This window comes from Tenrec ecaudatus, chromosome 2 (assembly GCF_050624435.1).
Source record: "Tenrec ecaudatus isolate mTenEca1 chromosome 2, mTenEca1.hap1, whole genome shotgun sequence".
NCBI lineage: Eukaryota > Metazoa > Chordata > Mammalia > Afrosoricida > Tenrecidae > Tenrec > Tenrec ecaudatus.
The window spans coordinates 242,784,584-242,853,826 of NC_134531.1; positions in this window are offsets into that span (position 1 = coordinate 242,784,584).

Here is a 69,243-nt window from a genome sequence, read left to right on the forward strand (position 1 = left end):
TGTGTGTGGAAAAAGGACACGTTTCAGAAGACATGCAGAGCTTCTGCAAGGGCATGTGTGTGAGTGTGTGTGTGTGTGTGAGTGTGTGTAAAAAGGACACGAAGTCAGAAGCCCTCCAGATGTTCTGCAAGGGTGTGTGTGTGTGTGCGTGGGTGGGTGTAAAAAGTACACGATATCAGAATCCTTCCAGTTATTCTGCAATGGTGTGAATGTATGTGTATATGTAAAAAGGACTTGAAATCAGAATCACTGTAGAGATTCGGCAAGGGTGTGAGCGTGTGTGTCTGTGTGTGTAAAAAGAACATGAATTCAGAAGCCCTCCAGAGATTCGGCAAAGTTGAGTGTGAGTGTGGGTGTGTAAAAATGAGACAAAGTAAGAAGTCCTGCAGAGAACCTGCAAGTGTATGAGTGTGTGAGTGTCTCAGAAGGACACGAACAGAAACCCTCCAGAGATTCTGCAAGGGTGTGTGTGTGTGTGTGTGTGTGTGTGTGTGTGTGTGTGTAAAAAGGACATGAATTCAAACACACTCCAAAGATTCTGCATGGGTGTGATTGTGTGTGTGTGTGTTTGTGGAAAAAGTACACGAAGCAGAAGACATCCAGAGCTTCTGCAAGGGTATGTGTGTGAATGTGAGTGTGTGTGTGTGTAAAAAGGACACGAAGTCAGAAGCCCTGCAGATATTATGCAAGGATATGTGTTTGTAAAAATAACACTACGTCAGAGTCCTTCCAGAGATTCTGCAAGAGTGTGAGTGTGTGGTGTGTATGTTAAAAGGACAGGACTTCAGAAGCCTTCCAGAGATTCTGCAAGGGTGTGTGTATGTGTGTGTGCGTGTATAAAAAGGACATGAATTCAAACCCAGTCCAAAGATTCTACATAGCTGTGATTGTTTGTGTGTGTGTGTGTGTGTGTGTGTGTGGAAAAAGGACACGTTTCAGAAGACATGCAGAGCTTCTGCAAGGGTATGTGTGTGAATGTCAGTGTGTGTGTTTGTGTAAAAAGGACACGAAGTCAGAAGCCCTGCAGATATTATGCAAGGATATGTGTGTGTAAAAAGAACAGTACGTCAGAAGCCTTCCAGAGATTCTGCAAGAGTGTGAGTGTGTGGTGTGTATGTTAAAAGGACAGGACTTCAGAAGCCTTCCAGAGATTCTGCAAGGGTGTGTGTATGTGTGTGTGTGTGTGTATAAAAAGAACATGAATTCAAACCCAGTCCAAAGATTCTACATGGCTGTGATTGTGTGTGTGTGTGTTTGGAAAAAGGACATGTTTCAGAAGACATGCAGAGCTTCCGCAAGTGTATGTGTGTGAATGTGAGTTTGTGTGTGTGTAAAAAGGACACGAAGTCAGAAACCCTCTAGAGATTTCGAAAGGGTCTTAATTTGAGAGAGAGAGTGTGTGTGTGTGTATGTGTAAAAAGGACACGAAGTCAGAATCCCTCCAGATGTTCTGCAAGGGTGTGTGTGTGTGTTGGGTGGGTGTAAAAAGTACACGACATCAGAATCCCTCCGGAGATTCTGCAATGGGTGTGAATGTATGTGTATATGTAAAAAGGAATTGAAATCAGAAGCCCTGTAGAGATTTGGCAAGGGTGTGAGTGTGTGTGTGTGTGTGTGTAAAAAGGACATGGATTCAGAAGCTCTCCAGAGATTCGGCAAGGTTTTGAGTGTGAGTGTGCCAGTGTGAGTGTGTGTGTGTAAAAATGAGACGAAGTCAGAAGTCCTGCAGAGAACCTGCAAGTGTATTAGGGTGTGAGTGTCTAAGAAGTACATGAACAGAAGTCCTCCAGAGATTCTGCAAGGGTGTGTGTATGTGTGTGTGCGTGTGTAAAAAGGACATGAATTCAAACCAACTCCAAAAATTCTGCATGGGTGTGATTGCGTGTGTGTGTGTGGAAAAAGGACACGAATCAGAAGACATCCAGATCTTCTGCAAGGGCATGTGTGTGAGTGTGAGTGTGTGTGTGTGTGTAAAAAGGACACGAAATCAGAAGCCCTCCAGATGTTCTGCAAGGGTGTGTGTGTGTGTGCGTGGGTGAGTGTAAAAAGTACACGATATCAGAATCCTTCCAGTTATTCTGCAATGGTGTGAATGTATGTGTATATGTAAAAAGGACTTGAAATCAGAATCACTGCAGAGGTTGGGCAAGGGTGTGAGCGTGTGTGTCTGTGTGTGTAAAAAGGACATGAATTCAGAAGCCCTCCAGAGATTCGGTAAAGTTGAGTGTGAGTGTGGGTGTGTGAGTGTGTGTGTGTAAAAATGAGACAAAGTAAGAAGTCCTGCAGAGAACCTGCAAGGGTATGAGTGTGTGAGTGTCTCAGAAGGACACGAACAGAAACCCTCCAGAGATTCTGCAAGGGTGTGTGTATGTGTGTGTGGGTGTGTAAAAAGGACATGAATTCAAACCCACTCCAAAGATTCTGCATGGTTGTGATTGTGTGTGTGTGTGTTTGTGGAAAAAGGACACGAAGCAGAAGACATGCAGAGCTTCTGCAAGGGTATGTGTGTGAATGTGAGTGTGTGTGTGTGTAAAAAGGACACGAAGTCAGATGCCCTGCAGATATTATGCAAGGATATGTGTGTGTAAAAAGAACACTACGTCAGAAGCCTTCCAGAGATTCTGCAAGAGTGTGAGTGTGTGGTGTGTATGTTAAAAAGACAGGACTTCAGAAGCCTTCCAGAGATTCTGCAAGGGTGTGTGTATGTGTGTGTGCATGTATAAAAAGGACATGAATTCAAACCCAGTCCAAAGATTCTACATAGCTGTGATTGTGTGTGTGTGTGTGTGTGGAAAAAGGACACGTTTGAGAAGACATGCAGAGCTTCTGCAAGGGTATGTGTGTGAATGTCAGTGTGTGTGTTTGTGTAAAAAGGACACGAAGTCAGAAGCCCTGCAGATATTATGCAAGGATATGTGTGTGTAAAAAGAACACTACGTCAGAAGCCTTCCAGAGATTCTGCAAGAGTGTGAGTGTGTGGTGTGTATGTTAAAAGGACAGGACTTCAGAAGCCTTCCAGAGATTCTGCAAGGGTGTGTGTATTTGCGTGTGTGTGTGTAAAAAGGACATGAATTCAAACACACTCCAAAGATTCTGCATGGGTGTGATTGTGTGTGTGTGTTTGTGGGAAAAGGACATGAAGCCGAAGACATCCAGAGCTTCTGCAAGGGTATGTGTGTGAATGTGAGTGTGTGTGTGTGTGTGTGTGTAAAAAGGACACGAAGTCAGAAGCCCTGCAGATATTATGCAAGGATATGTGTGTGTAAAAAGAACACTACGTCAGAGTCCTTCCAGAGATTCTGCAAGAGTGTGAGTGTGTGGTGTGTATGTTAAAAGGACAGGACTTCAGAAGCCTTCCAGAGATTCTGCAAGGGTGTGTGTATGTGTGTGTGCGTGTATAAAAAGGACATGAATTCAAACCCAGTCCAAAGATTCTACATAGCTGTGATTGTGTGTGTGTGTGTGTGTGTGTGTGGAAAAAGGACACGTTTCAGAAGACATGCAGAGCTTCTGCAAGGGTATGTGTGTGAATGTCAGTGTGTGTGTTTGTGTAAAAAGGACACGAAGTCAGAAGCCCTGCAGATATTATGCAAGGATATGTGTGTGTAAAAAGAACACCACGTCAGAAGCCTTCCAGAGATTCTGCAAGAGTGTGAGTGTGTGGTGTGTATGTTAAAAGGACAGGACTTCAGAAGCCTTCCAGAGAATCTGCAAGGGTGTGTGTATGTGTGTGTGTGTGTATAAAATGAACATGAATTCAAACCCAGTCCAAAGATTCTACATGGCTGTGATTGTGTGTGTGTGTGTCTGTGGAAAAAGGACATGTTTCAGAAGACATGCAGAGCTTCTGCAAGTGTATGTGTGTGAATGTGCGTTTGTGTGTGTGTAAAAAGGACACGAAGTCAGAAACCCTCTAGAGATTTTGAAAGGGTCTGAATTTGAGAGAGAGAGTGTGTTTGTGTGTATGTGTAAAAAGGACACGAAGTCAGAATCCCTCCAGATGTTCTGCAAGGGTGTGTGTGTGTGTGTTGGGTGGGTGTAAAAAGTACACGACATCAGAATCCCTCCGGAGATTCTGCAATGGGTGTGAATATATGTGTATATGTAAAAAGGACTTGAAATCAGAAGCCCTGTAGAGATTTGGCAAGGGTGTGAGTGTGTGTGTGTGTGTGTGTGTGTAAAAAGGACATGGATTCAGAAGCCCTCCAGAGATTCGGCAAGGTTATGAGTGTGAGTGTGCCAGTGTGAGTTTGTGTGTGTAAAAATGAGACGAAGTCAGAAGTCCTGCAGAGAACCTGCAAGGGTATGAGGGTGTGAGTGTCTAAGAAGTACACGAACAGAAGTCCTCCAGAGATTCTGCAAGGGTGTGTGTATGTGTGTGTGCGTGTGTATAAAGGTCATGAATTCAAACCCACTCCAAAGATTCTGCATGGGTGTGATTGTGTGTGTGTGTGTTTGTGTGTGTGGAAAAAGGACACGAATCTGCAGACATCCAGAGCTTCTGCAAGGGCATGTGTGTGAGTGTGTGTTTGTGTGTGTGTATAAAAAGGACACGAAGCCAGAAGCCGTGCAGATATTTTCCAACGATGTGTGTGTGTAAAAAGAACAGTACGTCAGAAGCCCTCCAGAGTTTCTACAAGAGTGTGAGTGTGTGGTATGTATGTTAAAAGGACAGGACTTCAGAAGCCTTCCAGAGATTCTGCAAGGGTGTGTGTATGTGTGTGTGCGTGTATAAAAAGGACATGAATTCAAACCCAGTCCAAAGATTCTACATGGCTGTGATTGTGTGTGTGTGTTGTGTGTGTGTGTGTGTGTGGAAAAAGGACACGTTTCAGAAGACATGCATAGGTTCTGCAAGAGTGTGTGTGTGTGAATGTGAGTGTGTGTGTGTGTGTGTGTGTGTAAAAAGGACACGAAGTCAGAAACCTTCTAGTGATTCTGAAAGGGTATGAATGTGAGAGAGAGAGAGTGTGTGTGTGTGTGTGTGTATGTGTAAAAAGGACACGAAGTCAGAATCCCTCCAAATGTTCTGCAAGGGTGTGTGTGTGTGTTGGGTGGGTGTAAAAAGTACACGACATCAGAATCCCTCCGGAGATTCTGCAATGGGTGTGAATGTATGTGTATATGTAAAAAGGACTTGAAATCAGAAACCCTGTAGAGATTTGGCAAGGGTGTGAGTGTGTGTGTGTGTGTGTGTGTGTGTAAAAAGGACATGGATTCAGAAGCCCTCCAGAGATTCGGCAAGGTTTTGAGTGTGAGTGTGCGAGTGTGAGTGTGTGTGTGTAAAAATGAGACGAAGTCAGAAGTCCTGCAGAGAAACTGCAAGGGTATTAGGGTGTGAGTGTCTAAGAAGTACATGAACAGAAGTCCTCCAGAGATTCTGCAAGGGTGTGTGTATGTGTGTGTGCGTGTGTAAAAAGGACATGAATTCAAACCCACTCCAAAGATTCTGCATGGGTGTGATTTCGTGTGTGTGTGTGGAAAAAGGACACGAATCAGAAGACATCCAGAGCTTCTGCAAGGGCATGTGTGTGAGTGTGAGTGTGTGTGTGTGTGTGTAAAAAGGACACGAAGTCAGAAACCCTCCAGATGTTCTGCAAGGGTGTGTGTGTGTGTGTGCGTGGGTGGGTGTAAAAAGTACACGATATCAGAATCCTTCCAGTTATTCTGCAATGGTGTGAATGTATGTGTATATGTAAAAAGGACTTGAAATCAGAATCACTGTAGAGATTCGGCAAGGGTGTGAGCGTGTGTGTCTGTGTGTGTAAAAAGCACATGAATTCAGAAGCCCTCCAGAGATTCGGTAAAGTTGAGTGTGAGTGTGGGTGTGTGAGTGTGTGTGTGTAAAAATGAGACAAAGTAAGAAGTCCTGCAGAGAACCTGCAAGGGTATGAGTGTGTGAGTGTCTCAGAAGGACACGAACAGAAACCCTCCAGAGATTCTGCAAGGGTGTGTGTATGTGTGTGTGGGTGTGTAAAAAGGACATGAATTCAAACCCACTCCAAAGATTCTGCATGGTTGTGATTGTGTGTGTGTGTGTTTGTGGAAAAAGGACACGAAGCAGAAGACATCCAGAGCTTCTGCAAGGGTATGTGTGTGAATGTGAGTGTGTGTGTGTGTAAAAAGGACACGAAGTCAGAAGCCCTGCAGATATTATGCAAGGATATGTGTGTGTAAAAAGAACACTACGTCAGAAGCCTTCCAGAGATTCTGCAAGAGTGTGAGTGTGTGGTGTGTATGTTAAAAGGACAGGACTTCAGAAGCCTTCCAGAGATTCTGCAAGGGTGTGTGTATGTGTGTGTGCGTGTATAAAAAGGACATGAATTCAAACCCAGTCCAAAGATTCTACATAGCTTTGATTGTGTATGTGTGTGTGTGGAAAAAGGACACGTTTCAGAAGACATGCAGAGCTTCTACAAGCGTCTGTGTGTGAATGTCAGTGTGTGTGTTTGTGTAAAAAGGACACGAAGTCAGAAGGCTTCCAGAGATTCTGCAAAAGTGTGAGTGTGTGGTGTGTATGTTAAAAGGACAGGAATTCAGAAGCCTTCCAGAGATTCTGCAAGGGTGTGTGTATGTGTGTGTGTGTGTGTATAAAAAGAACATGAATTCAAACCCAGTCCAAAGATTCTACATGGCTGTGATTTTGTGTGTGTGTGTGTGTTTAAAAAAGGACACGAAGTCAGAAGGACTGCAGAGATTTTGTAAGAGACTGAGTTTGGGTTGTGAGTGTGTGTGTGTGTGTGTAATAAGGACACGAAATAAGAAGCCCTCTAGAGATCCTTCAAGGGTGTGTGTATGTGTGTGTGTTTGTGTAAAAAGGACACAAAGTCAGAAGCCCTCCAGAGATTCTGCAAGGGTGTATGTGTGTGTGTGCGTGTGTGTGTGTGTATGTGTGTAAAAATCACACGAAGTCAGAAGCCCACTATTGAGTCTGAAAGGGTGTGTGCGTGTGCGTTGTGTTTGTAATAAATACACCAAGTTAGAAGCCCTCCGGAGATTCTGCAAGAGTGTGTGTGTGTGTGTGTGTGTGTGAGAGAGAGAGAGAAAAAGACACGAATCATAAAACGTCTGGAGATTCTGAAAGGGTGTGTGTATGTGTGTGTGTGTCAAAAGGACAGTATGTCAGAAGCCCTCTAGAGATTCTGCAAGGGTGAATGTGTTGTGTTAAAAGGACACGAAGTCAGAAGCCCTCTAGGTTTTCTGGAAAGGTATGAGTGTGAGAGTGAGGGAGTGTGTGTGTGTGTGTGTGTGTTTGTGTGTGTAATAAGGACACGAAATCAGAAGCCCTCTAGAGATTCTTCAAGTGTGTGTGTATGTGTGTGTGTTTGTGTAAAAAGGACACAAAGTCAGAAGCCCTTCAGAGATTCTGCAAGGGTGTATTTGTGTGTGTGTGTGTGTATAAAGGACACAAAGTCAGAAGCCCTCCAGAGATTCTGCAGGTGTGTGTGTGTGTGTGTGTGTGTGTGAAAACGACACGAAGTCATAAAACGTCTGGAGATTCTGCAAGGGTGTGTGTGTGTGTGTGTGTATGTGTATGTGTGTGTCAAAAGGACAGGATGTCAAAAGCCCTCTAGAGATTCTGCAAGGGTGAGTGTGTTGTGTTAAAAAGACACGAAGTCAGAAGCCCTCTAGGTTTTCTGAAAAGGTATGAGTGTGAGAGTGAGGGAGTGTGTGTGTGTGTGTGTAATAAGGACACGTAATCATAAGCAATCCAGAGATTCTACAAGTGTATGTGTGTGTGTGTGTGTGTGTGTGTGTTTAAAAAAGGACACGAAGTCAGAAGGATTGCAGAGATTTTGTAAGAGAATGAGTTTGGGTTGTGAGTGTGTGTGTGTGTGTGTAATAAGGACACGAAATCAGAAGCCCTCTAGAGATTCTTCAAGGGTGTTTGTATGTGTGTGTGTTTGTGTAAAAAGGACACAAAGTCAGAAGCCCTCCAGAGATTCTGCAAGGGTGTATGTGTGTGTGTGCGTGTGTGTGTAAAAATCACACGAAGTCAGAAGCCCACTATTGAGTCTGAAAGGGTGTGTGCGTGTGCGTTGTGTTTGTAATAAGTACACCAAGTTAGAAGCCCTCCAGAGATTCTGCAAGAGTGTGTGTGTGTGTGTGTGTGTGTGTGTGTGTGTGATAAAACGACACGAATCATAAAACGTCTGGAGATTCTGCAAGGGTATGTGTATGTGAGTGTGTGTCAAAAGGACAGTATGTCAGAAGCCCTCTAGATATTCTGCAAGTGTGAGTGTGTTGTGTTAAAAGGACACGAAGTCAGAAGCCCACTAGTTTTTCTGGAAAGGTATGAGTGTGAGTGTGAGGGAGTGTGTGTGTGTGTGTGTGTGTGTAATAAGGACACGAAATCAGAAGCCCTCTAGAAATTCTTCAAGGTTTTGTGTGTGTGTGTGTTTGTGTTAAAACGACACAAAATCAGAAGCCCTTCAGAGATTCTGCGAGGGTGTATGTGTGTGTGTGTGTGTGTGTGTGTAAAAAGGACAAAAAGTCAGAAGCCCTCCAGAGATTCTGCAAGAGTGTGTGTGTGTGTGTGTGTGTGTTTGTGTGAAAACGACACGAAGTCATAAAACGTCTGGAGATTCTGCAAGGGTGTTTGTGTATGTGTGTATGTGTGTGTGTGTCAAAAGGACAGGATGTCAAAAGCCCTCTAGAGATTCTGCAGGGTGAGTGTGTTGTGTTAAAAGGACACGAAGTCAGAAGCCGTCTAGGTTTTCTGAAAAGGTATGAGTGTGAGAGTGAGGGAGTGTGTGTGTGTGTGTAATAAGGATACGAAATCTGAACCAATCCAGAGATTCTACAAGTGTATGTGTGTTTGTGTGTGTGTGCGTGTGTCAAAAGGACAGGATGTCAAAAGCCCTCTAGAGATTCTGCAAGGGTGAGTGTGTTGTGTTAAAAGGACACGAAGTCAGAAGCCGTCTAGGTTTTCTGAAAAGGTATGAGTGTGAGAGTGAGGGAGTGTGTGTGTGTGTGTAATAAGGACTCGAAATCTGAACCAATCCAGAGATTCTACAAGTGTATGTATGTTTGTGTTTAAAAAAGGACACGAAGTCAGAAGTCATCCAGAGATTTTGTAAGAAAATGAGTTTTTCGTTGTGTGTGTGTGTGTGTGTGTGTAAAAACGACACGAAATCAGAAGCCCTCTAGAGATTCTTCAAGGGTGTGTGTATGTGTGTGTGTTTGTGTAAAAAGGACACAAAGTCAGAAGCCCTTCAGAGATTCTGCAAGGATGTGTGTGTGTGTGTGTGTGTGTGTGTGTGTAAAAAGGACACAAAGTCAGAAGCCCTCCAGAGATTCTGCAACAGTGTGTGTGTGTGTGTGAGTTTGTGTGAAAACGACACGAAGTCATAAAACGTCTGGAGATTCTGCAAGGGTGTGTGTGTGTGTGTGTATGTGTGTGTGTGTCAAAAGGACAGGATGTCAAAAGCCCTCTAGAGATTCTGCAAGGGTGAGTGTGTTGTGTTAAAAGGACACGAAGTCAGATGCCGTCTAGGTTTTCTGAAAAGGTATGAGTGTGAGAGTGAGGGAGTGTGTGTGTGTGTTGTGTGTGTAATAAGGACACGAAATCTGAAGCAATCCAGAGATTCTACAAGTGTATGTGTGTTTGTGTTTAAAAAAGGACACGAAGTCAGAAGTCATCCAGAGATTTTGTAAGAAAATGAGTTTTTCGTTGTGTGTGTGTGTGTGTGTGTGTGTGTGTGTAAAAAGGACACGAAATCAGAAGCCCTCTAGAAATTCTTCAAGGGTGTGTGTGTGTGTGTTTGTGTAAAAACGACACAAAATCAGAAGCCCTTCAGAGATTCTGCGAGGGTGTATGTGTGTGTGTGTGTGTGTGTGTGTGTGTGTAAAAAGGACAAAAAGTCAGAAGCCCTCCAGAGATTCTGCAAGAGTGTGTGTGTGTGTGTGTGTGTTTGTGTGAAAACGACACGAAGTCATAAAACGTCTGGAGATTCTGCAAGGGTGTTTGTGTATGTGTGTATGTGTGTGTGTGTCAAAAGGACAGGATGTCAAAAGCCCTCTAGAGATTCTGCAGGGTGAGTGTGTTGTGTTAAAAGGACACGAAGTCAGAAGCCGTCTAGGTTTTCTGAAAAGGTATGAGTGTGAGAGTGAGGGAGTGTGTGTGTGTGTGTAATAAGGATACGAAATCTGAACCAATCCAGAGATTCTACAAGTGTATGTGTGTTTGTGTGTGTGTGCGTGTGTCAAAAGGACAGGATGTCAAAAGCCCTCTAGAGATTCTGCAAGGGTGAGTGTGTTGTGTTAAAAGGACACGAAGTCAGAAGCCGTCTAGGTTTTCTGAAAAGGTATGAGTGTGAGAGTGAGGGAGTGTGTGTGTGTGTGTAATAAGGACTCGAAATCTGAACCAATCCAGAGATTCTACAAGTGTATGTATGTTTGTGTTTAAAAAAGGACACGAAGTCAGAAGTCATCCAGAGATTTTGTAAGAAAATGAGTTTTTCGTTGTGTGTGTGTGTGTGTGTGTGTGTAAAAACGACACGAAATCAGAAGGCCTCTAGAGATTCTTCAAGGGTGTGTGTATGTGTGTGTGTTTGTGTAAAAAGGACACAAAGTCAGAAGCCCTTCAGAGATTCTGCAAGGGTGTGTGTGTGTGTGTGTGTAAAAAGGACACAAAGTCAGAAGCCCTCCAGAGATTCTGCAACAGTGTGTGTGTGTGTGAGTTTGTGTGAAAACGACACGAAGTCATAAAACGTCTGGAGATTCTGCAAGGGTGTGTGTGTGTGTGTGTGTGTGTGTGTATGTGTGTGTGTGTCAAAAGGACAGGATGTCAAAAGCCCTCTAGAGATTCTGCAAGGGTGAGTGTGTTGTGTTAAAAGGACACGAAGTCAGATGCCGTCTAGGTTTTCTGAAAAGGTATGAGTGTGAGAGTGAGGGAGTGTGTGTGTGTGTTGTGTGTGTAATAAGGACACGAAATCTGAAGCAATCCAGAGATTCTACAAGTGTATGTGTGTTTGTGTTTAAAAAAGGACACGAAGTCAGAAGTCATCCAGAGATTTTGTAAGAAAATGAGTTTTTCGTTGTGTGTGTGTGTGTGTGTGTGTGTGTGTAAAAAGGACACGAAATCAGAAGCCCTCTAGAGATTCTTCAAGGGTGTGTGTATGTGTGTGTGTTTGTGTAAAAAGGACACAAAGTCAGAAGCCCTTCAGAGATTCTGCAAGGGTGTATGTGTGTGTGTGTGTGTGTGTGTGTGTGTGTGTGTGTGTAAAAAGACACAAAGTCAGAAGCCCTCCAGAGATTCTGCAAGAGTGTGTGTGTGTGTGAGTTTGTGTGAAAACGACACGAAGTCATAAAACGTCTGGAGATTCTGCAAGGGTGTGTGTGTGTGTGTGTGTGTGTCAAAAGGACAGGATGTCAAAAGCCCTCTAGAGATTCTGCAAGGGTGAGTGTGTTGTGTTAAAAGGACACGAAGTCAGAAGCCGTCTAGGTTTTCTGAAAAGGTATGAGTGTGAGAGTGAGGGAGTGTGTGTGTGTGTGTGTAATAAGGACACGAAATCTGAAGCAATCCAGAGATTCTACAAGTGTATGTGTGTTTGTGTTTAAAAAAGGACACGAAGTCAGAAGTCATCCAGAGATTTTGTAAGAAAATGAGTTTTTCGTTGTGTGTGTGTGTGTGTGTGTAAAAAGAACACGAAATCAGAAGCCCTCTAGAGATTCTTCAAGGGTGTGTGTATGTGTGTGTGTTTGTGTAAAAAAGGACACAAAGTCAGAAGCACTTCAGAGATTCTGCAAGGGTGTACGTGTGTGTGTGTGTGTGGGTGTGTTTGTTAAAAGGACACAAAGAAGCCCTCCAGAGATTCTGCAAGGGTGTATGTGTATGTGTGCGTGTGTGTGTGTGTGTGTGTTTAAAAAAGGACACGAAGTCAGAAGGACTGCAGAGATTTTGTAAGAGAGTGAGTTTGGGTTGCGAGTGTGTGTGTGTTTGTGTGTGTAATAAGGACACGAAATCAGAAGCCCTCTAGAGATTCTTCAAGGGTGTGTGTATGTATGTGTGTTTGTGTAAAAAGGACACAAAGTCAGAAGCCCAACAGAGATTCTGCAGGGATGTATGTGTGTTTGTGTGTGTGTGTGTGTGTAAAAAGGACACAAAGTCAGAAGCCCTCCAGAGATTCTGCAAGGGTGTATGTGTGTGTGTGCGTGTGTGTGTGTGTGTGTGTGTAAAAATCCCACGAAGTCAGAAGCCCACTATTGATTCTGCAAGGGTGTGTGCGTGTGCGTTGTGTTTGTAATAAGTACACCAAGTTAGAAGCCCTCCAGAGATTCTGCAAGAGTGTGTGTGTGTGTGTGTGTGTGTGTGTGTGTGTGTGTGAAAACGACACGAATCATAAAACGTCTGGAGATTCTGCAAGGGTGTGTGTATGTGTGTATGTGTGTGTGTGTCAAAAGGTCAGTATATCAGAATCCCTCTAGGTATTCTGCAAGTGTGAGTGTGTTGTGTTAAAAGGACACGCAGTCAGAAGCCCTCTAGGTTTTCTGGAAAGGTATGAGTGTGAGAGTGAGGGAGTGTGTGTGTGTGTGTGTGTGTAATAAGGACACGAAATCAGAAGCCCTCTAGAAATTCTTCAAGGGTGTGTGTATGTATGTGTGTTTGTGTAAAAAGGACACAAAGTCAGAAGCCCTTCAGAGATTCTGCAAGGGTGTATGTGTGTGTGTGTGTGTTTGTAAAAAGGACACAAAGTCAGAAGCCCTCCAGAGATTCTGCAAGTGTGTGTGTGTGTGTGTGTGTTTGTGTGAAAACGACACGAAGTCATAAAACGTCTGGAGATTCTGCAAGGTTGTGTGTGTGTGTGTATGTGTGTGTGTGTCAAAAGGACAGGATGTCAAAATCCCTCTAGAGATTCTGCAAGGGTGAGTGTGTTGTGTTAAAAGGACACGAAGTCAGAAGCCGTCTAGGTTTTCTGAAAAGGTATGAGTGTGAGAGTGAGGGAGTGTGTGTGTGTGTGTAATAAGGACACGAAATCTGAAGCAATCCAGAGATTCTACAAGTGTATGTGTGTTTGTGTTTAAAAAAGGACACGAAGTCAGAAGTCATCCAGAGATTTTGTAAGAAAATGAGTTTTTCGTTGTGTGTGTGTGTGTGTGTGTAAAAAGGACCCGAAATCAGAAGCCCTCTAGAGATTCTTCAAGGGTGTGTGTATGTGTGTGTGTTTGTGTAAAAAAGGACACAAAGTCAGAAGCCCTTCAGAGATTCTGCAAGGGTGTACGTGTGTGTGTGTGTGTGGGTGTGTGTGTTAAAAGGACACAAAGTCAGAAGCCCTCCAGAGATTCTGCAAGGGTGTGTGTGTGTGAGTGTGTGTGTCAAAAGGACAGGATGTCAAAAGCCCTCTAGAGATTCTGCAAGGGTGAGTGTGTTGTGTTAAAAGGACACGAAGTCAGAAGCCCTCTAGGTTTTCTGAAAAGATATGAGTGTGAGAGTGAGGGAGTGTGTGTGTTTGTGTGTGTGTGTGTAAGAAGGACACGAAATCTGAAGCAATCCAGAGATTCTACAAGTGTATGTGTGTTTGTGTGTGTTTGTGTGTGTGTGTTTAAAAAAGGACACGAAGTCAGAAGGACTGCAGAGATTTTGTAAGAGAATGAGTTTGGGTTGTGATTGTGTGTGTGTGTGTGTGTGTGTAATAAGGACACGAAATCAGAAGCCCTCTAGAGATTCTTCAAGGGTGTGTTTATGTATGTGTGTTTGTGTAAAAAAGACACAACTTCAGAAGCCCTTCAGAGATTCTGCAAGGATGTATGTGTGTTTGTGTGTGTGTGTGTGTGTGTGTAAAAAGGACACAAAGTCAGAAGCCCTCCAGAGATTCTGCAAGGGTGTATGTGTGTGTGTGCGTTTGTGTGTGTGTGTGTAAAAATCACACGAAGTCAGAAGCCCACTATTGAGTCTGAAAGGGTGTGTGCGTGTGCGTTGTGTTTGTAATAAGTGCACCAAGTTAGAATCCCTCCAGAGATTCTGCAAGAGTGTGTGTGTGTGTGTGTGTGTGTGTGTGATAAAACGACACGAATCATAAAACGTCTGGAGATTCTGCAAGGGTGTGTGTATGTGAGTGTGTGTCAAAAGGACAGTATGTCAGAAGCCCTCTAGATATTCTGCAAGTGTGAGTGTGTTGTGTTAAAAGGACACGAAGTCAGAAGCCCACTAGTTTTTCTGGAAAGGTATGAGTGTGAGTGTGAGGGAGTGTGTGTGTGTGTGTGTGTGTAATAAGGACACGAAATCAGAAGCCCTCTAGAAATTCTTCAAGGGTGTGTGTAAGTGTGTGTGTTTGTGTAAAAACGACACAAAATCAGAAGCCCTTCAGAGATTCTGCGAGGGTGTATGTGTGTGTGTGTGTGTGTGTGTGTAAAAAGGACAAAAAGTCAGAAGCCCTCCAGAGATTCTGCAAGAGTGTGTGTGTGTGTGTGTGTGTGTGTTTCTGTGAAAACGACACGAAGTCATAAAACGTCTGGAGATTCTGCAAGGGTGTTTGTGTATGTGTGTATGTGTGTGTGTGTCAAAAGGACAGGATGTCAAAAGCCCTCTAGAGATTCTGCAGGGTGAGTGTGTTGTGTTAAAAGGACACGAAGTCAGAAGCCGTCTAGGTTGTCTGAAAAGGTATGAGTGTGAGAGTGAGGGAGTGTGTGTGTGTGTGTGTGTAATAAGGATACGAAATCTGAACCAATCCAGAGATTCTACAAGTGTATATGTGTTTGTGTGTGTGTGCGTGTGTCAAAAGGACAGGATGTCAAAAGCCCTCTAGAGATTCTGCAAGGGTGAGTGTGTTGTGTTAAAAGGACACGAAGTCAGAAGCTGTCTAGGTTTTCTGAAAAGATATGAGTGTGAGAGTGAGGGAGTGTGTGTGTGTGTGTAATAAGGACTCGAAATCTGAACCAATCCAGAGATTCTACAAGTGTATGTATGTTTGTGTTTAAAAAAGGACACGAAGTCAGAAGTCATCCAGAGATTTTGTAAGAAAATGAGTTTTTCGTTGTGTGTGTGTGTGTGTGTGTGTGTGTGTAAAAAGGACACGAAATCAGAAGCCCTCTAGAAATTCTTCAAGGGTGTGTGGGTGTGTGTTTGTGTAAAAACGACACAAAATCAGAAGCCCTTCAGAGATTCTGCGAGGGTGTATGTGTGTGTGTGTGTGTAAAAAGGACAAAAAGTCAGAAGCCCTCCAGAGATTCTGCAAGAGTGTGTGTGTGTGTGTGTGTGTTTGTGTGAAAACGACACGAAGTCATAAAACGTCTGGAGATTCTGCAAGGGTGTTTGTGTATGTGTGTATGTGTGTGTGTGTCAAAAGGACAGGATGTCAAAAGCCCTCTAGAGATTCTGCAGGGTGAGTGTGTTGTGTTAAAAGGACACGAAGTCAGAAGCCGTCTAGGTTTTCTGAAAAGGTATGAGTGTGAGAGTGAGGGAGTGTGTGTGTGTGTGTAATAAGGATACGAAATCTGAACCAATCCAGAGATTCTACAAGTGTATGTGTGTTTGTGTGTGTGTGCGTGTGTCAAAAGGACAGGATGTCAAAAGCCCTCTAGAGATTCTGCAAGGGTGAGTGTGTTGTGTTAAAAGGACACGAAGTCAGAAGCCGTCTAGGTTTTCTGAAAAGGTATGAGTGTGAGAGTGAGGGAGTGTGTGTGTGTATGTAATAAGGACTCGAAATCTGAACCAATCCAGAGATTCTACAAGTGTATGTATGTTTGTGTTTAAAAAAGGACACGAAGTCAGAAGTCATCCAGAGATTTTGTAAGAAAATGAGTTTTTCGTTGTGTGTGTGTGTGTGTGTGTGTGTGTAAAAACGACACGAAATCAGAAGGCCTCTAGAGATTCTTCAAGGGTGTGTGTATGTGTGTGTGTTTGTGTAAAAAGGACACAAAGTCAGAAGCCCTTCAGAGATTCTGCAAGGGTGTGTGTGTGTGTGTGTGTGTGTAAAAAGGACACAAAGTCAGAAGCCCTCCAGAGATTCTGCAACAGTGTGTGTGTGTGTGAGTTTGTGTGAAAACGACACGAAGTCATAAAACGTCTGGAGATTCTGCAAGGGTGTGTGTGTGTGTGTGTGTGTGTGTGTATGTGTGTGTGTGTCAAAAGGACAGGATGTCAAAAGCCCTCTAGAGATTCTGCAAGGGTGAGTGTGTTGTGTTAAAAGGACACGAAGTCAGATGCCGTCTAGGTTTTCTGAAAAGGTATGAGTGTGAGAGTGAGGGAGTGTGTGTGTGTGTTGTGTGTGTAATAAGGACACGAAATCTGAAGCAATCCAGAGATTCTACAAGTGTATGTGTGTTTGTGTTTAAAAACGGACACGAAGTCAGAAGTCATCCAGAGATTTTGTAAGAAAATGAGTTTTTCGTTGTGTGTGAGTGTGTGTGTGTGTGTGTGTGTAAAAAGGACACGAAATCAGAAGCCCTCTAGAGATTCTTCAAGGGTGTGTGTATGTGTGTGTGTTTGTGTAAAAAGGACACAAAGTCAGAAGCCCTTCAGAGATTCTGCAAGGGTGTATGTGTGTGTGTGTGTGTGTGTGTGTGTGTGTGTAAAAAGACACAAAGTCAGAAGCCCTCCAGAGATTCTGCAAGAGTGTGTGTGTGTGTGAGTTTGTGTGAAAACGACACGAAGTCATAAAACGTCTGGAGATTCTGCAAGGGTGTGTGTGTGTGTGTGTGTGTGTCAAAAGGACAGGATGTCAAAAGCCCTCTAGAGATTCTGCAAGGGTGAGTGTGTTGTGTTAAAAGGACACGAAGTCAGAAGCCGTCTAGGTTTTCTGAAAAGGTATGAGTGTGAGAGTGAGGGAGTGTGTGTGTGTGTGTGTAATAAGGACACGAAATCTGAAGCAATCCAGAGATTCTACAAGTGTATGTGTGTTTGTGTTTAAAAAAGGACACGAAGTCAGAAGTCATCCAGAGATTTTGTAAGAAAATGAGTTTTTCGTTGTGTGTGTGTGTGTGTGTGTAAAAAGAACACGAAATCAGAAGCCCTCTAGAGATTCTTCAAGGGTGTGTGTATGTGTGTGTGTTTGTGTAAAAAAGGACACAAAGTCAGAAGCACTTCAGAGATTCTGCAAGGGTGTACGTGTGTGTGTGTGTGTGGGTGTGTGTGTTAAAAGGACACAAAGAAGCCCTCCAGAGATTCTGCAAGGGTGTATGTGTATGTGTGCATGTGTGTGTGTGTGTGTGTGTTTAAAAAAGGACACGAAGTCAGAAGGACTGCAGAGATTTTGTAAGAGAGTGAGTTTGGGTTGCGAGTGTGTGTGTGTTTGTGTGTGTAATAAGGACACGAAATCAGAAGCCCTCTAGAGATTCTTCAAGGGTGTGTGTATGTATGTGTGTTTGTGTAAAAAGGACACAAAGTCAGAAGCCCAACAGAGATTCTGCAGGGATGTATGTGTGTTTGTGTGTGTGTGTGTGTGTAAAAAGGACACAAAGTCAGAAGCCCTCCAGAGATTCTGCAAGGGTGTATGTGTGTGTGTGCGTGTGTGTGTGTGTGTGTGTGTGTGTAAAAATCCCACGAAGTCAGAAGCCCACTATTGATTCTGCAAGGGTGTGTGCGTGTGCGTTGTGTTTGTAATAAGTACACCAAGTTAGAAGCCCTCCAGAGATTCTGCAAGAGTGTGTGTGTGTGTGTGTGTGTGTGTGTGTGTGTGTGAAAACGACACGAATCATAAAACGTCTGGAGATTCTGCAAGGGTGTGTGTATGTGTGTATGTGTGTGTGTGTCAAAAGGTCAGTATATCAGAATCCCTCTAGGTATTCTGCAAGTGTGAGTGTGTTGTGTTAAAAGGACACGCAGTCAGAAGCCCTCTAGGTTTTCTGGAAAGGTATGAGTGTGAGAGTGAGGGAGTGTGTGTGTGTGTGTGTGTGTGTGTGTAATAAGGACACGAAATCAGAAGCCCTCTAGAGATTCTTCAAGGGTGTGTGTATGTATGTGTGTTTGTGTAAAAAGGACACAAAGTCAGAAGCCCTTCAGAGATTCTGCAAGGGTGTATGTGTGTGTGTGTGTGTGTGTGTGTGTTTGTAAAAAGGACACAAAGTCAGAAGCCCTCCAGAGATTCTGCAAGTGTGTGTGTGTGTGTGTGTGTTTGTGTGAAAACGACACGAAGTCATAAAACGTCTGGAGATTCTGCAAGGTTGTGTGTGTGTGTGTATGTGTGTGTGTGTCAAAAGGACAGGATGTCAAAATCCCTCTAGAGATTCTGCAAGGGTGAGTGTGTTGTGTTAAAAGGACACGAAGTCAGAAGCCGTCTAGGTTTTCTGAAAAGGTATGAGTGTGAGAGTGAGGGAGTGTGTGTGTGTGTGTAATAAGGACACGAAATCTGAAGCAATCCAGAGATTCTACAAGTGTATGTGTGTTTGTGTTTAAAAAAGGACACGAAGTCAGAAGTCATCCAGAGATTTTGTAAGAAAATGAGTTTTTCGTTGTGTGTGTGTGTGTGTGTGTAAAAAGGACACGAAATCAGAAGCCCTCTAGAGATTCTTCAAGGGTGTGTGTATGTGTGTGTGTTTGTGTAAAAAAGGACACAAAGTCAGAAGCCCTTCAGAGATTCTGCAAGGGTGTACGTGTGTGTGTGTGTGTGTGTGTGTGTTAAAAGGACACAAAGTCAGAAGCCCTCCAGAGATTCTGCAAGGGTGTGTGTGTGTGAGTGTGTGTGTCAAAAGGACAGGATGTCAAAAGCCCTCTAGAGATTCTGCAAGGGTGAGTGTGTTGTGTTAAAAGGACACGAAGTCAGAAGCCCTCTAGGTTTTCTGAAAAGATATGAGTGTGAGAGTGAGGGAGTGTGTGTGTTTGTGTGTGTGTGTGTAAGAAGGACACGAAATCTGAAGCAATCCAGAGATTCTACAAGTGTATGTGTGTTTGTGTGTGTTTGTGTGTGTGTGTTTAAAAAAGGACACGAAGTCAGAAGGACTGCAGAGATTTTGTAAGAGAATGAGTTTGGGTTGTGATTGTGTGTGTGTGTGTGTGTGTAATAAGGACACGAAATCAGAAGCCCTCTAGAGATTCTTCAAGGGTGTGTTTATGTATGTGTGTTTGTGTAAAAAGGACACAACTTCAGAAGCCCTTCAGAGATTCTGCAAGGATGTATGTGTGTTTGTGTGTGTGTGTGTGTGTGTAAAAAGGACACAAAGTCAGAAGCCCTCCAGAGATTCTGCAAGGGTGTATGTGTGTGTGTGCGTTTGTGTGTGTGTGTGTAAAAATCACACGAAGTCAGAAGCCCACTATTGAGTCTGAAAGGGTGTGTGCGTGTGCGTTGTGTTTGTAATAAGTACACCAAGTTAGAAGCCCTCCAGAGATTCTGCAAGAGTGTGTGTGTGTGTGTGTGTGTGTGTGTGTGTGTGTGATAAAATGACACGAATCATAAAACGTCTGGAGATTCTGCAAGGGTGTGTGTATGTGAGTGTGTGTCAAAAGGACAGTATGTCAGAAGCCCTCTAGATATTCTGCAAGTGTGAGTGTGTTGTGTTAAAAGGACACGAAGTCAGAAGCCCACTAGTTTTTCTGGAAAGGTATGAGTGTGAGTGTGAGGGAGTGTGTGTGTGTGTGTGTGTGTGTAATAAGGACACGAAATCAGAAGCCCTCTAGAAATTCTTCAAGGGTGTGTGTGTGTGTGTCTTTGTGTAAAAACGACACAAAATCAGAAGCCCTTCAGAGATTCTGCGAGGGTGTATGTGTGTGTGTGTGTGTGTGTGTGTGTAAAAAGGACAAAAAGTCAGAAGCCCTCCAGAGATTCTGCAAGAGTGTGTGTGTGTGTGTGTGTGTTTGCGTGAAAACGACACGAAGTCATAAAACGTCTGGAGATTCTGCAAGGGTGTGTGTGTATGTGTGTATGTGTGTGTGTGTCAAAAGGACAGGATGTCAAAAGCCCTCTAGAGATTCTGCAGGGTGAGTGTGTTGTGTTAAAAGGACACGAAGTCAGAAGCCGTCTAGGTTTTCTGAAAAGGTATGAGTGTGAGAGTGAGGGAGTGTGTGTGTGTGTGTAATAAGGATACGAAATCTGAACCAATCCAGAGATTCTACAAGTGTATGTGTGTTTGTGTGTGTGTGCGTGTGTCAAAAGGACAGGATGTCAAAAGCCCTCTAGAGATTCTGCAAGGGTGAGTGTGTTGTGATAAAAGGACACGAAGTCAGAAGCCGTCTAGGTTTTCTGAAAAGGTATGAGTGTGAGAGTGAGGGAGTGTGTGTGTGTGTGTAATAAGGACTCGAAATCTGAACCAATCCAGAGATTCTACAAGTGTATGTATGTTTGTGTTTAAAAAAGGACACGAAGTCAGAAGTCATCCAGAGATTTTGTAAGAAAATGAGTTTTTCGTTGTGTGTGTGTGTGTGTGTGTGTGTGTGTGTGTGTAAAAACGACACGAAATCAGAAGCCCTCTAGAGATTCTTCAAGGGTGTGTGTATGTGTGTGTGTTTGTGTAAAAAGGACACAAAGTCAGAAGCCCTTCAGAGATTCTGCAAGGGTGTGTGTGTGTGTGTGTGTGTAAAAAGGACACAAGGTCAGAAGCCCTCCAGAGATTCTGCAACAGTGTGTGTGTGTGTGTGAGTTTGTGTGAAAACGACACGAAGTCATAAAACGTCTGGAGATTCTGCAAGGGTGAGTGTGTGTGTGTGTGTGTATGTGTGTGTGTGTCAAAAGGACAGGATGTCAAAAGCCCTCTAGAGATTCTGCAAGGGTGAGTGTGTTGTGTTAAAAGGACACGAAGTCAGATGCCGTCTAGGTTTTCTGAAAAGGTATGAGTGTGAGAGTGAGGGAGTGTGTGTGTGTTGTGTGTGTAATAAGGACACGAAATCTGAAGCAATCCAGAGATTCTACAAGTGTATGTGTGTTTGTGTTTAAAAAAGGACACGAAGTCAGAAGTCATCCAGAGATTTTGTAAGAAAATGAGTTTTTCGTTGTGTGTGTGTGTGTGTGTGTGTAAAAAGGACACGAAATCAGAAGCCCTCTAGAGATTCTTCAAGGGTGTGTGTATGTGTGTGTGTTTGTGTAAAAAGGACACAAAGTCAGAAGCCCTTCAGAGATTCTGCAAGGGTGTATGTGTGTGTGTGTGTGTGTGTGTGTGTGTGTAAAAAGACACAAAGTCAGAAGCCCTCCAGAGATTCTGCAAGAGTGTGTGTGTGTGTGAGTTTGTGTGAAAACGACACGAAGTCATAAAACGTCTGGAGATTCTGCAAGGGTGTGTGTGTGTGTGTGTGTGTGTGTGTGTGTCAAAAGGACAGGATGTCAAAAGCCCTCTAGAGATTCTGCAAGGGTGAGTGTGTTGTGTTAAAAGGACACGAAGTCAGAAGCCGTCTAGGTTTTCTGAAAAGGTATGAGTGTGAGAGTGAGGGAGTGTGTGTGTGTGTGTGTGTGTAATAAGGACACGAAATCTGAAGCAATCCAGAGATTCTACAAGTGTATGTGTGTTTGTGTTTAAAAAAGGACAAGAAGTCAGAAGTCATCCAGAGATTTTGTAAGAAAATGAGTTTTTCGTTGTGTGTGTGTGTGTGTGTGTAAAAAGAACACGAAATCAGAAGCCCTCTAGAGATTCTTCAAGGGTGTGTGTATGTGTGTGTGTTTGTGTAATAAAGGACACAAAGTCAGAAGCCCTTCAGAGATTCTGCAAGGGTGTACGTGTGTGTGTGTGTGTGGGTGTGTGTGTTAAAAGGACACAAAGTCAGAAGCCCTCCAGAGATTCTGCAAGGGTGTATGTGTATGTGTGCGTGTGTGTGTGTGTGTGTGTTTAAAAAAGGACACGAAGTCAGAAGGACTGCAGAGATTTTGTAAGAGAGTGAGTTTGGGTTGCGAGTGTGTGTGTGTTTGTGTGTGTAATAAGGACACGAAATCAGAAGCCCTCTAGAGATTCTTCAAGGGTGTGTGTATGTATGTGTGCTTGTGTAAAAAGGACACAAAGTCAGAAGCCCAACAGAGATTCTGCAAGGATGTATGTGTGTTTGTGTGTGTGTGTGTGTGTGTAAAAAGGACACAAAATCAGAAGCCCTCCAGAGATTCTGCAAGGGTGTATGTGTGTGTGTGCGTGTGTGTGTGTGTGTGTGTGTGTGTGTAAAAATCCCACGAAGTCAGAAGCCCACTATTGATTCTGCAAGGGTGTGTGCGTGTGCGTTGTGCTTGTAATAAGTACACCAAGTTAGAAGCCCTCCAGAGATTCTGCAAGAGTGTGTGTGTGTGTGTGTGTGTGTGTGTGTGTGTGTGAAAACGACACGAATCATAAAACGTCTGGAGATTCTGCAAGGGTGTGTGTATGTGTGTATGTGTGTGTGTGTCAAAAGGTCAGTATATCAGAATCCCTCTAGGTATTCTGCAAGTGTGAGTGTGTTGTGTTAAAAGGACACGCAGTCAGAAGCCCTCTAGGTTTTCTGGAAAGGTATGAGTGTGAGAGTGAGGGAGTGTGTGTGTGTGTGTGTGTGTAATAAGGACACGAAATCAGAAGCCCTCTAGAGATTCTTCAAGGGTGTGTGTATGTATGTGTGTTTGTGTAAAAAGGACACAAAGTCAGAAGCCCTTCAGAGATTCTGCAAGGGTGTATGTGTGTGTGTGTGTGTTTGTAAAAAGGACACAAAGTCAGAAGCCCTCCAGAGATTCTGCAAGTGTGTGTGTGTGTGTTTGTGTGAAAACGACGCGAAGTCATAAAACGTCTGGAGATTCTGCAAGGTTGTGTGTGTGTGTGTGTATGTGTGTGTGTCAATAGGACAGGATGTCAAAAGCCCTCTAGAGATTCTGCAAGGGTGAGTGTGTTGTGTTAAAAGGACACGAAGTCAGAAGCCGTCTAGGTTTTCTGAAAAGGTATGAGTGTGAGAGTGAGGGAGTGTGTGTGTGTGTGTGTAATAAGGACACGAAATCTGAAGCAATCCAGAGATTCTACAAGTGTATGTGTGTTTGTGTTTAAAAAAGGACACGAAGTCAGAAGTCATCCAGAGATTTTGTAAGAAAATGAGTTTTTCGTTGTGTGTGTGTGTGTGTGTGTAAAAAGGACACGAAATCAGAAGCCCTCTAGAGATTCTTCAAGGGTGTGTGTATGTGTGTGTGTTTGTGTAAAAAAGGACACAAAGTCAGAAGCCCTTCAGAGATTCTGCAAGGGTGTACGTGTGTGTGTGTGTGGGGGTGTGTATGTTAAAAGGACACAAAGTCAGAAGCCCTCCAGAGATTCTGCAAGGGTGTATGTGTATGTGTGCGTGTGTGTGTGTGTGTGTGTTTAAAAAAGGACACGAAGTCAGAAGGACTGCAGAGATTTTGTAAGAGAGTGAGTTTGGGTTGCGAGTGTGTGTGTGTTTGTGTGTGTAATAAGGACACGAAATCAGAAGCCCTCTAGAGATTCTTCAAGGGTGTGTGTATGTATGTGTGTTTGTGTAAAAAGGACACAAAGTCAGAAGCCCAACAGAGATTCTGCAGGGATGTATGTGTGTTTGTGTGTGTGTGTGTGTGTAAAAAGAACACAAAGTCAGAAGCCCTCCAGAGATTCTGCAAGGGTGTATGTGTGTGTGTGCGTGTGTGTGTGTGTGTGTGTGTGTGTAAAAATCCCACGAAGTCAGAAGCCCACTATTGATTCTGCAAGGGTGTGTGCGTGTGCATTGTGTTTGTAATAAGTACACCAAGTTAGAAGCCCTCCAGAGATTCTGCAAGAGTGTGTGTGTGTGTGTGTGTGTGTGTGTGTGTGTGTGTGTGTGTGTGAAAACGACACGAATCATAAAACGTCTGGAGATTCTGCAAGGGTGTGTGTATGTGTGTATGTGTGTGTGTGTCAAAAGGTCAGTATATCAGAATCCCTCTAGGTATTCTGCAAGTGTGAGTGTGTGGTGTTAAAAGGACACGCAGTCAGAAGCCCTCTAGGTTTTCTGGAAAGGTATGAGTGTGAGAGTGAGGGAGTGTGTGTGTGTGTGTGTGTGTGTGTGTGTAATAAGGACACGAAATCAGAAGCCCTCTAGAGATTCTTCAAGGGTGTGTGTATGTATGTGTGTTTGTGTAAAAAGGACACAAAGTCAGAAGCCCTTCAGAGATTCTGCAAGGGTGTATGTGTGTGTGTGTGTGTGTTTGTAAAAAGGACACAAAGTCAGAAGCCCTCCAGAGATTCTGCAAGTGTGTGTGTGTGTGTGTGTTTGTGTGAAAACGACACGAAGTCATAAAACGTCTGGAGATTCTGCAAGGTTGTGTGTGTGTGTGTGTATGTGTGTGTGTGTCAAAAGGACAGGATGTCAAAATCCCTCTAGAGATTCTGCAAGGGTGAGTGTGTTGTGTTAAAAGGACACGAAGTCAGAAGCCGTCTAGGTTTTCTGAAAAGGTATGAGTGTGAGAGTGAGGGAGTGTGTGTGTGTGTGTAATAAGAACACGAAATCTGATGCAATCCAGAGATTCTACAAGTGTATGTGTGTTTGTGTTTAAAAAAGGACACGAAGTCAGAAGTCATCCAGAGATTTTGTAAGAAAATGAGTTTTTCGTTGTGTGTGTGTGTAAAAAGGACACGAAATCAGAAGCCCTCTAGAGATTCTTCAAGGGTGTGTGTATGTGTGTGTGTTTGTGTAAAAAAGGACACAAAGTCAGAAGCCCTTCAGAGATTCTGCAAGGGTGTACGTGTGTGTGTGTGTGTGGGTGTGTGTGTTAAAAGGACACAAAGTCAGAAGCCCTCCAGAGATTCTGCAAGGGTGTGTGTGTGTGAGTGTGTGTGTCAAAAGGACAGGATGTCAAAAGCCCTCTAGAGATTCTGCAAGGGTGAGTGTGTTGTGTTAAAAGGACACCAAGTCAGAAGCCCTCTAGGTTTTCTGAAAAGATATGAGTGTGAGAGTGAGGGAGTGTGTGTGTTTGTGTGTGTGTGTAAGAAGGACACGAAATCTGAAGCAATCCAGAGATTCTACAAGTGTATGTGTGTTTGTGTGTGTTTGTGTGTGTGTGTTTAAAAAAGGACACGAAGTCAGAAGGACTGCAGAGATTTTGTAAGAGAATGAGTTTGGGTTGTGAGTGTGTGTGTGTGTGTGTGTGTAATAAGGACACGAAATCAGAAGCCCTCTAGAGAATCTTCAAGGGTGTGTTTATGTATGTGTGTTTGTGTAAAAAGGACACCACTTCAGAAGCCCTTCAGAGATTCTGCAAGGATGTATGTGTGTTTGGATGTGTGTGTGTGTGTGTGTGTGTGTAAAAAGGACACAAAGTCAGAAGCCCTCCAGAGATTCTGCAAGGGTGTATGTGTGTGTGTGCGTTTGTGTGTGTGTGTGTAAAAATCACACGAAGTCAGAAGCCCACTATTGAGTCTTAAAGGGTGTGTGCATGTGCGTTGTGTTTGTAATAAGTACACCAAGTTAGAAGCCCTCCAGAGATTCTGCAAGAGTGTGTGTGTGTGTGTGTGTGTGTGTGTGTGATAAAACGACACGAATCATAAAACGTCTGGAGATTCTGGAAGGGTGTGTGTATGTGAGTGTGTGTCAAAAGGACAGTATGTCAGAAGCCCTCTAGATATTCTGCAAGTGTGAGTTTGTTGTGTTAAAAGGACACGAAGTCAGAAGCCCACTAGTTTTTCTGGAAAGTTATGAGTGTGAGTGTGAGGGAGTGTGTGTGTGTGTGTGTGTGTGTGTGTAATAAGGACACGAAATCAGAAGCCCTCTAGAAATTCTTCAAGGGTGTGTGTAAGTGTGTGTGTTTGTGTAAAAACGACACAAAATCAGAAGCCCTTCAGAGATTCTGCGAGGGTGTATGTGTGTGTGTGTGTGTGTGTAAAAAGGACACAAAGTCAGAAGCCCTCCAGAGATTCTGCAAGAGTGTGTGTGTGTGTGTGTGTTTGTGTGAAAATGACACGAAGTCATAAAACGTCTGGAGATTCTGCAAGGGTGTGTGTGTATGTGTGTATGTGTGTGTGTGTCAAAAGGACAGGATGTCAAAAGCCCTCTAGAGATTCTGCAGGGTGAGTGTGTTGTGTTAAAAGGACACGAAGTCAGAAGCCGTCTAGGTTTTCTGAAAAGGTATGAGTGTGAGAGTGAGGGAGTGTGTGTGTGTGTGTAATAAGGATACGAAATCTGAACCAATCCAGAGATTCTACAAGTGTATGTGTGTTTGTGTGTGTGTGCGTGTGTCAAAAGGACAGGATGTCAAAAGCCCTCTAGAGATTCTGCAAGGGTGAGTGTGTTGTGTTAAAAGGACACGAAGTCAGAAGCCGTCTAGGTTTTCTGAAAAGGTATGAGTGTGAGAGTGAGGGAGTGTGTGTGTGTGTGTAATAAGGACTCGAAATCTGAACCAATCCAGAGATTCTACAAGTGTATGTATGTTTGTGTTTAAAAAAGGACACGAAGTCAGAAGTCATCCAGAGATTATGTAAGAAAATGAGTTTTTCGTTGTGTGTGTGTGTGTGTGTGTGTGTGTGTAAAAACGACACGAAATCAGAAGCCCTCTAGAGATTCTTCAAGGGTGTGTGTATGTGTGTGTGTTTGTGTAAAAAGGACACAAAGTCAGAAGCCCTTCAGAGATTCTGCAAGGGTGTGTGTGTGTGTGTGTGTGTGTGTGTGTGTGTGAAAACGACACGAAGTCATAAAACGTCTGGAGATTCTGCAAGGGTGTGTGTATGTGTGTATGTGTGTGTGTGTCAAAAGGTCAGTATATCAGAATCCCTCTAGGTATTCTGCAAGTGTGAGTGTGTTGTGTTAAAAGGACACGCAGTCAGAAGCCCTCTAGGTTTTCTGAAAAGGTATGAGTGTGAGAGTGAGGGAGTGTGTGTGTGTGTGTGTTTGTGTGTGTGTAATAAGGACACGAAATCAGAAGCCCTCTAGAGATTCTTCAAGGGTGTGTGTATGTATGTGTTTTTGTGTAAAAAGGACACAAAGTCTGAAGCCCTTCAGAGATTCTGCAAGGGTGTATGTGTGTGTGTGTGTGTGTTTGTAAAAAGGACACAAAGTCAGAAGCCCTCCAGAGATTCTGCAAGTGTGTGTGTGTGTGTGTGTGTGTTTGTGTGAAAACGACACGAAGTCATAAAACGTCTGGAGATTCTGCAAGGTTGTGTGTGTGTGTATGTGTGTGTGTGTCAAAAGGACAGGATGTCAAAATCCCTCTAGAGATTCTGCAAGGGTGAGTGTGTTGTGTTAAAAGGACACGAAGTCAGAAGCCGTCTAGGTTTTCTGAAAAGGTATGAGTGTGAGAGTGAGGGAGTGTGTGTGTGTGTTTAATAAGGACACGAAATCTGAAGCAATCCAGAGATTCTACAAGTGTATGTGTGTTTGTGTTTAAAAAAGGACACGAAGTCAGAAGTCATCCAGAGATTTTGTAAGAAAATGAGTTTTTCGTTGTGTGTGTGTGTGTGTGTTTGTGTGTAAAAAGGACACGAAATCAGAAGCCCTCTAGAGATTCTTCAAGGGTGTGTGTATGTGTGTGTGTTTGTGTAAAAAAGGACACAAAGTCAGAAGCCCTTCAGAGATTCTGCAAGGGTGTACGTGTGTGTGTGTGGGTGGGTGTGTGTGTTAAAAGGACACAAAGTCAGAAGCCCTCCAGAGATTCTGCAAGGGTGTGTGTGTGTGAGTGTGTGTGTCAAAAGGACAGGATGTCAAAAGCCCTCTAGAGATTCTGCAAGGGTGAGTGTGTTGTGTTAAAAGGACACGAAGTCAGAAGCCCTCTAGGTTTTCTGAAAAGATATGAGTGTGAGAGTGAGGGAGTGTGTGTGTGTGTGTGTGTGTGTGTGTGTGTGTGTAAGAAGGACACGAAATCTGAAGCAATCCAGAGATTCTACAAGTGTATGTGTGTTTGTGTGTGTGTGTGTGTGTGTTTAAAAAAGGACACGAAGTCAGAAGGACTGCAGAGATTTTGTAAGAGAATGAGTTTGGGTTGTGATTGTGTGTGTGTGTGTGTGTGTAATAAGGACACGAAATCAGAAGCCCTCTAGAGATTCTTCAAGGGTGTGTGTATGTGTGTGTGTTTGTGGAAAAAAGGACACAAAGTCAGAAGCTCTCCAGAGATTCTGCAAGGGTGTACGTGTGTGTGTGTGTGTGTGTGTGTGTAAAAAGGACACAAAGTCAGAAGCCCTCCAGAGATTCTGCAAGGGTGTGTGTGTGTGTGTGTGTGTGTGAGTCAAAAGGACAGGATGTCAAAAGCCCTCTAGAGATTCTGCAAGGGTGAGTGTGTTGTGTTAAAAGGACACGAAGTCAGAAGCCCTCTAGAGATTCTTCAAGGGTGTGTGTATGTATGTGTGTTTGTGTAAAAAGGACACAAAGTCAGAAGCCCAACAGAGATTCTGCAGGGATGTATGTGTGTTTGTGTGTGTGTGTGTGTGTAAAAAGAACACAAAGTCAGAAGCCCTCCAGAGATTCTGCAAGGGTGTATGTGTGTGTGTGCGTGTGTGTGTGTGTGTGTGTGTAAAAATCCCACGAAGTCAGAAGCCCACTATTGATTCTGCAAGGGTGTGTGCGTGTGCGTTGTGTTTGTAATAAGTACACCAAGTTAGAAGCCCTCCAGAGATTCTGCAAGAGTGTGTGTGTGTGTGTGTGTGTGTGTGTGTGTGTGTGAAAACGACACGAATCATAAAACGTCTGGAGATTCTGCAAGGGTGTGTGTATGTGTGTATGTGTGTGTGTGTCAAAAGGTCAGTATATCAGAATCCCTCTAGGTATTCTGCAAGTGTGAGTGTGTTGTGTTAAAAGGACACGCAGTCAGAAGCCCTCTAGGTTTTCTGGAAAGGTATGAGTGTGAGAGTGAGGGAGTGTGTGTGTGTGTGTGTGTGTGTAATAAGGACACGAAATCAGAAGCCCTCTAGAGATTCTTCAAGGGTGTGTGTATGTATGTGTGTTTGTGTAAAAAGGACACAAAGTCAGAAGCCCTTCAGAGATTCTGCAAGGGTGTATGTGTGTGTGTGTGTGTGTTTGTAAAAAGGACACAAAGTCAGAAGCCCTCCAGAGATTCTGCAAGTGTGTGTGTGTGTGTGTGTTTGTGTGAAAACGACACGAAGTCATAAAACGTCTGGAGATTCTGCAAGGTTGTGTGTGTGTGTGTGTATGTGTGTGTGTGTCAAAAGGACAGGATGTCAAAATCCCTCTAGAGATTCTGCAAGGGTGAGTGTGTTGTGTTAAAAGGACACGAAGTCAGAAGCCGTCTAGGTTTTCTGAAAAGGTATGAGTGTGAGAGTGAGGGAGTGTGTGTGTGTGTGTAATAAGGACACGAAATCTGAAGCCCTCTAGAGATTCTTCAAGGGTGTGTGTATGTGTGTGTGTTTGTGTAAAAAAAGGACACAAAGTCAGAAGCCCTTCAGAGATTCTGCAAGGGTGTACGTGTGTGTGTGTGTGTGTGGGTGTGTGTGTTAAAAGGACACAAAGTCAGAAGCCCTCCAGAGATTCTGCAAGGGTGTGTGTGTGTGAGTGTGTGTGTCAAAAGGACAGGATGTCAAAAGCCCTCTAGAGATTCTGCAAGGGTGAGTGTGTTGTGTTAAAAGGACACGAAGTCAGAAGCCCTCTAGGTTTTCTAAAAAGATATGAGTGTGAGAGTGAGGGAGTGTGTGTGTTTGTGTGTGTGTGTAAGAAGGACACGAAATCTGAAGCAATCCAGAGATTCTACAAGTGTATGTGTGTTTGTGTGTGTTTGTGTGTGTGTGTTTAAAAAAGGACACGAAGTCAGAAGGACTGCAGAGATTTTGTAAGAGAATGAGTTTGGGTTTTGATTGTGTGTGTGTGTGTGTGTGTAATAAGGACACGAAATCAGAAGCCCTCTAGAGATTCTTCAAGGGTGTGTGTATGTGTGTGTGTTTGTGTAAAAAGGACACAACTTCAGAAGCCCTTCAGAGATTCTGCAAGGATGTATGTGTGTTTGGATGTGTGTGTGTGTGTGTGTGTGTAAAAAGGACACAAAGTCAGAAGCCCTCCAGAGATTCTGCAAGGGTGTATGTGTGTGTGTGCGTTTGTGTGTGTGTGTGTAAAAATCACACGAAGTCAGAAGCCCACTATTGAGTCTGAAAGGGTGTGTGCGTGTGCGTTGTGTTTGTAATAAGTACACCAAGTTAGAAGCCCTCCAGAGATTCTGCAAGAGTGTGTGTGTGTGTGTGTGTGTGTGTGATAAAACGACACGAATCATAAAACGTCTGGAGATTCTGCAAGGGTTTGTGTATGTGAGTGTGTGTCAAAAGGACAGTATGTCAGAAGCCCTCTAGATATTCTGCAAGTGTGAGTGTGTTGTGTTAAAAGGACACGAAGTCAGAAGCCCACTAGTTTTTCTGGAAAGTTATGAGTGTGAGTGTGAGGGAGTGTGTGTGTGTGTGTGTGTGTGTGTAATAAGGACACGAAATCAGAAGCCCTCTAGAAATTCTTCAAGGGTGTGTGTAAGTGTGTGTGTTTGTGTAAAAACGACACAAAATCAGAAGCCCTTCAGAGATTCTGCGAGGGTGTATGTGTGTGTGTGTGTGTGTGTAAAAAGGACACAAAGTCAGAAGCCCTCCAGAGATTCTGCAAGAGTGTGTGTGTGTGTGTGTGTGTGTTTGTGTGAAAACGACACGAAGTCATAAAACGTCTGGAGATTCTGCAAGGGTGTGTGTGTATGTGTGTATGTGTGTGTGTGTCAAAAGGACAGGATGTCAAAAGCCCTCTAGAGATTCTGCAGGGTGAGTGTGTTGTGTTAAAAGGACACGAAGTCAGAAGCCGTCTAGGTTTTCTGAAAAGGTATGAGTGTGAGAGTGAGGGAGTGTGTGTGTGTGTGTAATAAGGATACGAAATCTGAACCAATCCAGAGATTCTACAAGTGTATGTGAGTTTGTGTGTGTGTGCGTGTGTCAAAAGGACAGGATGTCAAAAGCCCTCTAGAGATTCTGCAAGGGTGAGTGTGTTGTGTTAAAAGGACACGAAGTCAGAAGCCGTCTAGGTTTTCTGAAAAGGTATGAGTGTGAGAGTGAGGGAGTGTGTGTGTGTGTGTAATAAGGACTCGAAATCTGAACCAATCCAGAGATTCTACAAGTGTATGTATGTTTGTGTTTAAAAAAGGACACGAAGTCAGAAGTCATCCAGAGATTTTGTAAGAAAATGAGTTTTTCGTTGTGTGTGTGTGTGTGTGTGTGTGTGTGTAAAAACGACACGAAATCAGAAGCCCTCTAGAGATTCTTCAAGGGTGTGTGTATGTGTGTGTGTTTGTGTAAAAAGGACACAAAGTCAGAAGCCCTTCAGAGATTCTGCAAGGGTGTGTGTGTGTGTGTGTGTGTGTGTGTGTGTGTGTGAAAACGACACGAATCATAAAACGTCTGGAGATTCTGCAAGGGTGTGTGTATGTGTGTATGTGTGTGTGTGTCAAAAGGTCAGTATATCAGAATCCCTCTAGGTATTCTGCAAGTGTGAGTGTGTTGTGTTAAAAGGACACGCAGTCAGAAGCCCTCTAGGTTTTCTGGAAAGGTATGAGTGTGAGAGTGAGGGAGTGTGTGTGTGTGTGTGTTTGTGTGTGTGTAATAAGGACACGAAATCAGAAGCCCTCTAGAGATTCTTCAAGGGTGTGTGTATGTATGTGTTTTTGTGTAAAAAGGACACAAAGTCTGAAGCCCTTCAGAGATTCTGCAAGGGTGTATGTGTGAGTGTGTGTGTGTTTGTAAAAAGGACACAAAGTCAGAAGCCCTCCAGAGATTCTGCAAGTGTGTGTGTGTGTGTGTGTGTTTGTGTGAAAACGACACGAAGTCATAAAACGTCTGGAGATTCTGCAAGGTTGTGTGTGTGTGTGTATGTGTGTGTGTGTCAAAAGGACAGGATGTCAAAATCCCTCTAGAGTTTCTGCAAGGGTGAGTGTGTTGTGTTAAAAGGACACGAAGTCAGAAGCCGTCTAGGTTTTCTGAAAAGGTATGAGTGTGAGAGTGAGGGAGTGTGTGTGTGTGTTTAATAAGGACACGAAATCTGAAGCAATCCAGAGATTCTACAAGTGTATGTGTGTTTGTGTTTAAAAAAGGACACGAAGTCAGAAGTCATCCAGAGATTTTGTAAGAAAATGAGTTTTTCGTTGTGTGTGTGTGTGTGTGTTTGTGTGTCAAAAGGACACGAAATCAGAAGCCCTCTAGAGATTCTTCAAGGGTGTGTGTATGTGTGTGTGTTTGTGTAAAAAAGGACACAAAGTCAGAAGCCCTTCAGAGATTCTGCAAGGGTGTACGTGTGTGTGTGTGTGTGGGTGTGTGTGTTAAAAGGACACAAAGTCAGAAGCCCTCCAGAGATTCTGCAAGGGTGTGTGTGTGTGAGTGTGTGTGTCAAAAGGACAGGATGTCAAAAGCCCTCTAGAGATTCTGCAAGGGTGAGTGTGTTGTGTTAAAAGGACACGAAGTCAGAAGCCCTCTAGGTTTTCTGAAAAGATATGAGTGTGAGAGTGAGGGAGTGTGTGTGTGTGTGTGTGTGTGTGTGTGTGTAAGAAGGACACGAAATCTGAAGCAATCCAGAGATTCTACAAGTGTATGTGTGTTTGTGTGTGTGTGTGTGTGTGTGTGTGTTTAAAAAAGGACACGAAGTCAGAAGGACTGCAGAGATTTTGTAAGAGAATGAGTTTGGGTTGTGATTGTGTGTGTGTGTGTGTGTGTGTAATAAGGACACGAAATCAGAAGCCCTCTAGAGATTCTTCAAGGGTGTGTGTATGTGTGTGTGTTTGTGGAAAAAAGGACACAAAGTCAGAAGCTCTCCAGAGATTCTGCAAGGGTGTACGTGTGTGTCTGTGTGTGTGTGTGTAAAAAGGACACAAAGTCAGAAGCCCTCCAGAGATTCTGCAAGGGTGTGTGTGTGTGTGTGTGTGTGTGTGAGTCAAAAGGACAGGATGTCAAAAGCCCTCTAGAGATTCTGCAAGGGTGAGTGTGTTGTGTTAAAAGGACACGAAGTCAGAAGCCCTCTAGGTTTTCTGAAAAGGTATGAGTGTGAGAGTGAGGGAGTGTGTGTGTGTGTGTGTGTGTGTAAGAAGGACACGAAATCTGAAGCAATCCAGAGATTCTACAAGGGTATGTGTGTTTGTGTGTGTGTGTGTGTGTGTGTTTAAAAAAGGACACGAAGTCAAAAGGACTGCAGGGATTTTGTAAGAGAATGAGTTTGGGTTGTGAGTGTGTGTGTGTGTGTGTGTGTAATAAGGACACGAAATCAGAAGCCCTCTAGAGAATCTTCAAGGGTGTGTTTATGTATGTGTGTTTGTGTAAAAAGGACACAAAGTCAGAAGCCCTTCAGAGATTCTGCAAGGATGTATGTGTGTTTGTGTGTGTGTGTGTGTGTGTGTGTAAAAAGGACACAAAGTCAGAAGCCCTCCAGAGATTCTGCAAGGGTGTATGTGTGTGTGTGCGTTTGTGTGTGTGTGTGTAAAAATCACACGAAGTCAGAAGCCCACTATTGATTCTGCAAGGGTGTGTGCGTGTGCGTTGTGTTTGTAATAAGTACACCAAGTTTGAAGCCCTCCAGAGATTCTGCAAGAGTGTGTGTGTGTGTGTGTGTTTTTGAAAACGACACGAAGTAATAAAACGTCTGGAGATTCTGCAAGGGTGTGTGTGTGTGTGTGTGTGTGTGTGTGTCAAAAGGACAGGATGTCAAAAGCCCTCTAGAGATTCTGCCAGGGTGAGTGTGTTTTGTTAAAAGGACACGAAGTCAGAAGCCGTCTAGGTTTTCTGAAAAGGTATGAGTGTGAGAGTGAGGGAGTGTGTGTGTGTGTGTGTGTGTGTGTGTAATAAGGACACGAAATCTGAAGCAATCCAGAGATTCTACAAGTGTATGTGTGTTTGTGTTTAAAAAAGGACACGAAGTCAGAAGTCATCCAGAGATTTTGTAAGAAAATGAGTTTTTCGTTGTGTGTGTGTGTGTGTGTGTGTGTGTAAAAAGAACACGAAATCAGAAGCCCTCTAGAGATTCTTCAAGGGTGTGTGTATGTGTGTGTGTTTGTGTAAAAAAGGACACAAAGTCAGAAGCCCTTCAGAGATTCTGCAATGGTGTACGTGTGTGTGTGTGTGTGTGTGGGTGTGTGTGTTAAAAGGACACAAAGTCAGAAGCCCTCCAGAGATTCTGCAAGGGTGTATGTGTGTGTGTGCATGTGTGTGTGTGTTTAAAAAAGGACACGAAGTCAGAAGGACTGCAGAGATTTTGTAAGAGAGTGAGTTTGGGTTGCGAGTGTGTGTGTGTTTGTGTGTGTAATAAGGACACGAAATCAGAAGCCCTCTAGAGATTCTTCAAGGGTGTGTGTATGTATGTGTGTTTGTGTAAAAAGGACACAAAGTCAGAAGCCCAACAGAGATTCTGCAAGGATGTATGTGTGTTTGTGTGTGTGTGTGTGTGTAAAAAGGAAACAAAGTCAGAAGCCCTCCAGAGATTCTGCAAGGGTGTATGTGTGTGTGTGCGTGTGTGTGTGTGTGTGTGTGTGTGTGTGTGTGTAAAAATCCCACGAAGTCAGAAGCCCACTATTGATTCTGCAAGGGTGTGTGCGTGTGCGTTGTGTTTGTAATAAGTACACCAAGTTAGAAGCCCTCCAGAGATTCTGCAAGAGTGTGTGTGTGTGTTTGTGTGTGTGTGTGAAAACGACACGAATCATAAAACGTCTGGAGATTCTGCAAGGGTGTGTGTATGTGTGTATGTGTGTGTGTGTCAAAAGGTCAGTATATCAGAATCCCTCTAGGTATTCTGCAAGTGTGAGTGTGTTGTGTTAAAAGGACACGCAGTCAGAAGCCCTCTAGGTTTTCTGGAAAGGTATGAGTGTGAGAGTGAGGGAGTGTGTGTGTGTGTGTGTGTGTGTGTGTGTGTGTGTAATAAGGACACGAAATCAGAAGCCCTCTAGAGATTCTTCAAGGGTGTGTGTATGTATGTGTGTTTGTGTAAAAAGGACACAAAGTCAGAAGCCCTTCAGAGATTCTGCAAGGGTGTATGTGTGTGTGTGTGTGTGTGTTTGTAAAAAGGACACAAAGTCAGAAGCCCTCCAGAGATTCTACAAGTGTGTGTGTGTGTGTGTGTGTGTTTGTGTGAAAACGACACGAAGTCATAAAACGTCTGGAGATTCTGCAAGGTTGTGTGTGTGTGTGTATGTGTGTGTGTGTCAAAAGGACAGGATGTCAAAAGCCCTCTAGAGATTCTGCAGGGTGAGTGTGTTGTGTTAAAAGGACACGAAGTCAGAAGCCGTCTAGGTTTTCTGAAAAGGTATGAGTGTGAGAGTGAGGGAGTGTGTGTGTGTGTGTAATAAGGATACGAAATCTGAACCAATCCAGAGATTCTACAAGTGTATGTGTGTTTGTGTGTGTGTGCGTGTGTCAAAAGGACAGGATGTCAAAAGCCCTCTAGAGATTCTGCAAGGGTGAGTGTGTTGTGTTAAAAGGACACGAAGTCAGAAGCCGTCTAGGTTTTCTGAAAAGGTATGAGTGTGAGAGTGAGGGAGTGTGTGTGTGTGTGTAATAAGGACTCGAAATCTGAACCAATCCAGAGATTCTACAAGTGTATGTATGTTTGTGTTTAAAAAAGGACACGAAGTCAGAAGTCATCCAGAGATTTTGTAAGAAAATGAGTTTTTCGTTGTGTGTGTGTGTGTGTGTGTGTGTGTGTAAAAACGACACGAAATCAGAAGCCCTCTAGAGATTCTTCAAGGGTGTGTGTATGTGTGTGTGTTTGTGTAAAAAGGACACAAAGTCAGAAGCCCTTCAGAGATTCTGCAAGGGTGTGTGTGTGTGTGTGTGTGTGTGTGTGTGTGTGTGTGTGAAAACGACACGAATCATAAAACGTCTGGAGATTCTGCAAGGGTGTGTGTATGTGTGTATGTGTGTGTGTGTCAAAAGGTCAGTATATCAGAATCCCTCTAGGTATTCTGCAAGTGTGAGTGTGTTGTGTTAAAAGGACACGCAGTCAGAAGCCCTCTAGGTTTTCTGGAAAGGTATGAGTGTGAGAGTGAGGGAGTGTGTGTGTGTGTGTGTTTGTGTGTGTGTAATAAGGACACGAAATCAGAAGCCCTCTAGAGATTCTTCAAGGGTGTGTGTATGTATGTGTTTTTGTGTAAAAAGGACACAAAGTCTGAAGCCCTTCAGAGATTCTGCAAGGGTGTATGTGTGAGTGTGTGTGTGTTTGTAAAAAGGACACAAAGTCAGAAGCCCTCCAGAGATTCTGCAAGTGTGTGTGTGTGTGTGTGTGTGTTTGTGTGAAAACGACACGAAGTCATAAAACGTCTGGAGATTCTGCAAGGTTGTGTGTGTGTGTATGTGTGTGTGTGTCAAAAGGACAGGATGTCAAAATCCCTCTAGAGATTCTGCAAGGGTGAGTGTGTTGTGTTAAAAGGACACGAAGTCAGAAGCCGTCTAGGTTTTCTGAAAAGGTATGAGTGTGAGAGTGAGGGAGTGTGTGTGTGTGTTTAATAAGGACACGAAATCTGAAGCAATCCAGAGATTCTACAAGTGTATGTGTGTTTGTGTTTAAAAAAGGACACGAAGTCAGAAGTCATCCAGAGATTTTGTAAGAAAATGAGTTTTTCGTTGTGTGTGTGTGTGTGTGTTTGTGTGTCAAAAGGACACGAAATCAGAAGCCCTCTAGAGATTCTTCAAGGGTGTGTGTATGTGTGTGTGTTTGTGTAAAAAAGGACACAAAGTCAGAAGCCCTTCAGAGATTCTGCAAGGGTGTACGTGTGTGTGTGTGTGTGGGTGTGTGTGTTAAAAGGACACAAAGTCAGAAGCCCTCCAGAGATTCTGCAAGGGTGTGTGTGTGTGAGTGTGTGTGTCAAAAGGACAGGATGTCAAAAGCCCTCTAGAGATTCTGCAAGGGTGAGTGTGTTGTGTTAAAAGGACACGAAGTCAGAAGCCCTCTAGGTTTTCTGAAAAGATATGAGTGTGAGAGTGAGGGAGTGTGTGTGTGTGTGTGTGTGTGTGTGTAAGAAGGACACGAAATCTGAAGCAATCCAGAGATTCTACAAGTGTATGTGTGTTTGTGTGTGTGTGTGTGTGTGTGTGTGTGTTTAAAAAAGGACACGAAGTCAGAAGGACTGCAGAGATTTTGTAAGAGAATGAGTTTGGGTTGTGATTGTGTGTGTGTGTGTGTGTGTGTAATAAGGACACGAAATCAGAAGCCCTCTAGAGATTCTTCAAGGGTGTGTGTATGTGTGTGTGTTTGTGGAAAAAAGGACACAAAGTCAGAAGCTCTCCAGAGATTCTGCAAGGGTGTACGTGTGTGTCTGTGTGTGTGTGTGTAAAAAGGACACAAAGTCAGAAGCCCTCCAGAGATTCTGCAAGGGTGTGTGTGTGTGTGTGTGTGTGTGAGTCAAAAGGACAGGATGTCAAAAGCCCTCTAGAGATTCTGCAAGGGTGAGTGTGTTGTGTTAAAAGGACACGAAGTCAGAAGCCCTCTAGGTTTTCTGAAAAGGTATGAGTGTGAGAGTGAGGGAGTGTGTGTGTGTGTGTGTGTGTGTGTAAGAAGGACACGAAATCTGAAGCAATCCAGAGATTCTACAAGGGTATGTGTGTTTGTGTGTGTGTGTGTGTGTGTTTAAAAAAGGACACGAAGTCAAAAGGACTGCAGGGATTTTGTAAGAGAATGAGTTTGGGTTGTGAGTGTGTGTGTGTGTGTGTGTGTAATAAGGACACGAAATCAGAAGCCCTCTAGAGAATCTTCAAGGGTGTGTTTATGTATGTGTGTTTGTGTAAAAAGGACACAACTTCAGAAGCCCTTCAGAGATTCTGCAAGGATGTATGTGTGTTTGTGTGTGTGTGTGTGTAAAAAGGACACAAAGTCAGAAGCCCTCCAGAGATTCTGCAAGGGTGTATGTGTGTGTGTGCGTTTGTGTGTGTGTGTGTGTAAAAATCACACGAAGTCAGAAGCCCACTATTGATTCTGCAAGGGTGTGTGCGTGTGCGTTGTGTTTGTAATAAGTACACCAAGTTTGAAGCCCTCCAGAGATTCTGCAAGAGTGTGTGTGTGTGTGTGTGTTTTTGAAAACGACACGAAGTAATAAAACGTCTGGAGATTCTGCAAGGGTGTGTGTGTGTGTGTGTGTGTGTGTGTGTCAAAAGGACAGGATGTCAAAAGCCCTCTAGAGATTCTGCCAGGGTGAGTGTGTTTTGTTAAAAGGACACGAAGTCAGAAGCCGTCTAGGTTTTCTGAAAAGGTATGAGTGTGAGAGTGAGGGAGTGTGTGTGTGTGTGTGTGTGTGTGTGTAATAAGGACACGAAATCTGAAGCAATCCAGAGATTCTACAAGTGTATGTGTGTTTGTGTTTAAAAAAGGACACGAAGTCAGAAGTCATCCAGAGATTTTGTAAGAAAATGAGTTTTTCGTTGTGTGTGTGGTGTGTGTGTGTGTGTAAAAAGAACACGAAATCAGAAGCCCTCTAGAGATTCTTCAAGGGTGTGTGTATGTGTGTGTGTTTGTGTAAAAAAGGACACAAAGTCAGAAGCCCTTCAGAGATTCTGCAATGGTGTACGTGTGTGTGTGTGTGTGTGTGGGTGTGTGTGTTAAAAGGACACAAAGTCAGAAGCCCTCCAGAGATTCTGCAAGGGTGTATGTGTGTGTGTGCGTGTGTGTGTGTGTTTAAAAAAGGACACGAAGTCAGAAGGACTGCAGAGATTTTGTAAGAGAGTGAGTTTGGGTTGCGAGTGTGTGTGTGTTTGTGTGTGTAATAAGGACACGAAATCAGAAGCCCTCTAGAGATTCTTCAAGGGTGTGTGTATGTATGTGTGTTTGTGTAAAAAGGACACAAAGTCAGAAGCCCAACAGAGATTCTGCAAGGATGTATGTGTGTTTGTGTGTGTGTGTGTGTGTAAAAAGGAAACAAAGTCAGAAGCCCTCCAGAGATTCTGCAAGGGTGTATGTGTGTGTGCGTGTGTGTGTGTGTGTGTGTGTGTGTGTGTGTGTGTGTAAAAATCCCACGAAGTCAGAAGCCCACTATTGATTCTGCAAGGGTGTGTGCGTGTGCGTTGTGTTTGTAATAAGTACACCAAGTTAGAAGCCCTCCAGAGATTCTGCAAGAGTGTGTGTGTGTGTTTGTGTGTGTGTGTGAAAACGACACGAATCATAAAACGTCTGGAGATTCTGCAAGGGTGTGTGTATGTGTGTATGTGTGTGTGTGTCAAAAGGTCAGTATATCAGAATCCCTCTAGGTATTCTGCAAGTGTGAGTGTGTTGTGTTAAAAGGACACGCAGTCAGAAGCCCTCTAGGTTTTCTGGAAAGGTATGAGTGTGAGAGTGAGGGAGTGTGTGTGTGTGTGTGTGTGTGTGTGTGTGTGTGTAATAAGGACACGAAATCAGAAGCCCTCTAGAGATTCTTCAAGGGTGTGTGTATGTATGTGTGTTTGTGTAAAAAGGACACAAAGTCAGAAGCCCTTCAGAGATTCTGCAAGGGTGTATGTGTGTGTGTGTGTGTGTGTTTGTAAAAAGGACACAAAGTCAGAAGCCCTCCAGAGATTCTACAAGTGTGTGTGTGTGTGTGTGTGTTTGTGTGAAAACGACACGAAGTCATAAAACGTCTGGAGATTCTGCAAGGTTGTGTGTGTGTGTGTATGTGTGTGTGTGTCAAAAGGACAGGATGTCAAAATCCCTCTAGAGATTCTGCAAGGGTGAGTGTGTTGTGTTAAAAGGACACGAAGTCAGAAGCCGTCTAGGTTTTCTGAAAAGGTATGAGTGTGAGAGTGAGGGAGTGTGTGTGTGTGTTTAATAAGGACACGAAATCTGAAGCAATCCAGAGATTCTACAAGTGTATGTGTGTTTGTGTTTAAAAAAGGACACGAAGTCAGAAGTCATCCAGAGATTTTGTAAGAAAATGAGTTTTTCGTTGTGTGTGTGTGTGTGTGTAAAAAGGACACGAAATCAGAAGCCCTCTAGAGATTCTTCAAGGGTGTGTGTATGTGTGTGTGTTTGTGTAAAAAAGGACACGAAGTCAGAAGCCCTTCAGAGATTCTGCAAGGGTGTACGTGTGTGTGTGGGTGTGTGTGTTAAAAGGACACAAAGTCAGAAGCCCTCCAGAGATTCTGCAAGGGTGTGTGTGTGTGAGTGTGTGTGTCAAAAGGACAGGATGTCAAAAGCCCTCTAGAGATTCTGCAAGGGTGAGTGTGTTGTGTTAAAAGGACACGAAGTCAGAAGCCCTCTAGGTTTTCTGAAAAGATATGAGTGTGAGAGTGAGGGAGTGTGTGTGTGTGTGTGTGTGTGTGTGTGTAAGAAGGACACGAAATCTGAAGCAATCCAGAGATTCTACAAGTGTATGTGTGTTTGTGTGTGTGTGTGTGTGTGTTTAAAAAAGGACACGAAGTCAGAAGGACTGCAGAGATTTTGTAAGAGAATGAGTTTGGGTTGTGATTGTGTGTGTGTGTGTGTGTGTAATAAGGACACGAAATCAGAAGCCCTCTAGAGATTCTTCAAGGGTGTGTGTATGTGTGTGTGTTTGTGGAAAAAAGGACACAAAGTCAGAAGCTCTCCAGAGATTCTGCAAGGGTGTACGTGTGTGTCTGTGTGTGTGTGTGTAAAAAGGACACAAAGTCAGAAGCCCTCCAGAGATTCTGCAAGGGTGTGTGTGTGTGTGTGTGTGTGAGTCAAAAGGACAGGATGTCAAAAGCCCTCTAGAGATTCTGCAAGGGTGAGTGTGTTGTGTTAAAAGGACACGAAGTCAGAAGCCCTCTAGGTTTTCTGAAAAGGTATGAGTGTGAGAGTGAGGGAGTGTGTGTGTGTGTGTGTGTGTGTAAGAAGGACACGAAATCTGAAGCAATCCAGAGATTCTACAAGGGTATGTGTGTTTGTGTGTGTGTGTGTGTGTGTTTAAAAAAGGACACGAAGTCAAAAGGACTGCAGGGATTTTGTAAGAGAATGAGTTTGGGTTGTGAGTGTGTGTGTGTGTGTGTGTAATAAGGACACGAAATCAGAAGCCCTCTAGAGAATCTTCAAGGGTGTGTTTATGTATGTGTGTTTGTGTAAAAAGGACACAACTTCAGAAGCCCTTCAGAGATTCTGCAAGGATGTATGTGTGTTTGTGTGTGTGTGTGTGTGTGTGTGTAAAAAGGACACAAAGTCAGAAGCCCTCCAGAGATTCTGCAAGGGTGTATGTGTGTGTGTGCGTTTGTGTGTGTGTGTGTAAAAATCACACGAAGTCAGAAGCCCACTATTGATTCTGCAAGGGTGTGTGCGTGTGCGTTGTGTTTGTAATAAGTACACCAAGTTTGAAGCCCTCCAGAGATTCTGCAAGAGTGTGTGTGTGTGTGTGTGTTTTTGAAAACGACACGAAGTAATAAAACGTCTGGAGATTCTGCAAGGGTGTGTGTGTGTGTGTGTGTGTGTGTGTGTCAAAAGGACAGGATGTCAAAAGCCCTCTAGAGATTCTGCCAGGGTGAGTGTGTTGTGTTAAAAGGACACGAAGTCAGAAGCCGTCTAGGTTTTCTGAAAAGGTATGAGTGTGAGAGTGAGGGAGTGTGTGTGTGTGTGTGTGTGTGTGTGTGTGTAATAAGGACACGAAATCTGAAGCAATCCAGAGATTCTACAAGTGTATGTGTGTTTGTGTTTAAAAAAGGACACGAAGTCAGAAGTCATCCAGAGATTTTGTAAGAAAATGAGTTTTTCGTTGTGTGTGTGTGTGTGTAAAAAGAACACGAAATCAGAAGCCCTCTAGAGATTCTTCAAGGGTGTGTGTATGTGTGTGTGTTTGTGTAAAAAAGGACACAAAGTCAGAAGCCCTTCAGAGATTCTGCAATGGTGTACGTGTGTGTGTGTGTGTGGGTGTGTGTGTTAAAAGGACACAAAGTCAGAAGCCCTCCAGAGATTCTGCAAGGGTGTATGTGTGTGTGTGCGTGTGTGTGTGTGTGTGTGTGTTTAAAAAAGGACACGAAGTCAGAAGGACTGCAGAGATTTTGTAAGAGAGTGAGTTTGGGTTGCGAGTGTGTGTGTGTTTGTGTGTGTAATAAGGACACGAAATCAGAAGCCCTCTAGAGATTCTTCAAGGGTGTGTGTATGTATGTGTGTTTGTGTAAAAAGGACACAAAGTCAGAAGCCCAACAGAGATTCTGCAAGGATGTATGTGTGTTTGTGTGTGTGTTTGTGTGTAAAAAGGAAACAAAGTCAGAAGCCCTCCAGAGATTCTGCAAGGGTGTATGTGTGTGTGTGCGTGTGTGTGTGTGTGTGTGTGTGTGTGTAAAAATCCCACGAAGTCAGAAGCCCACTATTGATTCTGCAAGGGTGTGTGCGTGTGCGTTGTGTTTGTAATAAGTACACCAAGTTAGAAGCCCTCCAGAGATTCTGCAAGAGTGTGTGTGTGTGTTGTGTGTGTGTGTGAAAACGACACGAATCATAAAACGTCTGGAGATTCTGCAAGGGTGTGTGTATGTGTGTATGTGTGTGTGTGTCAAAAGGTCAGTATATCAGAATCCCTCTAGGTATTCTGCAAGTGTGAGTGTGTTGTGTTAAAAGGACACGCAGTCAGAAGCCCTCTAGGTTTTCTGGAAAGGTATGAGTGTGAGAGTGAGGGAGTGTGTGTGTGTGTGTGTGTGTGTGTGTGTGTGTGTGTAATAAGGACACGAAATCAGAAGCCCTCTAGAGATTCTTCAAGGGTGTGTGTATGTATGTGTGTTTGTGTAAAAAGGACACAAAGTCAGAAGCCCTCCAGAGATTCTGCAAGTGTGTGTGTGTGTGTGTGTGTGTGTTTGTGTGAAAACGACACGAAGTCATAAAACGTCTGGAGATTCTGCAAGGTTGTGTGTGTGTGTGTATGTGTCAAAAGGACAGGATGTCAAAATCCCTCTAGAGATTCTGCAAGGGTGAGTGTGTTGTGTTAAAAGGACACGAAGTCAGAAGCCGTCTAGGTTTTCTGAAAAGGTATGAGTGTGAGAGTGAGGGAGTGTGTGTGTGTGTTTAATAAGGACACGAAATCTGAAGCAATCCAGAGATTCTACAAGTGTATGTGTGTTTGTGTTTAAAAAAGGACACGAAGTCAGAAGTCATCCAGAGATTTTGTAAGAAAATGAGTTTTTCGTTGTGTGTGTGTGTGTGTGTGTAAAAAGGACACGAAATCAGAAGCCCTCTAGAGATTCTTCAAGGGTGTGTGTATGTGTGTGTGTTTGTGTAAAAAAGGACACAAAGTCAGAAGCCCTTCAGAGATTCTGCAAGGGTGTACGTGTGTGTGTGTGTGTGGGTGTGTGTGTTAAAAGGACACAAAGTCAGAAGCCCTCCAGAGATTCTGCAAGGGTGTGTGTGTGTGAGTGTGTGTGTCAAAAGGACAGGATGTCAAAAGCCCTCTAGAGATTCTGCAAGGGTGAGTGTGTTGTGTTAAAAGGACACGAAGTCAGAAGCCCTCTAGGTTTTCTGAAAAGATATGAGTGTGAGAGTGAGGGAGTGTGTGTGTGTGTGTGTGTGTGTGTGTAAGAAGGACACGAAATCTGAAGCAATCCAGAGATTCTACAAGTGTATGTGTGTTTGTGTGTGTGTGTGTGTGTGTGTGTGTGTTTAAAAAAGGACACGAAGTCAGAAGGACTGCAGAGATTTTGTAAGAGAATGAGTTTGGGTTGTGATTGTGTGTGTGTGTGTGTGTAATAAGGACACGAAATCAGAAGCCCTCTAGAGATTCTTCAAGGGTGTGTGTATGTGTGTGTGTTTGTGGAAAAAAGGACACAAAGTCAGAAGCTCTCCAGAGATTCTGCAAGGGTGTACGTGTGTGTCTGTGTGTGTGTGTGTAAAAAGGACACAAAGTCAGAAGCCCTCCAGAGATTCTGCAAGGGTGTGTGTGTGTGTGTGTGTGTGTGAGTCAAAAGGACAGGATGTCAAAAGCCCTCTAGAGATTCTGCAAGGGTGAGTGTGTTGTGTTAAAAGGACACGAAGTCAGAAGCCCTCTACGTTTTCTCAAAAGGTATGAGTGTGAGAGTGAGGGAGTGTGTGTGTGTGTGTGTGTGTGTAAGAAGGACACGAAATCTGAAGCAATCCAGAGATTCTACAAGGGTATGTGTGTTTGTGTGTGTGTGTGTGTGTGTGTTTAAAAAAGGACACGAAGTCAAAAGGACTGCAGGGATTTTGTAAGAGAATGAGTTTGGGTTGTGAGTGTGTGTGTGTGTGTGTGTGTAATAAGGACACGAAATCAGAAGCCCTCTAGAGAATCTTCAAGGGTGTGTTTATGTATGTGTGTTTGTGTAAAAAGGACACAAAGTCAGAAGCCCTTCAGAGATTCTGCAAGGATGTATGTGTGTTTGTGTGTGTGTGTGTGTGTGTGTGTAAAAAGGACACAAAGTCAGAAGCCCTCCAGAGATTCTGCAAGGGTGTACGTGTGTGTGTGGGTGTGTGTGTTAAAAGGACACAAAGTCAGAAGCCCTCCAGAGATTCTGCAAGGGTGTGTGTGTGTGAGTGTGTGTGTCAAAAGGACAGGATGTCAAAAGCCCTCTAGAGATTCTGCAAGGGTGAGTGTGTTGTGTTAAAAGGACACGAAGTCAGAAGCCCTCTAGGTTTTCTGAAAAGATATGAGTGTGAGAGTGAGGGAGTGTGTGTGTGTGTGTGTGTGTGTGTGTAAGAAGGACACGAAATCTGAAGCAATCCAGAGATTCTACAAGTGTATGTGTGTTTGTGTGTGTGTGTGTGTGTGTTTAAAAAAGGACACGAAGTCAGAAGGACTGCAGAGATTTTGTAAGAGAATGAGTTTGGGTTGTGATTGTGTGTGTGTGTGTGTGTGTAATAAGGACACGAAATCAGAAGCCCTCTAGAGATTCTTCAAGGGTGTGTGTATGTGTGTGTGTTTGTGGAAAAAAGGACACAAAGTCAGAAGCTCTCCAGAGATTCTGCAAGGGTGTACGTGTGTGTCTGTGTGTGTGTGTGTAAAAAGGACACAAAGTCAGAAGCCCTCCAGAGATTCTGCAAGGGTGTGTGTGTGTGTGTGTGTGTGAGTCAAAAGGACAGGATGTCAAAAGCCCTCTAGAGATTCTGCAAGGGTGAGTGTGTTGTGTTAAAAGGACACGAAGTCAGAAGCCCTCTAGGTTTTCTGAAAAGGTATGAGTGTGAGAGTGAGGGAGTGTGTGTGTGTGTGTGTGTGTGTGTAAGAAGGACACGAAATCTGAAGCAATCCAGAGATTCTACAAGGGTATGTGTGTTTGTGTGTGTGTGTGTGTGTGTGTTTAAAAAAGGACACGAAGTCAAAAGGACTGCAGGGATTTTGTAAGAGAATGAGTTTGGGTTGTGAGTGTGTGTGTGTGTGTGTGTAATAAGGACACGAAATCAGAAGCCCTCTAGAGAATCTTCAAGGGTGTGTTTATGTATGTGTGTTTGTGTAAAAAGGACACAACTTCAGAAGCCCTTCAGAGATTCTGCAAGGATGTATGTGTGTTTGTGTGTGTGTGTGTGTGTGTGTGTAAAAAGGACACAAAGTCAGAAGCCCTCCAGAGATTCTGCAAGGGTGTATGTGTGTGTGTGCGTTTGTGTGTGTGTGTGTAAAAATCACACGAAGTCAGAAGCCCACTATTGATTCTGCAAGGGTGTGTGCGTGTGCGTTGTGTTTGTAATAAGTACACCAAGTTTGAAGCCCTCCAGAGATTCTGCAAGAGTGTGTGTGTGTGTGTGTGTTTTTGAAAACGACACGAAGTAATAAAACGTCTGGAGATTCTGCAAGGGTGTGTGTGTGTGTGTGTGTGTGTGTGTGTCAAAAGGACAGGATGTCAAAAGCCCTCTAGAGATTCTGCCAGGGTGAGTGTGTTGTGTTAAAAGGACACGAAGTCAGAAGCCGTCTAGGTTTTCTGAAAAGGTATGAGTGTGAGAGTGAGGGAGTGTGTGTGTGTGTGTGTGTGTGTGTGTAATAAGGACACGAAATCTGAAGCAATCCAGAGATTCTACAAGTGTATGTGTGTTTGTGTTTAAAAAAGGACACGAAGTCAGAAGTCATCCAGAGATTTTGTAAGAAAATGAGTTTTTCGTTGTGTGTGTGTGTGTGTGTGTGTAAAAAGAACACGAAATCAGAAGCCCTCTAGAGATTCTTCAAGGGTGTGTGTATGTGTGTGTGTTTGTGTAAAAAAGGACACAAAGTCAGAAGCCCTTCAGAGATTCTGCAATGGTGTACGTGTGTGTGTGTGTGTGGGTGTGTGTGTTAAAAGGACACAAAGTCAGAAGCCCTCCAGAGATTCTGCAAGGGTGTATGTGTGTGTGTGCGTGTGTGTGTGTGTGTGTGTGTGTTTAAAAAAGGACACGAAGTCAGAAGGACTGCAGAGATTTTGTAAGAGAGTGAGTTTGGGTTGCGAGTGTGTGTGTGTTTGTGTGTGTAATAAGGACACGAAATCAGAAGCCCTCTAGAGATTCTTCAAGGGTGTGTGTATGTATGTGTGTTTGTGTAAAAAGGACACAAAGTCAGAAGCCCAACAGAGATTCTGCAAGGATGTATGTGTGTTTGTGTGTGTGTTTGTGTGTAAAAAGGAAACAAAGTCAGAAGCCCTCCAGAGATTCTGCAAGGGTGTATGTGTGTGTGTGCGTGTGTGTGTGTGTGTGTGTGTGTGTGTGTAAAAATCCCACGAAGTCAGAAGCCCACTATTGATTCTGCAAGGGTGTGTGCGTGTGCGTTGTGTTTGTAATAAGTACACCAAGTTAGAAGCCCTCCAGAGATTCTGCAAGAGTGTGTGTGTGTGTTTGTGTGTGTGTGTGAAAACGACACGAATCATAAAACGTCTGGAGATTCTGCAAGGGTGTGTGTATGTGTGTATGTGTGTGTGTGTCAAAAGGTCAGTATATCAGAATCCCTCTAGGTATTCTGCAAGTGTGAGTGTGTTGTGTTAAAAGGACACGCAGTCAGAAGCCCTCTAGGTTTTCTGGAAAGGTATGAGTGTGAGAGTGAGGGAGTGTGTGTGTTTGTGTGTGTGTGTGTGTGTGTGTGTGTGTGTAATAAGGACACGAAATCAGAAGCCCTCTAGAGATTCTTCAAGGGTGTGTGTATGTATGTGTGTTTGTGTAAAAAGGACACAAAGTCAGAAGCCCTTCAGAGATTCTGCAAGGGTGTATGTGTGTGTGTGTGTGTTTGTAAAAAGGACACAAAGTCAGAAGCCCTCCAGAGATTCTGCAAGTGTGTGTGTGTGTGTGTGTGTGTTTGTGTGAAAACGACACGAAGTCATAAAACGTCTGGAGATTCTGCAAGGTTGTGTGTGTGTGTGTATGTGTCAAAAGGACAGGATGTCAAAATCCCTCTAGAGATTCTGCAAGGGTGAGTGTGTTGTGTTAAAAGGACACGAAGTCAGAAGCCGTCTAGGTTTTCTGAAAAGGTATGAGTGTGAGAGTGAGGGAGTGTGTGTGTGTGTTTAATAAGGACACGAAATCTGAAGCAATCCAGAGATTCTACAAGTGTATGTGTGTTTGTGTTTAAAAAAGGACACGAAGTCAGAAGTCATCCAGAGATTTTGTAAGAAAATGAGTTTTTCGTTGTGTGTGTGTGTGTGTGTGTAAAAAGGACACGAAATCAGAAGCCCTCTAGAGATTCTTCAAGGGTGTGTGTATGTGTGTGTGTTTGTGTAAAAAAGGACACAAAGTCAGAAGCCCTTCAGAGATTCTGCAATGGTGTACGTGTGTGTGTGTGTGTGGGTGTGTGTGTTAAAAGGACACAAAGTCAGAAGCCCTCCAGAGATTCTGCAAGGGTGTGTGTGTGTGAGTGTGTGTGTCAAAAGGACAGGATGTCAAAAGCCCTCTAGAGATTCTGCAAGGGTGAGTGTGTTGTGTTAAAAGGACACGAAGTCAGAAGCCCTCTAGGTTTTCTGAAAAGATATGAGTGTGAGAGTGAGGGAGTGTGTGTGTGTGTGTGTGTGTGTGTGTAAGAAGGACACGAAATCTGAAGCAATCCAGAGATTCTACAAGTGTATGTGTGTTTGTGTGTGTGTGTGTGTGTGTGTGTTTAAAAAAGGACACGAAGTCAGAAGGACTGCAGAGATTTTGTAAGAGAATGAGTTTGGGTTGTGATTGTGTGTGTGTGTGTGTGTAATAAGGACACGAAATCAGAAGCCCTCTAGAGATTCTTCAAGGGTGTGTGTATGTGTGTGTGTTTGTGGAAAAAAGGACACAAAGTCAGAAGCTCTCCAGAGATTCTGCAAGGGTGTACGTGTGTGTCTGTGTGTGTGTGTGTGTAAAAAGGACACAAAGTCAGAAGCCCTCCAGAGATTCTGCAAGGGTGTGTGTGTGTGTGTGTGTGTGTGAGTCAAAAGGACAGGATGTCAAAAGCCCTCTAGAGATTCTGCAAGGGTGAGTGTGTTGTGTTAAAAGGACACGAAGTCAGAAGCCCTCTACGTTTTCTCAAAAGGTATGAGTGTGAGAGTGAGGGAGTGTGTGTGTGTGTGTGTGTGTGTAAGAAGGACACGAAATCTGAAGCAATCCAGAGATTCTACAAGGGTATGTGTGTTTGTGTGTGTGTGTGTGTGTGTTTAAAAAAGGACACGAAGTCAAAAGGACTGCAGGGATTTTGTAAGAGAATGAGTTTGGGTTGTGAGTGTGTGTGTGTGTGTGTGTGTAATAAGGACACGAAATCAGAAGCCCTCTAGAGAATCTTCAAGGGTGTGTTTATGTATGTGTGTTTGTGTAAAAAGGACACAACTTCAGAAGCCCTTCAGAGATTCTGCAAGGATGTATGTGTGTTTGTGTGTGTGTGTGTGTGTGTGTGTAAAAAGGACACAAAGTCAGAAGCCCTCCAGAGATTCTGCAAGGGTGTATGTGTGTGTGTGCGTTTGTGTGTGTGTGTGTAAAAATCACACGAAGTCAGAAGCCCACTATTGATTCTGCAAGGGTGTGTGCGTGTGCGTTGTGTTTGTAATAAGTACACCAAGTTTGAAGCCCTCCAGAGATTCTGCAAGAGTGTGTGTGTGTGTGTGTTTTTTTGAAAACGACACGAAGTAATAAAACGTCTGGAGATTCTGCAAGGGTGTGTGTGTGTGTGTGTGTGTGTGTGTGTGTCAAAAGGACAGGATGTCAAAAGCCCTCTAGAGATTCTGCCAGGGTGAGTGTGTTGTGTTAAAAGGACACGAAGTCAGAAGCCGTCTAGGTTTTCTGAAAAGGTATGAGTGTGAGAGTGAGGGAGTGTGTGTGTGTGTGTGTGTGTGTGTGTAATAAGGACACGAAATCTGAAGCAATCCAGAGATTCTACAAGTGTATGTGTGTTTGTGTTTAAAAAAGGACACGAAGTCAGCAGTCATCCAGAGATTTTGTAAGAAAATGAGTTTTTCGTTGTGTGTGTGTGTGTGTGTGTGTAAAAAGAACACGAAATCAGAAGCCCTCTAGAGATTCTTCAAGGGTGTGTGTATGTGTGTGTGTTTGTGTAAAAAAGGACACAAAGTCAGAAGCCCTTCAGAGATTCTGCAATGGTGTACGTGTGTGTGTGTGTGTGGGTGTGTGTGTTAAAAGGACACAAAGTCAGAAGCCCTCCAGAGATTCTGCAAGGGTGTATGTGTGTGTGTGCGTGTGTGTGTGTGTGTGTGTTTAAAAAAGGACACGAAGTCAGAAGGACTGCAGAGATTTTGTAAGAGAGTGAGTTTGGGTTGCGAGTGTGTGTGTGTTTGTGTGTGTAATAAGGACACGAAATCAGAAGCCCTCTAGAGATTCTTCAAGGGTGTGTGTATGTATGTGTGTTTGTGTAAAAAGGACACAAAGTCAGAAGCCCAACAGAGATTCTGCAAGGGTGTATGTGTGTGTGTGCGTGTGTGTGTGTGTGTGTGTGTGTGTAAAAATCCCACGAAGTCAGAAGCCCACTATTGATTCTGCAAGGGTGTGTGCGTGTGCGTTGTGTTTGTAATAAGTACACCAAGTTAGAAGCCCTCCAGAGATTCTGCAAGAGTGTGTGTGTGTGTTTGTGTGTGTGTGTGAAAACGACACGAATCATAAAACGTCTGGAGATTCTGCAAGGGTGTGTGTATGTGTGTATGTGTGTGTGTGTCAAAAGGTCAGTATATCAGAATCCCTCTAGGTATTCTGCAAGTGTGAGTGTGTTGTGTTAAAAGGACACGCAGTCAGAAGCCCTCTAGGTTTTCTGGAAAGGTATGAGTGTGAGAGTGAGGGAGTGTGTGTGTGTGTGTGTGTGTGTGTGTGTGTGTAATAAGGACACGAAATCAGAAGCCCTCTAGAGATTCTTCAAGGGTGTGTGTATGTATGTGTGTTTGTGTAAAAAGGACACAAAGTCAGAAGCCCTTCAGAGATTCTGCAAGGGTGTATGTGTGTGTGTGTGTGTGTGTTTGTAAAAAGGACACAAAGTCAGAAGCCCTCCAGAGATTCTGCAAGTGTGTGTGTGTGTGTGTGTGTGTGTTTGTGTGAAAACGACACGAAGTCATAAAACGTCTGGAGATTCTGCAAGGTTGTGTGTGTGTGTGTATGTGTGTGTGTGTCAAAAGGACAGGATGTCAAAATCCCTCTAGAGTTTCTGCAAGGGTGAGTGTGTTGTGTTAAAAGGACACGAAGTCAGAAGCCGTCTAGGTTTTCTGAAAAGGTATGAGTGTGAGAGTGAGGGAGTGTGTGTGTGTGTTTAATAAGGACACGAAATCTGAAGCAATCCAGAGATTCTACAAGTGTATGTGTGTTTGTGTTTAAAAAAGGACACGAAGTCAGAAGTCATCCAGAGATTTTGTAAGAAAATGAGTTTTTCGTTGTGTGTGTGTGTGTGTGTGTAAAAAGGACACGAAATCAGAAGCCCTCTAGAGATTCTTCAAGGGTGTGTGTATGTGTGTGTGTTTGTGTAAAAAAGGACACAAAGTCAGAAGCCCTTCAGAGATTCTGCAAGGGTGTACGTGTGTGTGTGTGTGTGGGTGTGTGTGTTAAAAGGACACAAAGTCAGAAGCCCTCCAGAGATTCTGCAAGGGTGTGTGTGTGTGAGTGTGTGTGTCAAAAGGACAGGATGTCAAAAGCCCTCTAGAGATTCTGCAAGGGTGAGTGTGTTGTGTTAAAAGGACACGAAGTCAGAAGCCCTCTAGGTTTTCTGAAAAGATATGAGTGTGAGAGTGAGGGAGTGTGTGTGTTTGTGTGTGTGTGTGTGTAAGAAGGACACGAAATCTGAAGCAATCCAGAGATTCTACAAGTGTATGTGTGTTTGTGTGTGTGTGTGTGTGTTTAAAAAAGGACACGAAGTCAGAAGGACTGCAGAGATTTTGTAAGAGAATGAGTTTGGGTTGTGATTGTGTGTGTGTGTGTGTTTGTGTAATAAGGACACGAAATCAGAAGCCCTCTAGAGATTCTTCAAGGGTGTGTGTATAGTGTGTGTTTGTGGAAAAAAGGACACAAAGTCAGAAGCCCTCCAGAGATTCTGCAAGGGTGTACGTGTGTGTGTGTGTGTGTGTGTAAAAAGGACACAAAGTCAGAAGCCCTCCAGAGATTCTGCAAGGGTGTGTGTGTGTGTGTGTGTGTGTGTGTGTGAGTCAAAAGGACAGGATGTCAAAAGCCCTCTAGAGATTCTGTAAGGGTGAGTGTGTTGTGTTAAAAGGACACGAAGTCAGAAGCCCTCTAGGTTTTCTGAAAAGGTATGAGTGTGAGAGTGAGGGAGTGTGTGTGTGTGTGTGTGTGTGTGTGTGTAAGAAGGACACGAAATCTGAAGCAATCCAGAGATTCTACAAGGGTATGTGTGTTTGTGTGTGTGTGTGTGTGTGTGTGTTTAAAAAAGGACACGAAGTCAAAAGGACTGCAGAGATTTTGTAAGAGAATGAGTTTGGGTTGTGAGTGTGTGTGTGTGTGTGTGTCTGTGTGTGTGTAATAAGGACACGAAATCAGAAGCCCTCTAGAGAATCTTCAAGGGTGTGTTTATGTATGTGTGTTTGTGTAAAAAGGACACAACTTCAGAAGCCCTTCAGAGATTCTGCAAGGATGTATGTGTGTTTGTGTGTGTGTGTGTGTGTGTGTGTGTAAAAAGGACACAAAGTCAGAAGCCCTCCAGAGATTCTGCAAGGGTGTATGTGTGTGTGTGCGTTTGTGTGTGTGTGTGTAAAAATCACACGAAGTCAGAAGCCCACTATTGATTCTGCAAGGGTGTGTGCGTGTGCGTTGTGTTTGTAATAAGTACACCAAGTTTGAAGCCCTCCAGAGATTCTACAAGAGTGTGTGTGTGTGTGTGTTTTTTTGAAAACGACACGAAGTCATAAAACGTCTGGAGATTCTGCAAGGGTGTGTGTGTGTGTGTATGTGTGTGTGTGTCAAAAGGACAGGATGTCAAAAGCCCTCTAGAGATTCTGCAAGGGTGAGTGTGTTGTGTTAAAAGGACACGAAGTCAGAAGCCGTCTAGGTTTTCTGAAAAGGTATGAGTGTGAGAGTGAGGGAGTGTGTGTGTGTGTAATAAGGACACGAAATCTGAAGCAATCCAGAGATTCTACAAGTGTATGTGTGTTTGTGTTTAAAAAAGGACACGAAGTCAGAAGTCATCCAGAGATTTTGTAAGAAAATGAGTTTTTCCTTGTGTGTGTGTGTGTGTAAAAAGGACACGAAGTCAGAAGCCCTCTAGAGATTCTTCAAGGGTGTGTGTATGTGTGTGTGTTTGTGTAAAAAAGGACACAAAGTCAGAAGCCCTCCAGATATTCTGCAAGGGTGTGTGTGTGTGTGTGTGTGTCAAAAGGATAGGATGTCAAAAGCCCTCTAGAGATTCTGCAAGGGTGAGTGTGTTGTGTTAAACAGACAGGAAGTCAGAAGCCCTCTAGGTTTTCTGAAAAGGTATGAGTGTGAGAGTGAGGGAGTGTGTGTGTGTGTGTGTGTGTGTGTAAGAAGGACACGAAATCTGAAGCAATTCAGAGATTCTACAAGTGTATATGTGTTTTTGTGTGTGTGTGTTTAAAAATGGACACGAAGTCAGAAGGACAGCAGAGATTTTGTAAGAGAATGAGTTTGGGTTGTGATTGTGTGTGTGTGTGTATTAAGGACACGAAATCAGAAGCCCTCTAGGGATTCTTCAAGGGTGTGTGTATGTATGTGTGTTTGTGTAAAAAGGACACAAAGTCAGAAGCCCTTCAGAGATTCTGCAAGGGTGTATGTGTGTTTGTGTGTGTGTGTGTGTGTGTAAAAAGGACACAAAGTCAGAAGCCCTCCAGAGATTCTGCAAGGGTGTATGTGTGTGTGTGCGTGTGTGTGTGTGTGTGTGTGTGTAAAAATCACACGAAGTCAGAAGCCCACTATTGATTCTGCAAGGGTGTTTGCGTGTGCGTTGTGTTTGTAATAAGGACACCAAGTTAGAAGACCTCCAGAGATTCTGCACGAGTGTGTGTGTGTGTGTGTGTGAAAACGACACGAATCATAAATCGTCTGGAGATTCTGCAAGGGTGTGTATGTGTGTATGTGTGTGTGTGTCAAAAGGACAGTATGTCAAAAGCCCTCTAGGTATTCTGCAAGTGTGAGTGTGTTGTGTTAAAAGGACACGAAGAAAGAAGCCCTCTAGGTTTTCTGGAAAGGTATGAGTGTGAGAGTGAGGGAGTGTGTGTGTGTGTGTGTGTGTGTGTAATAAGGACACGAAATCAGAAGCCCTCTAGAGATTCTTCAAGGGTGTGTGTATGTGTGTGTGTTTGTGTAAAAAGGACACAAAATTAGAAGCCTTTCAGAGATTCTGCAAGGGTGTATATGTGTGTGTGTGTGTGCTTGTGTGAAAACGACACGAAGTCATAAAACGTCTGGAGATTCTGCATGTGTGTGTGTGTGTGTGTGTGTATGTGTGTGTGTGTCAAAAGGACAGGATGTCAAAAGCCCTCTAGAGATTCTGCAAGGGTGAGTGTGTTGTGGTAAAAGGACACGAAGTCAGAAGCCCTCTAGGTTTTCTGAAAATGTATGAGTGTGAGAGTGAGGGAGTGTGTGTGTGTGTGTAATAAGGACACAAAATCTGAAGCAATCCAGAGATTCTACAAGTGTATGTGTGTTTATGTTTAAAAAAGGACACGAAGTCAGAAGTCATCCAGAGATTTTGTAAGAAAATGAGTTTTTCGTTGTGTGTGTGTGTGTGTGTAAAAAGGACACGAAATCAGAAGCCCTCTAGAGATTCTTCAATGGTGTGTGTATGTGTGTGTGTTTGTGTAAAAAGGACACAAAGTCAGAAGCCCTTCAGAGATTCTGCAAGGGTGTACGTGTGTGTGTGTGTGTGTGTGTGTGTGTGTGTAAAAAGGACAGAAAGTCAGAAGCCCTCCAGAGATTCTGCAAGAGTATGTGTGTGTGTGTGTGTGTGTGTGTTTGTGTGAAAAAGACACGAAGTCATAAAACGTCTGGAGATTCTGCAAGGGTGTGTGTGTGTTTGTGTGTGTGTCAAAAGGACAGGATGTCAAAAGCCCTCTAGTGATTCTGCAAGGGTGAGTGTGTTGTGTTAAAAGGACACGAAGTCAGAAGCCCTCAAAGTTTTCTGAAAAGGTATGAGTGTTAGAGTGAGGGAGTGTGTGTGTATGTTTGTGTGTAAGAAGGACACGAAATCTGAAGCAATCCAGAGATTCTACAAGTGTATGTGTGTTTGTGTGTGTGTGTGTGTGTGTGTGTTTAAAAAAGGACACGAAGTCAGAAGGACTGCAGAGATTTTGTAAGAGAGTGAGTTTAGGTTGTGAGGGTGTGTGTGTGTGTGTGTGTGTGTGTAATAAGGACACGAAATCAGAAGCCCTCTAGTGATTCTTCAAGGGTGTGTGTATGTATGTGTGTTTGTGTAAAAAGGACACAAAGTCAGAAGCCCAACAGTGATTCTGCAAGGATGTATGTGTGTTTGTGTGTGTGTGTGTGTAAAAAGGACACAAAGTCAGAAGCCCTCCAGAGATTCTGCAAGGGTGTATGTGTGCGTGTGTGTGTGTGTGTTTGTGTGTGTAAAAATCACACGAAGTCAGAAGCCCACTATTGATTCTGCAAGGTGTGTGCGTGTGCGTTGTGTTTGTAATAAGTACACCAAGTTAGAAGCCCTCCAGAGATTCTGCAAGAGTGTGTGTGTGTGTGTGTGTGTGTGTGTGTGTGTGAAAACGACACGAATCATAAAACGTCTGGAGATTCTGCAAGGGTGTGTGTATGTGTGTGTGTCTCAAAAGGTCAGTATGTCAGAAGCCCTCTAGGTATTCTGCAAGTGTGAGTGTGTTGGGTTAAAAGGACACGAAGAAAGAAGCCCTCTAGGTTTTCTGGAAAGGTATGAGAGTGAGGGAGTGTGTGTGTGTGTGTGTGTGTGTGTGTAATAAGGACACGAAACCAGAAGCCCTCTAGATTCTTCAAGGGTGTGTGTATGTGTGTGTGTATGTGTAAAAAGGACACAAAATCAGAAGCCCTTCAGAGATTCTGCAAGGGTGTATGTGTGTGTGTGTGTGTGTTTGTGTGAAAACGACACGAAGTCATAAAACGTCTGGAGATTCTGCATATGTGTGTGTGTGTGTATGTGTGTGTGTGTCAAAAGGACAGGATGTCAAAAGCCCTCTAGAGATTCTGCAAGGGTGAGTGTGTTGTGTTAAAAGGACACGAAGTCAGAAGCCGTCTAGGTTTTCTGAAAAGGTATGAGTGTGAGAGTGAGGGAGTGTGTGTGTGTAATAAGGACACAAAATCTGAAGCAATCCAGAGATTCTACAAGTGTATGTGTTTTTGTGTTTAAAAAAGGACACGAAGTTAGAAGTCATCCAGAGATTTTGTAAGAAAATGAGTTTTTCGTTGTGTGTGTGTGTGTGTGTGTAAAAAGGACACGAAATCAGAAGCCCTCTAGAGATTCTTCAATGGTGTGTGTATGTGTGTGTGTTTGTGTAAAAAGGACACAAAGTCAGAAGCCCTTCAGAGATTCTGCAAGGGTGTACGTGTGTGTGTGTGTGTGTGTGTGTGTGTGTAAAAGGACAGAAAGTCAGAAGCCCTCCAGAGGTTCTGCAAGAGTATGTGTGTGTGTGTGTGTGTGTGTGTGTTTGTGTGAAAAAGACACGAAGTCATAAAACGTCTGGAGATTCTGCAAGGGTGTGTGTGTGTTTGTGTGTGTGTCAAAAGGACAGGATGTCAAAAGCCCTCTAGTGATTCTGCAAGGGTGAGTGTGTTGTGTTAAAAGGACACGAAGTCAGAAGCCCTCAAGGTTTTCTGAAAAGGTATGAGTGTTAGAGTGAGGGAGTGTGTGTGTATGTTTGTGTGTAAGAAGGACACGAAATCTGAAGCAATCCAGAGATTCTACAAGTGTATGTGTGTTTGTGTGTGTGTGTGTGTGTGTTTAAAAAAGGACACGAAGTCAGAAGGACTGCAGAGATTTTGTAAGAGAGTGAGTTTGGGTTGTGAGGGTGTGTGTGTGTGTGTGTGTGTAATAAGGACACGAAATCAGAAGCCCTCTAGTGATTCTTCAAGGGTGTGTGTATGTATGTGTGTTTGTGTAAAAAGGACACAAAGTCAGAAGCCCAACAGAGATTCTGCAAGGATGTATGTGTGTTTGTGTGTGTGTGTGTGTGTAAAAAGGACACAAAGTCAGAAGCCCTCCAGAGATTCTGCAAGGGTGTATGTGTGTGTGCGTGTGTGTGTGTGTTTGTGTGTGTAAAAATCACACGAAGTCAGAAGCCCACTATTGATTCTGCAAGGTGTGTGCGTGTGCGTTGTGTTTGTAATAAGTACACCAAGTTAGAAGCCCTCCAGAGATTCTGCAAGAGTGTGTGTGTGTGTGTGTGTGTGTGTCTGTGTGTGAAAACGACACGAATCATAAAACGTCTGGAGATTCTGCAAGGGTGTGTGTATGTGTGTGTGTCTCAAAAGGTCAGTATGTCAGAAGCCCTCTAGGTATTCTGCAAATGTGAGTGTGTTGGGTTAAAAGGACACGAAGAAAGAAGCCCTCTAGGTTTTCTGGAAAGGTATGAGAGTGAGGGAGTGTGTGTGTGTGTGTGTGTGTGTGTGTGTAATAAGGACACGAAACCAGAAGCCCTCTAGAGATTCTTCAAGGGTGTGTGTATGTGTGTGTGTATGTGTAAAAAGGACACAAAATCAGAAGCCCTTCAGAGATTCTGCAAGGGTGTATGTGTGCGTGTGTGTGTTTGTGTGAAAACGACACGAAGTCATAAAACGTCTGGAGATTCTGCATATGTGTGTGTGTGTGTATGTGTGTGTGTGTCAAAAGGACAGGATGTCAAAAGCCCTCTAGAGATTCTGCAAGGGTGAGTGTGTTGTGTTAAAAGGACACGAAGTCAGAAGCCGTCTAGGTTTTCTGAAAAGGTATGAGTGTGAGAGTGAGGGAGTGTGTGTGTGTAATAAGGACACAAAATCTGAAGCAATCCAGAGATTCTACAAGTGTATGTGTTTTTGTGTTTAAAAAAGGACACGAAGTTAGAAGTCATCCAGAGATTTTGTAAGAAAATGAGTTTTTCGTTGTGTGTGTGTGTGTGTGTGTAAAAAGGACACGAAATCAGAAGCCCTCTAGAGATTCTTCAATGGTGTGTGTATGTGTGTGTGTTTGTGTAAAAAGGACACAAAATCAGAAGCCCTTCAGAGATTCTGTAAGGGTGTGTGTGTGTGTGTGTGTGTGTGTGTAAAAAGGACACAAAGTCAGAAGCCCTCCAGAGATTCTGCAAGAGTGTGTGTGTGTGTGTTTGTGTGAAAACGACACGAAGTCATAAAACGTCTGGAGATTCTGCAAGGGTGTGTGTGTGTGTGTGTATGTGTGTGTGTGTCAAAAGGACAGGATGTCAAAAGCCCTCTAGAGATTCTGCAAGGGTGAGTGTGTTGTGTTAAAAGGACACGAAGTCAGAAGCCGTCTAGGTTTTCTGAAAAGGTATGAGTGTGAGAGTGAGGGAGTGTGTGTGTGTGTAATAAGGACACGAAATCTGAAGCAATCCAGAGATTCTACAAGTGCATGTGTGTTTGTGTTTAAAAAAGGACACGAAGTCAGAAGTCATCCAGAGATTTTGTAAGAAAATGAGTTTTTCGTTGTGTGTGTGTGTGTGTAAAAAGGACACGAAATCAGAAGCCCTCTAGAGATTCTTCAATGGTGTGTGTATGTGTGTGTGTTTGTGTAAAAAGGACACAAAGTCAGAAGCCCTTCAGAGATTCTGCAAGGGTGTACGTGTGTGTGTGTGTGTGGGTGTGTGTGTTAAAAGGACACAAAGTCAGAAGCCCTCCAGAGATTCTGCAAGGGTGTGTGTGTGTGAGTGTGTGTGTCAAAAGGACAGGATGTCAAAAGCCCTCTAGAGATTCTGCAAGGGTGAGTGTGTTGTGTTAAAAGGACACGAAGTCAGAAGCCCTCTAGGTTTTCTGAAAAGATATGAGTGTGAGAGTGAGGGAGTGTGTGTGTTTGTGTGTGTGTGTGTAAGAAGGACACGAAATCTGAAGCAATCCAGAGATTCTACTAGTGTATGTGTGTTTGTGTGTGTGTGTGTGTGTGTTTAAAAAAGGACACGAAGTCAGAAGGACTGCAGAGATTTTGTAAGAGAATGAGTTTGGGTTGTGATTGTGTGTGTGTGTGTGTGTGTAATAAGGACACGAAATCAGAAGCCCTCTAGAGATTCTTCAAGGGTGTGTGTATGTGTGTGTGTTTGTGGAAAAAAGGACACAAAGTCAGAAGCCCTCCAGAGATTCTGCAAGGGTGTACGTGTGTGTGTGTGTGTGTGTGTGTGTGTAAAAAGGACACAAAGTCAGAAGCCCTCCAGAGATTCTGCAAGGGTGTGTGTGTGTGTGAGTCAAAAGGACAGGATGTCAAAAGCCCTCTAGAGATTCTGCAAGGGTGAGTGTGTTGTGTTAAAAGGACACGAAGTCAGAAGCCCTCTAGGTTTTCTGAAAAGGTATGAGTGTGAGAGTGAGGGAGTGTGTGTGTGTGTGTGTGTGTGTGTGTGTAAGAAGGACACGAAATCTGAAGCAATCCAGAGATTCTACAAGGGTATGTGTGTTTGTGTGTGTGTGTGTGTGTGTGTGTGTTTAAAAAAGGACACGAAGTCAAAAGGACTGCAGAGATTTTGTAAGAGAATGAGTTTGGGTTGTGAGTGTGTGTGTGTGTGTGTGTGTTAAAAGGACACAAAGTCAGAAGCCCTCTAGAGATTCTGCAAGGGTGAGTGTGTTGTGTTAAAAGGACACGAAGTCAGAAGCCCTCTAGGTTTTCTGAAAAGATATGAGTGTGAGAGTGAGGGAGTGTGTGTGTTTGTGTGTGTGTGTGTAAGAAGGACACGAAATCTGAAGCAATCCAGAGATTCTACTAGTGTATGTGTGTTTGTGTGTGTGTGTGTGTGTGTGTGTGTTTAAAAAAGGACACGAAGTCAGAAGGACTGCAGAGATTTTGTAAGAGAATGAGTTTGGGTTGTGATTGTGTGTGTGTGTGTGTGTGTAATAAGGACACGAAATCAGAAGCCCTCTAGAGATTCTTCAAGGGTGTGTGTATGTGTGTGTGTTTGTGGAAAAAAGGACACAAAGTCAGAAGCCCTCCAGAGATTCTGCAAGGGTGTACGTGTGTGTGTGTGTGTGTGTGTGTGTAAAAAGGACACAAAGTCAGAAGCCCTCCAGAGATTCTGCAAGGGTGTGTGTGTGTGTGAGTCAAAAGGACAGGATGTCAAAAGCCCTCTAGAGATTCTGCAAGGGTGAGTGTGTTGTGTTAAAAGGACACGAAGTCAGAAGCCCTCTAGGTTTTCTGAAAAGGTATGAGTGTGAGAGTGAGGGAGTGTGTGTGTGTGTGTGTGTGTGTGTGTGTAAGAAGGACACGAAATCTGAAGCAATCCAGAGATTCTACAAGGGTATGTGTGTTTGTGTGTGTGTGTGTGTGTGTGTGTTTAAAAAAGGACACGAAGTCAAAAGGACTGCAGAGATTTTGTAAGAGAATGAGTTTGGGTTGTGAGTGTGTGTGTGTGTGTGTGTGTGTTAAAAGGACACAAAGTCAGAAGCCCTATAGAGATTCTGCAAGGGTGAGTGTGTTGTGTTAAAAGGACACGAAGTCAGAAGCCCTCTAGGTTTTCTGAAAAGATATGAGTGTGAGAGTGAGGGAGTGTGTGTGTTTGTGTGTGTGTGTGTAAGAAGGACACGAAATCTGAAGCAATCCAGAGATTCTACAAGTGTATGTGTGTTTGTGTGTGTGTGTGTGTGTTTAAAAAAGGACACGAAGTCAGAACGACTGCAGAGATTTTGTAAGAGAATGAGTTTGGGTTGTGATTGTGTGTGTGTGTGTGTGTGTGTAATAAGGACACGAAATCAGAAGCCCTCTAGAGATTCTTCAAGGGTGTGTGTATGTGTGTGTGTTTGTGGAAAAAAGGACACAAAGTCAGAAGCCCTCCAGAGATTCTGCAAGGGTGTACGTGTGTGTGTGTGTGTGTGTGTGTAAAAAGGACACAAAGTCAGAAGCCCTCCAGAGATTCTGCAAGGGTGTGTGTGTGTGTGAGTCAAAAAGACAGGATGTCAAAAGCCCTCTAGAGATTCTGCAAGGGTGAGTGTGTTGTGTTAAAAGGACACGAAGTCAGAAGCCCTCTAGGTTTTCTGAAAAGGTATGAGTGTGAGAGTGAGGGAGTGTGTGTGTGTGTGTGTGTGTGTGTGTGTGTGTGTAAGAAGGACACGAAATCTGAAGCAATCCAGAGATTCTACAAGGGTATGTGTGTTTGTGTGTGTGTGTGTGTGTGTGTGTGTTTAAAAAAGGACACGAAGTCAAAAGGACTGCAGAGATTTTGTAAGAGAATGAGTTTGGGTTGTGAGTGTGTGTGTGTGTGTGTGTGTGTGTGTGTGTAATAAGGACACGAAATCAGAAGCCCTCTAGAGAATCTTCAAGGGTGTGTTTATGTATGTGTGTTTGTGTAAAAAGGACACAACTTCAGAAGCCCTTCAGAGATTCTGCAAGGATGTATGTGTGTTTGTGTGTGTGTGTGTGTGTGTGTGTAAAAAGGACACAAAGTCAGAAGCCCTCCAGAGATTCTGCAAGGGTGTATGTGTGTGTGTGCGTTTGTGTGTGTGTGTGTAAAAATCACACGAAGTCAGAAGCCCACTATTGATTCTGCAAGGGTGTGTGCATGTGCGTTGTGTTTGTAATAAGTACACCAAGTTTGAAGCCCTCCAGAGATTCTACAAGAGTGTGTGTGTGTGTGTGTTTTTTTGAAAACGACACGAAGTCATAAAACGTCTGGAGATTCTGCAAGGGTGTGTGTGTGTGTGTATGTGTGTGTGTGTCAAAAGGACAGGATGTCAAAAGCCCTCTAGAGATTCTGCAAGGGTGAGTGTGTTGTGTTAAAAGGACACGAAGTCAGAAGCCCTCTAGGTTTTCTGAAAAGGTATGAGTGTGAGAGTGAGGGAGTGTGTGTGTGTGTAATAAGGACACGAAATCTGAAGCAATCCAGAGATTCTACAAGTGTATGTGTGTTTGTGTTTAAAAAAGGACACGAAGTCAGAAGTCATCCAGAGATTTTGTAAGAAAATGAGTTTTTCCTTGTGTGTGTGTGTGTGTAAAAAGGACACGAAATCAGAAGCCCTCTAGAGATTCTTCAAGGGTGTGTGTATGTGTGTGTGTTTGTGTAAAAAAGGACACAAAGTCAGAAGCCCTCCAGATATTCTGCAAGGGTGTGTGTGTGTGTGTGTGTGTCAAAAGTATAGGATGTCAAAAGCCCTCTAGAGATTCTGCAAGGGTGAGTGTGTTGTGTTAAACGGACAGGAAGTCAGAAGCCCTCTAGGTTTTCTGAAAAGGTATGAGTGTGAGAGTGAGGGAGTGTGTGTGTGTGTGTGTGTGTGTAAGAAGGACACGAAATCTGAAGCAATTCAGAGATTCTACAAGTGTATATGTGTTTGTGTGTGTGTGTGTTTAAAAATGGACACGAAGTCAGAAGGACAGCAGAGATTTTGTAAGAGAATGAGTTTGGGTTGTGATTGTGTGTGTGTGTGTATTAAGGACACGAAATCAGAAGCCCTCTAGGGATTCTTCAAGGGTGTGTGTATGTATGTGTGTTTGTGTAAAAAGGACACAAAGTCAGAAGCCCTTCAGAGATTCTGCAAGGGTGTATGTGTGTTTGTGTGTGTGTGTGTGTGTGTGTAAAAAGGACACAAAGTCAGAAGCCCTCCAGAGATTCTGCAAGGGTGTTTGTGTGTGTGTGCGTGTGTGTGTGTGTGTGTGTGTGTAAAAATCACACGAAGTCAGAAGCCCACTATTGATTCTGCAAGGGTGTTTGCGTGTGCGTTGTGTTTGTAATAAGGACACCAAGTTAGAAGACCTCCAGAGATTCTGCACGAGTGTGTGTGTGTGTGTGTGTGTGAAAACGACACGAATCATAAATTGTCTGGAGATTCTGCAAGGGTGTGTATGTGTGTATGTGTGTGTGTGTCAAAAGGACAGTATGTCAAAAGCCCTCTAGGTATTCTGCAAGTGTGAGTGTGTTGTGTTAAAAGGACACGAAGAAAGAAGCCCTCTAGGTTTTCTGGAAAGGTATGAGTGTGAGAGTGAGGGAGTGTGTGTGTGTGTGTGTGTGTGTGTGTAATAAGGACACGAAATCAGAAGCCCTCTAGAGATTCTTCAAGGGTGTGTGTATGTGTGTGTGTTTGTGTAAAAAGGACACAAAATTAGAAGCCTTTCAGAGATTCTGCAAGGGTGTATATGTGTGTGTGTGTGTTTGTGTGAAAACGACACGAAGTCATAAAACGTCTGGAGATTCTGCATGTGTGTGTGTGTGTGTGTGTGTGTGTATGTGTGTGTGTGTCAAAAGGACAGGATGTCAAAAGCCCTCTAGAGATTCTGCAAGGGTGAGTGTGTTGTGGTAAAAGGACACGAAGTCAGAAGCCCTCTAGGTTTTCTGAAAATGTATGAGTGTGAGAGTGAGGGAGTGTGTGTGTGTGTGTAATAAGGACACAAAATCTGAAGCAATCCAGAGATTCTACAAGTGTATGTGTGTTTATGTTTAAAAAAGGACACGAAGTCAGAAGTCATCCAGAGATTTTGTAAGAAAATGAGTTTTTCGTTGTGTGTGTGTGTGTGTAAAAAGGACACGAAATCAGAAGCCCTCTAGAGATTCTTCAATGGTGTGTGTATGTGTGTGTGTTTGTGTAAAAAGGACACAAAGTCAGAAGCCCTTCAGAGATTCTGCAAGGGTGTACGTGTGTGTGTGTGTGTGTGTGTGTGTAAAAAGGACACAAAGTCAGAAGCCCTCCAGAGATTCTGCAAGAGTATGTGTGTGTGTGTGTGTTGTGTGTTTGTGTGAAAAAGACACGAAGTCATAAAACGTCTGGAGATTCTGCAAGGGTGTGTGTGTGTTTGTGTGTGTGTCAAAAGGACAGGATCTCAAAAGCCCTCTAGTGATTCTGCAAGGGTGAGTGTGTTGTGTTAAAAGGACACGAAGTCAGAAGCCCTCAAGGTTTTCTGAAAAGGTATGAGTGTTAGAGTGAGGGAGTGTGTGTGTATGTTTGTGTGTAAGAAGGACACGAAATCTGAAGCAATCCAGAGATTCTACAAGTGTATGTGTGTTTGTGTGTGTGTGTGTGTGTGTGTGTTTAAAAAAGGACACGAAGTCAGAAGGACTGCAGAGATTTTTTAAGAGAGTGAGTTTGGGTTGTGAGGGTGTGTGTGTGTGTGTGTGTGTGTGTAATAAGGACACGAAATCAGAAGCCCTCTAGTGATTCTTCAAGGGTGTGTGTATGTATGTGTGTTTGTGTAAAAAGGACACAAAGTCAGAAGCCCAACAGAGATTCTGCAAGGATGTATGTGTGTTTGTGTGTGTGTGTGTGTAAAAAGGACACAAAGTCAGAAGCCCTCCAGAGATTCTGCAAGGGTGTATGTGTGTGCGTGCGTGTGTGTGTGTGTTTGTGTGTGTAAAAATCACACGAAGTCAGAAGCCCACTATTGATTCTGCAAGGTGTGTGCGTGTGCGTTGTGTTTGTAATAAGTACACCAAGTTAGAAGCCCTCCAGAGATTCTGCAAGAGTGTGTGTGTGTGTGTGTGTGTGTGTGTGAAAACGACACGAATCATAAAACGTCTGGAGATTCTGCAAGGGTGTGTGTATGTGTGTGTGTCTCAAAAGGTCAGTATGTCAGAAGCCCTCTAGGTATTCTGCAAGTGTGAGTGTGTTGGGTTAAAAGGACACGAAGAAAGAAGCCCTCTAGGTTTTCTGGAAAGGTATGAGAGTGAGGGAGTGTGTGTGTGTGTGTGTGTGTGTGTGTAATAAGGACACGAAACCAGAAGCCCTCTAGAGATTCTTCAAGGGTGTGTGTATGTGTGTGTGTATGTGTAAAAAGGACACAAAATCAGAAGCCCTTCAGAGATTCTGCAAGGGTGTATGTGTGTGTGTGTGTGTTTGTGTGAAAACGACACGAAGTCATAAAACGTCTGGAGATTCTGCATATGTGTGTGTGTGTGTATGTGTGTGTGTGTCAAAAGGACAGGATGTCAAAAGCCCTCTAGAGATTCTGCAAGGGTGAGTGTGTTGTGTTAAAAGGACACGAAGTCAGAAGCCGTCTAGGTTTTCTGAAAAGGTATGAGTGTGAGAGTGAGGGAGTGTGTGTGTGTGTGTAATAAGGACACAAAATCTGAAGCAATCCAGAGATTCTACAAGTGTATGTGTGTTTGTGTTTAAAAAAGGACACGAAGTCAGAAGTCATCCAGAGATTTTGTAAGAAAATGAGTTTTTCGTTGTGTGTGTGTGTGTGTGTGTGTAAAAAGGACACGAAATCAGAAGGCCTCTAGAGATTCTTCAAGGGTGTATGTATGTGTGTGTATTTGTGTAAAAAGGACACAAAATCAGAAGCCCTTCAGAGATTCTGTAAGGGTGTGTGTGTGTGTGTGTGTGTGTGTGTAAAAAGGACACAAAGTCAGAAGCCCTCCAGAGATTCTGCAAGAGAGTGTGTGTGTGTGTTTGTGTGAAAACGACACGAAGTCATAAAACGTCTGGAGATTCTGCAAGGGTGTGTGTATGTGTGTGTGTATGTGTGTCAAAAGGACAGGATGTCAAAAGCCCTCTAGAGATTCTGCAAGGGTGAGTGCGTTGTGTTAAAAGGAGACGAAGTCAGAAGCCGTCTAGGTTTTCTGAAAAGGTATGAGGATGAGAGTGAGGGAGTGTGTGTGTGTGTGTAATAAGGGTACGACATCTGAACCAATCCAGAGATTCTACAAGTGTATGTGTGTTTGTGTTTAAAAAAGGACACGAAGTCAGAAGTCATCCAGAGATTTTGTAAGAAAATGAGTTTTTCGTTGTGTGTGTGTGTGTGTGTAAAAAGGACACGAAATCAGAAGCCCTCTAGAGATTCTTCAAGGGTGTGTGTATGTGTGTGTGTTTGTGTAAAAAGGACACAAATTCAGAAGCCCTTCAGAGATTCTGCAAGGGTGTGTGTGTGTGTGTGAGTGTGTGTGTGTGTAATAAGGACACAAAGTCAGAAGCCCTCCATAGATTCTGCAAGTGAGTGTGTGTATGTGTGTGTTTGTGTGAAAACGACACGAAGTCATAAAACGTCTGGAGATTCTGCAAGGGTGTGTGTGTGTGTGTGTGTGTGTGTCAAAAGGACAGGATGTCAAAAGCCCTCTAGAGGTTCTGTAAGGGTGAGTGTGTTGTGTTAAAAGGACACGAAGTCAGATGCCGTCTAGGTTTTCTGAAAAGGTATGAGTGTGAGAGTGAGGGAGTGTGTGTGTGTGTGTAATAAGGACACGAAATCTGAAGCAATCCAGAGATTGTACAAGTGTATGTGTGTTTGTGTGTGTGTGTGTGTGTGTGTTTAAAAAAGGACACGAAGTCAGAAGGACTGCAGAGATTTTGTAAGAGAGTGAGTTTGGGTTGCGAGTGTGTGTGTGTTTGTGTGTAATAAGGACACAAAATCAGAAGCCCTCTAGAGATTCTTCAAGGGTGTGTGTATGTGTGTGTGTTTGTGTAAAAAAAGACACAGAGTCAGAAGCCCTTCAGAGATTCTGCAAGGGTGTATGTGTGTGTGTGCGTGTGTGTGTGTGTGTGTGTGTAAAGAGGACACAAAGTCAGAAGCCCTCCAGAGATTCTGCAAGTGTGTGTGTGTGTGTGTTTGTGTGAAAACGACACGAAGTCATAAAACGTCTGGAGATTCTGCAAGGGTGTGTGTGTGTGTGTATGTGTGTGTGTGTCAAAAGGACAGGATGTCAAAAGCCCTCTAGAGATTCTGCAAGGGTGAGTGTGTTGTGTTAAAAGGACACGAAGTCAGAAGCCGTCTAGGTTTTCTGAAAAGGTATGAGTGTGAGAGTGAGGGAGTGTGTGTGTGTGTGTAATAAGGACACGAAATCTGAAGCAATCCAGAGATTGTACAAGTGTATGTGTGTTTGTGTGTGTGTGTGTGTGTGTTTAAAAAAGGACACGAAGTCAGAAGGACTGCAGAGATTTTGTAAGAGAGTGTGTTTGGGTTGCGAGTGTGTGTGTGTTTGTGTGTAATAAGGACACAAAATCAGAAGCCCTCTAGAGATTCTTCAAGGGTGTGTGTATGTATGTGTGTTTGTGTAAAAAGGACACAAAGTCAGAAGCCCTTCAGAGATTCTGCAAGGATGTATGTGTGTTTGTGTGTGTGTGTGTGTGTGTGTGTGTAAAAAGGACACAAAGTCAGAAGCCCTCCAGAGATTCTGCAAGGGTGTATGTGTGTGTGTGCGTGTGTGTGTGTGTGTGTGTGTGTAAAAATCCCACGAAGTCAGAAGCCCACTATTGATTCTGCAAGGGTGTGTGCGTGTGCGTTGTGTTTGTAATAAGTACACCAAGTTAGAAGCCCTCCAGAGATTCTGCAAGGGTGTACGTGTGTATGTGTGTGTGTGTGTGTAAAAAGGACACAAAGTCAGAAGCCCTCCAGAGATTCTGCAAGTGTGTGTGTGTGTGTGAGTCAAAAAGACAGGATGTCAAAAGCCCTCTAGAGATTCTGCAAGGGTGAGTGTGTTGTGTTAAAAGGACACGAAGTCAGAAGCCCTCTAGGTTTTCTGAAAAGGTATGAGTGTGAGAGTGAGGGAGTGTGTGTGTGTGTGTGTGTGTGTGTGTGTAAGAAGGACACGAAATCTGAAGCAATCCAGAGATTCTACAAGGGTATGTGTGTTTGTGTGTGTGTGTGTGTGTGTGTGTGTGTTTAAAAAAGGACACGAAGTCAAAAGGACTGCAGAGATTTTGTAAGAGAATGAGTTTGGGTTGTGAGTGTGTGTGTGTGTGTGTGTGTGTGTGTGTGTAATAAGGACACGAAATCAGAAGCCCTCTAGAGAATCTTCAAGGGTGTGTTTATGTATGTGTGTTTGTGTAAAAAGGACACAACTTCAGAAGCCCTTCAGAGATTCTGCAAGGATGTATGTGTGTTTGTGTGTGTGTGTGTGTGTGTGTGTAAAAAGGACACAAAGTCAGAAGCCCTCCAGAGATTCTGCAAGGGTGTATGTGTGTGTGTGCGTTTGTGTGTGTGTGTGTAAAAATCACACGAAGTCAGAAGCCCACTATTGATTCTGCAAGCGTGTGTGCGTGTGCGTTGTGTTTGTAATAAGTACACCAAGTTTGAAGCCCTCCAGAGATTCTACAAGAGTGTGTGTGTGTGTGTGTTTTTTTGAAAACGACACGAAGTCATAAAACGTCTGGAGATTCTGCAAGGGTGTGTGTGTGTGTGTATGTGTGTGTGTGTCAAAAGGACAGGATGTCAAAAGCCCTCTAGAGATTCTGCAAGGGTGAGTGTGTTGTGTTAAAAGGACACGAAGTCAGAAGCCCTCTAGGTTTTCTGAAAAGGTATGAGTGTGAGAGTGAGGGAGTGTGTGTGTGTGTAATAAGGACACGAAATCTGAAGCAATCCAGAGATTCTACAAGTGTATGTGTGTTTGTGTTTAAAAAAGGACACGAAGTCAGAAGTCATCCAGAGATTTTGTAAGAAAATGAGTTTTTCCTTGTGTGTGTGTGTGTGTGTGTAAAAAGGACACGAAATCAGAAGCCCTCTAGAGATTCTTCAAGGGTGTGTGTATGTGTGTGTGTTTGTGTAAAAAAGGACACAAAGTCAGAAGCCCTCCAGATATTCTGCAAGGGTGTGTGTGTGTGTGTGTGTGTCAAAAGTATAGGATGTCAAAAGCCCTCTAGAGATTCTGCAAGGGTGAGTGTGTTGTGTTAAACGGACAGGAAGTCAGAAGCCCTCTAGGTTTTCTGAAAAGGTATGAGTGTGAGAGTGAGGGAGTGTGTGTGTGTGTGTGTGTGTGTAAGAAGGACACGAAATCTGAAGCAATTCAGAGATTCTACAAGTGTATATGTGTTTGTGTGTGTGTGTGTTTAAAAATGGACACGAAGTCAGAAGGACAGCAGAGATTTTGTAAGAGAATGAGTTTGGGTTGTGATTGTGTGTGTGTGTGTATTAAGGACACGAAATCAGAAGCCCTCTAGGGATTCTTCAAGGGTGTGTGTATGTATGTGTGTTTGTGTAAAAAGGACACAAAGTCAGAAGCCCTTCAGAGATTCTGCAAGGGTGTATGTGTGTTTGTGTGTGTGTGTGTGTGTGTGTAAAAAGGACACAAAGTCAGAAGCCCTCCAGAGATTCTGCAAGGGTGTTTGTGTGTGTGTGCGTGTGTGTGTGTGTGTGTGTGTGTGTGTGTAAAAATCACACGAAGTCAGAAGCCCACTATTGATTATGCAAGGGTGTTTGCGTGTGCGTTGTGTTTGTAATAAGGACACCAAGTTAGAAGACCTCCAGAGATTCTGCACGAGTGTGTGTGTGTGTGTGTGTGAAAACGACACGAATCATAAATCGTCTGGAGATTCTGCAAGGGTGTGTATGTGTGTATGTGTGTGTGTGTCAAAAGGACAGTATGTCAAAAGCCCTCTAGGTATTCTGCAAGTGTGAGTGTGTTGTGTTAAAAGGACACGAAGAAAGAAGCCCTCTAGGTTTTCTGGAAAGGTATGAGTGTGAGAGTGAGGGAGTGTGTGTGTGTGTATGTGTGTGTGTGTGTAATAAGGACACGAAATCAGAAGCCCTCTAGAGATTCTTCAAGGGTGTGTGTATGTGTGTGTGTTTGTGTAAAAAGGACACAAAATTAGAAGCCTTTCAGAGATTCTGCAAGGGTGTATATGTGTGTGTGTGTGTTTGTGTGAAAACGACACGAAGTCATAAAACGTCTGGAGATTCTGCATGTGTGTGTGTGTGTGTGTGTGTGTGTGTATGTGTGTGTGTGTCAAAAGGACAGGATGTCAAAAGCCCTCTAGAGATTCTGCAAGGGTGAGTGTGTTGTGGTAAAAGGACACGAAGTCAGAAGCCCTCTAGGTTTTCTGAAAATGTATGAGTGTGAGAGTGAGGGAGTGTGTGTGTGTGTGTAATAAGGACACAAAATCTGAAGCAATCCAGAGATTCTACAAGTGTATGTGTGTTTATGTTTAAAAAAGGACACGAAGTCAGAAGTCATCCAGAGATTTTGTAAGAAAATGAGTTTTTCGTTGTGTGTGTGTGTGTGTAAAAAGGACACGAAATCAGAAGCCCTCTAGGGATTCTTCAATGGTGTGTGTATGTGTGTGTGTTTGTGTAAAAAGGACACAAAGTCAGAAGCCCTTCAGAGATTCTGCAAGGGTGTACGTGTGTGTGTGTGTGTGTGTGTGTGTAAAAAGGACACAAAGTCAGAAGCCCTCCAGAGATTCTGCAAGAGTATGTGTGTGTGTGTGTGTTGTGTGTTTGTGTGAAAAAGACACGAAGTCATAAAACGTCTGGAGAT